This window comes from Paroedura picta, chromosome 10, assembly GCF_049243985.1.
Source record: "Paroedura picta isolate Pp20150507F chromosome 10, Ppicta_v3.0, whole genome shotgun sequence".
NCBI lineage: Eukaryota > Metazoa > Chordata > Lepidosauria > Squamata > Gekkonidae > Paroedura > Paroedura picta.
Window position 1 is genome coordinate 46,191,811 of NC_135378.1, and position 72,089 is coordinate 46,263,899.

A 72,089-nucleotide genomic window follows, 5' to 3' on the forward strand; every position below is an offset into this window, starting at 1 on the left:
CTGGTCACCTTACACTAGTGGGTACACAGGCACAGCTCAGCTGCTTAAACAGCTTAACAACAGCTTCAAGGCTGACTTCACCAAATTACTTGCTGATTGCAATTCCAACACCAACCTACTTCAGAGTTAAATAAAACAAGTCATTGCTTTTTCTGAAATATTATTTTTAAAAATGTGCTATATATTCTGCAAAAAATTGCTATATATTCTGCTATATAGTCTGACTGCAGCAATAATTTAAACAACAAGGAAGGAATAATGTATTACCCATTTATTTTTTTAATACTAGTTTCCACAATTGTTTTTCAGTCACCATTATTTCTAGGGCTCATGAAAATTTTGAGAGATTTATTTAATAAAATATCTATCCCATCCTGTTTGTTATGCTAAGGAACCTTCAATTCCAAAAAACTAAAAATGAAGCATAAATATCAATGCATTTAAGCCATCCTTGCTAAAACCATGGTGAAACTGCAAGCTCTGCTTTTGCAATAAATTATGCAGTTTAAGTATAATAATAACATTCAACTATAACTTTCCAGAACATGTCAACTAGAAAAATACACTAATGCTGTTCAAGTGCTTGTCCAATCTAGGGTTTGATCCGAAATTCCTTAGCAATCTCCACAGCCCCAAGTAAAAACATTCCTAGAGACACCCTCCACTTTTTTTTTTCTTTTTGCAGGCAAGACTCTTTGCTGTTAAGGCAGGATGAGGAAAGTCAGTGTGATGCAGCTATTGTTGGGAATGCTGAGAGTACACGGTGGCTACATTATTAGCTGCCTTATAGCACCATGAAGAGTGTTCTTCATTTGTAATACAAGTTGCTTACCAGTCTTTACACAAACCTACCCCCATCACAGATAGTCATTTTGTTAGCTGAACATAAAAGATCTCTAGAGCGTATCTTCATGATTCATGATTTATTCAATCCAATGTGAGATAATTCTTATAATTCTTTTTCACCATATATGGTATGCCATTAGACAACAAAAGAACTCATTACTGTAGGGCTTATGTTTGCTCAAGTGGAATACTGAAGTGGGAATCGTTGCCAACAGTCAGTCTGTGTTTAAAGTGCACAGCATCCCATAAGGAAATGCCCATTCTCTGAAACAAAATAAGTGCTTTAGAATCTTGGTCTTCCCAGGCCTTTGTTAATTTGACCCCTTTACTACCTCTGTATCTTTTTTCACATTGCACAAGGAATTCATACTGCACAACCGAGATTAAAACCTCCCCCAGTAGACCTTTTACAGTACGTTAGGCATTTCCCCCCGTATGTATTTGCGAAAAAGTAGTCTGAATACAATTATATGAGAACAATATATTGCATTTTGATATATTCAAAATATTAGCCAATAAACATACTCAATTTTGATATGACTGTGCAGGGTGCTATTCTGTCTAAATCCAAAAGGCAAATGTTTATAAGGGGCTGATTCATGCACACAGCAATAAAATAATATGTTGATTCATGCTGGTTTTATGGAATTATTGTATGGCATGATATTAAAATGATCTTCAAGCAGCACTGCATGCAAACTAAGCACAAAATACAGCAAGCATCAAGATGGAGGAGCAGTAAAATACAATGGGGGGACCCTCCTCAGGTTACGCAATGACATCCAGGGTATCCCACCCTGGGGGATGGACAGCTGCAGAGATGGGGGGAGGGATTATACCACCAATCTTGTCTTATTCCCTTTTATGTTTGTTTTGTTGTTTGTTATGGGATATGGTTTTATCATGTTTTATGGGGGGGGGTTGCCATGAGTCCCCAGAGAGCGGTGAGCTAAAAAACAAAGGATAAATAAATAAATAAATATAATAAAATAAATACTGTTGTCTTGGCTAAAAGGTATGTGACAAAGGTGCGTCTTTAAAAGTGTGAGACTTCTCACGGTTGGCCCTATTGCTCTTTTACTCATCAGGGCCAGATTTTTTTTTAAAGCACATCTATTACTTTAGACAAATGTATTAATAAATTCAAACACAATGGGTTGGATTCAATCATTTTTTCTGCTGCTAAAAAAGACAGGGGGGGAGCACTGGGGATCACGAGAACCTGCATGAACAAAGGCTATGTTTGACGGGGGAAGGAATCAGGAAAGGGATGGACCAAGATTTATTTATTTATTTATTGCATTTGTATACCTCCCTCCCCTAAGGCTCTTAGAGGCTGAATGAAAAAGCTGGCTGGATCCAGCTATGTGCCTGGATCATTTGGGGGGAATAGAAATGTTTTATTTCTTTCTAGCTTGCTTTAAGATATCCAGGGACTAGGAACCCATACAGGATCCAGATACCTTACATTTATCTTGGTAGCTTATCAGTGGACGAAGATGCTAGTCTGCTTTCCTCTGCTCTACATGGCCAGAGAAATGTATGAGAGCCAACAACTCCAAAGGATTTGGCTGACATTTAGAGGCCAGTACAGTTTAACCTCTACTGATCTTCCTCCCCTCCGTCTGTCCTCCTAAGCTGCAAGTCGTTGGGTGATCAGTGTCCATGACTGAGTGCCCAACCCTGCTTTCAAAGAATCCTACTCCTCTCCTTCCTTTCTATCATTCCATTGGCATAGCACCCTCCTCCCACCAAAAAGCTTCCTATCAGTGGACTGGCTCACTGAAAGTGCAATGTTATGTGGGCACACACACATGGAGTAGTTATCTCCCTCCTCGCAGCCCCAATTAAATTTTTCTAGCCAGACTAGGGGTTTGGTAACAAAGCATGTGCACATAGTCAGCTTCATGAATTAGTAACTCATGCATAGACTGAGATCTTCAAAAGGAAAAAAACAGAACAGTATTTTAACTTAAAAGCACTCCTATCATCTAAGAACACAAAGGCATGGGAATATATATTTGAACAAGGCTACAGATGTTCCAGAAACTAAGAAAAGAACCAAAAACAAAGCACAAACTAGATTTCTCCAGGCCCTTATTTGACCTTGACATTTCACCATGAGAAATGAGCACATGACTGCTGTGACTTAGAAAATTGAGATTGGTTAGGCCTGCACCTTTGGTTTGCACTACTTATAAAAAAAATCAGCTGAAATTTTTAACTCTTTCATCCTCAACTGTTTGATATACCCTGAAATGGGGGCTAGTTCCCAACAGGAGGCAACTAACCAATCATCTCATGTTGTGCACGGCTGCTTTTTAACAATACACCCCCATATTAAAAAGCAACCTATCTTGCTTCTTCTTGGCCGTATGGCAAGTTGTCCCTCCATCCATCATGATATACGTATGTAACAGTGACGGTCATGGACTTACCTGGGGCTGCTTTTGTGGCTGTGGGCCCCCCACCCCACCCAAGCACCACAATGGCAGCAAACAGCTGTGATGATTGGCCACAACTACAATACAGGCCAGCCAATCAGGCACCTTGGCAGGCTGGGATTGGGAAGGGCTTTCAGGAGGACCTGGAAGCCAGAGTTTTCATTGTGATCTAACCTGTCAGGGCCTCTGTGTAAATTTGCTGGAAGTGTTTTTTTTTCTTCATAGATTATACACTGGAATCTCCTCCTCAATCTCTTCTCAGTAGTGGCACTTAGACCTTGCTTTCTCCAGAACTACAGCAGAACCTTCACTTCAACTCTCAGTAGGGAACTCACTGAGAATTTAGCAGCCACCTCCTCGCAGGGCCCACTGATCTTTGGTGGGAAAGACTTCTGAACCCTGGTCAAAATAAAAGAGGCCCACAAGGCTTTATTTGTGCAGCTCCTTGCCACGTTCCTACAAAAGAGTTCTGCTGGGGCTAGATGACTAGCCGCTCCCCAACAGAGCTCCACTATGATCCAGCAGCTAGCTATGGCTTAGCCAAACACATGCAGCCAGGGTGGTTGGCTGGATCATGGATCAGGATACCTGGATCATGCTCCTCACCAGCAAGCAGCACTGTAGAACCGGAAAACATTACAGCAAAGCAAAAGAAATAACAAATCGTGAGGCCGAATTAGAAGCACAATGAAGAAAAGTTGTTTAAAGGAAACACAATAAAGAGACTTTTTATCTACCCTTTCTTCATTGCACTCCTAAGACATGGATTTGGCTACATGATCTGTTGTTTCATTTGCTTTGCCTCTCCAGCAAGCCACAGGTACCCACTGTAAAGTTGTTAATGACCCTGGGGGCAGTTACTGTTGGCCAACCCCTCTGGGTTCCTACAGGATTTGGAGAGCAGAAAGGAATTCAGATTGAGACCAATTTAGGTATAAAAGTTATTTTATAAAATGTTACACCATCCTGATAAAGAAACAGAGCTGCCCAACAAATCACTGACTCTTAAATAAGAACATAACTCTATCTAGGGTAGACCCGCTTCTAGAGCTGGTAGGAGCCACTATTCAGGAGAGTGATATACAAATCTAATATATAATAGTAATAATATTCACACATGCTACTACCACAACCACATTTGAGCTGATGTCCTACTATTGCAGTGTATAAATGAACATTAGTTTTCAATGTAGTTTCTAAATGGATTGATGATGGCCATGAAAAAAAGGATTTTAACTTATTTTCCTAATTATTTCAACCTTCCTGACAATGTAGAACCATGTACTAGCTTCCTGATGATCTATGAACTTCAACCTGAAGTCCTCTGCCCATCCCCCCCCCACACACACACACACCGCATAGAGCTATATTTAGAAATTTCTTTTTTCTTTTTTGAATCCTGAAGCAGGAAAACTAAAGGTTCATTTGCTTAGAAATCCAGAAATGCCTGTTTAAAAAGCAATTTCTTCATGTATCTGCTTTCCAGCTTCAAAGAATATATGTTTACTGGGGGCCAAGCCCATTGCATTCAGGAGTACACCGGGCGCTAGATTAGGGGGGTGGAGTGGAAGAACTCTGCAGAAGGCCTCCCCCTCCCCCCAGGACCAGGAAAGGCTGCAGGCAGCTGTTTTGGAACTCACCAGCAGAGGCAGCTCTCACATGGCAGGGATCTGCAGCCTCCAAGCCTCAGGGGGAAATGAAAGGAGGAGGGGGTGGTCAGGGGTACGGGACAGAAGGCAATTGGTTGGCCACTGGACAGACAGGCAAGCTGGTTGGAGGAAGAGGCACTAAGGGGTGGGACAGCTGCCCTGAGTGGGTGTTAAGCACTGAGTGGCACTTAAGTCATGAGACATGCTCCTCCTCCAAGGCCTTACCAGAAATATTAAGTAGAACAGATTCTCTATCATGTTGCTCAAATTTACTCACTTCTCCTTGCTCCCTTCTCACAAATTCAGAAAAGGATGTTTCCACTTTTGTGACTAGGCTCTTCAACTCCATCACTGAATTGGTAAGAATGCTGCGGAAGTCATAAGACTTCTTTCCAAGGTTGTACAATGGCAGGAAAACATGTTTTATCTGCTGCAGATGCTGCCTCCAAATATCAGCTCCATCTCTCTGCGGTTTCTCTCCATCATCCTTCTTGACACAGCTGTGATTATTTATTTGTTCTTCTCTCTACTAAGAGCAGTGGGGAGTAATTTAGCAACTTAACCTTTACACAGATTTAGAACAAATGAAAATAAAATTACATTGGTTTGGAGAACAGACACAGTTTAGGTTACTGAAGGACTATTTGGAAGAATATGCGAGCTGTCCCTGCACCCCTGCTCTTGTAGACAGCTTTAATAGCTCAAAGTATATATTTTTAACATTTTAGTAAAACAATTTGATTGAGTGAATGGCCTCTTAAATGTCATGAACTATTTTGCTTTGCTTTCTTGTCAACAGGGCTGCTATCCAATTAAGGTTATTGTATTTAATTATTTATAAAGGTTTTTAATTAAGTTGTCATTAATTCACAACTTTCCCCAATGCTGTAGGAGCTGGCTGCCAGATCACATCAGGGAAGGGAGGTATGGAATTCTGCATCAACCTTTCCTAATCCTTGCTCTCTAACCTTTCAATCCAGCCTTCTTGCCTTTGTCTTCCACTTGCTGAAGGCTCCAGATCTCAGCTACTATGACAGATTTCTCTCCAGCTAAGCCTCTTACAACAGCAATGGCTTTGAAACAAAGTTTGAATCCAGTGGCACCATTAAGACTGAAGCTGTTCAGAAGCTGGCTGCCAGTTCACAAAGGAGAAGGATGTGTCCTCTCCACCCCCTACCTTCCCAGTAAAAACAGTCTTTCATGTTACAATGCAGCAGCACAGAAATGTGATAACCTTATTTTTTAAAACAAACAAACACCTGGGGTGGAAAGGAGGGGGGAGGTGATAAAGGGCATGGAATCTTGAAAAGAAGGGGCACAATTAAAAGAAAGATGCAAGCACGCACCACTTGTTTCAGGCTGGCTATGCTCCCAAGATGCACAGCAGATAGAAGAGGGGAGTGCTAAGACACCTTCCCAAGGAGAGGGGGAGGGGGAGGGGGAAGAAGGATGGCGACAAGGAAAGGGGCATACCCAAATGACTCAAAATAGCAGATGTGGCTAAAAATCCAAAATGCACACATTTTCACATTGAATAACCCAAAATTAGACCCCATTAGACACCACTTGAAAAGATGAAATCGGATCTTATTGGGATTCCTTTGCGGTGGAGCAAATCAAGGAACAATTTGGGTCTGCACCTGAAGACCCGGCTTTTAGTGTGGAAATGGACAAAAAAGTCAGCACTTTAAAGATGCAAACTGAACAATATCATTTGTGCAGAAATAGTCATAGAGTGGGGAAGGCAAGAAAGTCATATTCTGTGGATGGACATCCTTGTGCCTCTATAAAAAGCCTGGCTGATCTAAATCATTGTAATCTAGCATATATTCCTATCTCAAATAAAACATCAATTTAACTTGCTGTAAAAAATGCCCCCCCCCCTTTTGTTCCTGGTTCCCTTCAGAAACAAGATCTTGGAGGTGTTTCATGCTGTAAAGGTGGGGTGGAATGGGGTGGAATGTTCCATAAACAGAAATCCTTGTGCCTCAGAAACAGTAGGCTGGATCCAATCAAACATCTCTGTAAATCAGATATTATCTTGGTTATCAGGAGGAATCATGAGATGGGGCAAACTCTTACAATACTTTCCTGGGTACCCCCCCACCCCCCAAAAAAACAACAACAATGCCAAAATCAAAGGTTCTTTTGTACCTCAAGTACTATTTACATACATTTGTGTGGCATCTGACAATATTCTGGGGACATTTATTATAGTAACAATGGCAATGTCCTAAGAGGACTAAGTTATAGAGCCAACATCTCTATGCATTGTGTTTAAAAAGTGCAGTCAAGGAAGGCATCAGCATGCAGCCTGATTCCATGTGTTATGCTTTTGCCATGTACAGTTCTGATGTCATAACAATATTTTATACTTTTAACTTGTATTGACTTAATCACTTAACCTGCCTTTCCATTGGCTGTTTCCTGTTCAGCTGCATATCATTGTGGTCTTTGATGCTGTATGAGCATTTGGTCCATTGTTAACTGATTAGCATAGGTGTGAATGTAGCTAGCTAGACTGGGGTTTATGAGGGGGCCGGGTTTGAAACTGTGGGAATGTCCACCTTTCTCATCGTCTTTGGGACTTTGCTGGTGCCTGCATTTGTCCTGGCCATTTGGCCTTCACACCAAAACTGTTGGGTGGAGGGTAAATAAGAGGAATCTAGAGGTAGAATCTTTAATCCTAGAAAGAACCTTGTGATGATTAGTTCACTATTATTTCAATAAAGAGATTTTTCTTCAATTAATTCTGCCTATTGGGAGTAATTGATAGAATCTCACAGAATTAAGTCCACTCAAGCTCAGCTGGGCTCAGTTTGTAGTAAAGATATAATATTTCTGGAAATACTGGACGCATTGAATACCATTTTTTATTGAGAGGCATAAATACTGAAGCAAATTGAAACATATGCAGTATTGACTTTCTTCACAAACCCAAACTTATTTTATTGCTTTAATAATAGAAAATGCATTATTTATAACCTAGCATGAAAAATTTCACTATTTGGCATCTTTATGATACTTTTAACAATACAAATGCTTTAGCTTTTTACAAGTAAAATTGCATATATACCCAATGCTTTAAATTAAAGTACAACAAATTACCACCCTAATAGTGTGATCGTAAAGAAAGTTAGACCATTCTAAGTCTATTAGTTTCAGTGGAGTTAGAAAGCTATAAGATTGCTTTGTTAAACAATTATGTTATGTTATGTTAAACAAAGCATAAGATTGCTTTGTTAAACAATTTTTTCACACGCATTTTACTTTTTGCTATCTGAATGATAGTGAAATATAAAAGTTGGAAACAGAAAACATAAATTTTGTAACAAACCAAAGAACAGGGAAATACTTGCCTATTAATTTGGGATAACGCTATAGATTGTCATATTCAGATCTTCATACCATACACTTTGAGTGAGTAAAACCATGATTTAAAAAGGTTTTCATTCATTCCAATAGAGAAAACGATTGCAAGGAATTTCCCCCTCTGGTATGCTCAAAATTTCCAATTTGTTTGCTGGGGGGGGGGGGATTAAGTGAGGGAAATACTCCCTCTTCTCCCGATCTTCAATTATTTTCTATGTTTTCGGTACTGTGGCTGCAATTTTATACTATCAATCATTTTAGTGAACATTCAAAATTCTTTATGCCAGGTTTCACAGCTTTTCAATTTACAAAACAATTGTGATTCAGATGTTTTGTAAATTTAAAATGTTGCTTTTAGTACAAAACAACAACAACCCAACCAAATCTACTCAGTACCCTTTAAGAGCCTAATGCATAGCCACACCTCTACAGTTCTGGGTAATCTCTGTCATTCCTAGTACTTTCCTGTTGTGCTCCTTCTAGCAGTTTTGTTGTTGTTAAGTTCTGTCAAGTCGTTTCTGAATCATAGTGTAATTCTGAACAAAGGCCTGCCAGCGGGCCTGAGATCTTCCCTTTGATTCTATCCACCCATCTTATTGTTTGTCTACCTCTTCTTCTGCTTTCTTCAAACTTACAAACAAAACACTTTTTTCTAATCCATCATTTGCATACACTATATGACCAAAGTATGAGAGTTCTTGTTTCGTTGCCTCAAGAGGGCAGTTGGGTTTAGCTTGGGCCAGAACAGATCAGATTGATTTCTTTTTCTAACAATTAGAAACAACACTTTCAGCAGTCCTGAGCCACAAGCTGGAGGCCCCAAAACACAGCATTGGAGATGGACAGTCTTTGGGCCCCCATGCACGATTGGCTGAAAGGGTCTGGGCATCTCTGCAGTCTTTATAGAGATATGAGACATAAAGGTTTCATAAAAGGTAAAGGTAGCCCCTGTGCAAGCACCGAGTCATGTCTGACCCTTGGGGTGACGCCCTCTAGCATTTGCATGGCAGACTCAATACGGGGTGGTTTGCCAGTGCCTTCCCCAGTCATTACCGTTTACCCCCCAGCAAGCTAGGTACTCATTTTACCGACCTCAGAAGGATGGAAGGCTGAGTCAACCTTGAGCTGGCTGCTGGGATCGAACTCCCAGCCTCATGAGCAGAGCTTCAGACTACATATCTGCTGCCTTACCTCTCTGCGCCACAAGAGGCTCTTAAAGGTTTCATAGAGCAAGCCATAAGCAGACATTTCCCCTTTTTTGGCTGGGAAAAATCTCCAATTGGATTTGTGTTAAGCACATATACCTTGCAATCAAATGCATTCTTCTTTTAATTAATTCGGTGTACTTCAAACTGCAGTATCATGTATGTTTACGCGAACTCACCCAAATTAACGTCCAAGATAAGCAGCATTGGGCTTTCATGGAAATAAACTCCATTGAACTCAGCTGAACTTAGGTGTGAGTCAAAGCACCCCTGATTCCTCCCAAGGAATTGTATAGTGGTCATTCCATCTTGCATGTGTTGCTAATTGAGCCTTTCTGCCTACATGGCTCTTATGATCGTCAGAGGCAGAGTTAGGAATGGGATAACTGGCTCTTTATGAAAACCTGTAGCCTGCCAGACGGAAAGGAGAAAATCAAGAGTGAAGGAATTTTCTAGAGGATTCCAGCAAGAAGAGGTCCTGATTGAATTGTCATAATTACCTGATGCCAGTTGGCAAAAAAGCTAGGTTTTTTTAGGGGAATCTGAGGGGCTAAAGGCCTCGGCTAGGGTATGTTCCCATTGCAATGGACAGTGACACCGAGAAGGTTTGAGCTATGACCTTTGATTTTGGGATTGTAAGATTATGCTACCTAATTCAGATTTTAAATGTGTTACATAGTTAAACTAATTTTTTTTGTTTCCTTTACTGTATGATTGTAGAATGGTGCAATGCCTAGAGATAAAACTAAGAGCCACCGTGGTGTATTGGTGGCATCTAAACCAGATTTTATTCCCTGCTTCTCCACATGCAGCCAGATGAGTGACCTTAGGCTTGTCACAATGCTGATAAAGCTGTTCTGACCAAACAGTATTGTTACTACTGTATTGTTATCGTATAAATACTGAGTTATCTGTATTTTTCCTGTTTTATGTAAACCTCCCTGAGCCTTCTGGGAGGGCGGTATATATATATAATAAATAAATACATAAATAAGCCACTTTGAGAATCCTTCTGGTAGAGAAAAGTGGCATGTAAAAACCAACTCATCTTCTTCTATTTAAAGGTTATTCAAATATACTATATATATACTATATATTTTAACAAAATCAGAGTCCAGTGGCACCTTTAAGACCAACAAAGATTTATTCAAGGCGTGAGCTTTCAAGTGCAAGCACTCTTCCTCAGACTATATAGTGCTTGCACTCAAAAGCTCACGCCTTGAATAAATCTTTGTTGGTCTTAAAGATGCCACTGGACTCTGATTTTGTTTTGTTGTGCTTCTTCAGACCAACACAGCTACCCACTTGAATATATATTTTAAGATTGTTTTCTTGTGTGCACTAGCTCTTGGGAACCCACACAGTTCAACCAAGGAAGCCTTGACATTAGGCCTGGTCTAAACATGCAGCAGATGTGTTGGTCAAATTCTGAAGTTGCAAAATGGACTATATCACATCAGATTACAAATACAGGAATCCTACTTTTGAGTGTACTCTTGTATAAGTATTCCTTTTAGGCACAAAAATAATAAGCAAGAAACAAGCAAGCCTGGATCCATTCTGTCTGATGTGTTCAGTTTTTATTTATAAGTGGTGGTTTGTTTATTTTTTTACATAGGAAAATTTTAAAGAATATAAGCTTCCTCCGGCTGCAACCTTTAGGAGGACAACTAATTCTACCACCTCAGGATTCTACTTAGTTTTTCTGATGTATGTGTGAAATATGCACAGCACTGGGCAGCCAGGTTGCACAACTATATGAAAATATTCACTGCTATAACTCAACAAGGACCGGTGTATTTGTTCTGATATGAATAATTCAATCAATGTGTCTGTTTCTGAGTTGCAGCATAAAGGATGTGATTGACAGAGCTGCAAAATAGAGCTAGGGGCAGGATGGGGTAGGGGTGGGGATTTCTTTCCAAACATGAAGTCCTGGGGTTGCATTAAAAAATGAAATAAAAATGGATAGAGTTAAAAACCAACAGTGTCTATCACTTTAAGGAAGGAAAGCCCACTGAACTCTCATTGGCTGTTGAAAAATGCCAGGCAACAACAATCTTGCCAGGTCATCAAAGCTTTGCCTTGAGGATGGGACAGGAATGGACTGGGAGGCTGAAATAGCACTGGAAAAAGGCCACCTTCATGTCCCCGATATAGAAAGACTTGCCGTGGACAAGCTCAGTGGCTACTACCGGGATCTTACTACACATACAACTAGGCCTGGCCCAATAATGGCAGCTGCTCAGATGGGCCTGACCACAGTGCAACATTTGCCAGACTTTGTTCAGGCAGAGGTTGTCAAGGGTAGGAAAGGACGGAAAGCTGAAGACATAGGGGCAGATAAAGTTACATTAGCTGCTAGGTGTGAATGCAAAAAGGAAGCAGGACAAGGGGAGAGACTTTGGAAGCTGCCAGGAAATGGGAAGGAAATAATGTGTGTGTGTGGAAGACATGCCCCTTGCAAGATCTTACAGATCTGCCACAGGTAAATATCTAATAGAAAACAGGTTGTCCCCTGTGTGGAGGATACGAACAGAAAAACGGGGATATTCATTGATGTGGAAGGCGTTTTTATCTATCAGATTTATGCCCTGGCTGTACAGAAAAATACATGAATGGAAAATGCTCCTAAGGGAATGAAATGTTAATAGCAGCTGTGCATTGGCTAAATGAAAAAGGAGGGGAGAAGTCAGCCTGCCCTGAAAAACAGAGAATCTAAGAGATATAGAGGTTCAAATTGTCCCCTTTCCCCACAATTACCTTCACAAGATAGCTTGCAGCTGTTATAGAAGTAAAACTGTTAAAATTTACAATGCTAATGTGTACTTTTGACAGGGAAAGAGTACCATTTTTAAATGAAGGAGTTTTGAAATTAATATTTTGAATATTCTTACACAAATTTAAATACAATTTAATTAGTAAAATACAGGAAATCTGACAAAACAGAAGCAGTCATACAAACAAGTCTGAAGATCTTCACCACTTCTGTTAAAGTAAATTACACATTTCACATTTAGCTTATCATTTTGAATGCGATTGTCAAATGCTATAGTCACATTTGTACAAAGTACAAACAAAAAGAACATGTCTGATTAAAATGTTATCAGTCTTTCAAATTAATAATGAAACAGCAAATATTTACATAAATCAATTAAGCGAAAAGAAACTTAGAAATTCTACAATTATTCATATTGGTGGAGGAAATTAGAGACTAAAATAGCTAAAGGATAAACAAGCAACAGCTGTATATTTGCCCAATAGATGAATAATTGTTGCCAGCATTATTTCTTAATTTAACAGCAAGAGCTGATCAATCATAAATTAGTCAATAAGAACATTATTACTGTCTTCCTTGATATTGACCAAGCCCCTACTGACATGCAGAAATTATTTATTTTAAAATATTTTACTTTGCTTTTCTCCTGTACTCAGTACTTGATATCATAAAATAACATGAGTTAAAAGAAAAAATATTGAAAATAGCTTCTCAATTAAAAATGATTGGCTTTACACAGTTTTCCAATCATTTGGGAAGCAAATGTCTTTCCCTCCATTCAGCCAGGCAGTTTGACTGAAGGAAATGTCTGAAGGACTCCCAAGTTGATACCAGCACCTTGTACTGAGTGGAAAGTGGCAGCCAATGCATGTGTTTCCAGGTTAGGGCAACATATATGAAATGCTTAATTCCAATTAACCATGCTAGCACATTCTGAATCAACTTCAATTTTGCTGTCAAACAACAAATCCAGTATTAACAAACAGCATTTCTCTTCCAAGATCAAATATTTTGGTAAATTTCAGGGATCTTTTATACCTTGCACTGAAAGAGGAAATTCATTTGGAAAAGGATCAGATATACAACTGTTGCATTTGTATTTATCTTGCAGACAAAGCTCACAGATTCTATGTCATGTTGTGACACTGAAGCTTACCCACTAATTTCTTTATTACTAATCCCTCAACTGAACTGAACAAAAACTCTTGACAAAAAAATTGAACAAAAACAATCCCACACTAAAATGTTGGTCCTGCAAAATATAAGATTACGCTTACGCATTTTATCAGCTTTCAAAAATGAAATGGACAATTCCTGCTTTGCTTGAACCATTTGGGCTGAGATGATAATTAGACTTCAAAGCCAACATGTTCCTCCTCAGTCTCCTCAGCACAGCTTCAAAACACTCTTAGAAGACAACTACCTCTGGACACTTATTTAAATTGACATATAGCTGGGTGCCACCAGCATATTGATAGCAAAACTTTGGATGATCTCAGCAAATGGTCCTACATAGATAATAAGTATCACAAAAAACCCACTAGGTTTTTGGAGGAGAGAATTCTACATGAGAACTTCCAGGCCACAGACTGATTGGTATTAACCACTTCCTACACAGAAAGATGATCAAATATCAGTGGTACATTCCAGAGCTGGTTCTTATATGCTGCTTTTCTCTACCAGAAGGAGTCTCAAAGCGGCTTACAATCGCCTTCTCTTTCCTCTTCCCACAGCAGATACCCTGTGAGGTGGGTGAGGCTGAGAGAGCCCTGATATTCCTGCTCGGTCAGAACAGCTTTATCAGTGCTATGGAGAGCCCAAGGTCACCCAGCTGGCTGCATGTGAGGTGGTGGTGGAGAATCAAACCCAGCTCACCAGATTAGAAGCTACTGTGTATATCCTGTGCATGGCAAAACAAATTACGCACATATTAAATTACACAATATAACTATGAATATGCAATCTGTAGGTATGTTTTTTTATTAATTATCTGTCCAGACATTGCTTGAAAACTGGCAGTGAGGGGGAGCTCACCACTCCTTAGGCAGTTGATTCTACTGCCTGTGATTTTTCCCCAATATCTAACCAACATTGTGGCCTATCCCCTAGCACTACTGAACAGTTAGCCCTTGCATACCTGGAATGAGGGAAAGGGATTTCCTCTGTCTCTTCTCATTTGTGTTCCAGCATGAAGCAAGTAAAATAGTGAAATTGCTAAGGTGGACAGCAAGCTGACCACAGAGAGACAGAACTGCAACAACCATCACCTCACTGGGACTAGCTTGCTCTTTTCCCAGGGGGCTACCATTGTGGTAGCAAGGGTGATTTTACTCTCTCTACTTTGAACCCAACATGGTCTACTCCTGGTGGCCTGCAGGTGCTGAGATGATAGTGCAAAGGCTATAAAAAAGAGGAGTGATGGAGAGGATGGGCCTTTTATTTCCACCCCTGGAGCAAGGCTCACAGCTCAGGAAGGCTTACAGCATAGCCACCCTTAGGTCCCTCTGCTAGAAGATCTTTCAAGGTTTGTGAACCATTTCCCAACCACAAGCTCAGTTTTACGGAACATGGGGTGAGAGCCACAGTGGGGAAATGGTGCTCACAAGAGTTTCAGGTGGCATCTCAGAGTAACACAAGAATCCCAAGCTGCTGTGTGTATATCATTGAAATCATACATTTCTGCAGTACCAGCAGCCTCTTTATACAAAGAGCACAAAAGTCATATTTTATACACCAGTAGAATACCAGGCAAGTGAAAGGTTGTGGTTCAGAGGTAGAACATGCAGAAAGCTACAGGTTTAATCTCTGGGCATCTTCAGTTGCAAAGATCAAGTAAATTTAAGTTCAGAAGCACCTTAGTGACTGTTCCCCAAGATATATGTTTTCAAGAATCAAAGCTCCTTAGAATAGCAGTGGAGCTTTGAGGGTTTTTTAATCCCAGCCAAAATGTGGGAGGGCATAGCAAAGAGAGTTTGTAAGGATACAGATGCACAATACAAACTGTAATCCACTTGGAGGGATGAATATTAGCAAGCAGCTGATGATCTGAAATATCTCTGCCTGAGACACTGTAGACCAGTCAAAGTACAGACAACATTGAGCTTACTCAAAGGCAGCTCCATGTGATCTATGTATCACTTCACAGAGGTATCTGGCTGGCTATTGTTAGAAACCAACAGCCAAAGAAGCATCACTTACTGAATTACATTGAAATATCTTCATTTCCCTCAGGCCCAATTCAAAGTGCTGATTTGACCTTTAAGCCTCTGAACATGCAGAATGTAGGACATTTTCAAGGTTGCTTTCTACCATCCACAGGGTTGCCAACCCCTGGATGGGACCTGGAGTTCTGGAATTAGAGTTGATCTCCAGACTAGAGATCAGTTCACCTGGAAAATGGCAGCACATCCCTGCTGAGCTTCCTCTCCATCCCTCCCAGGAAATTTACAAACCTTGGGAATTCTACATACAGGTTCAATACCAGAGGCTCTCGGTACATGAATGGGGAAAGGTCTTTTTCATACCAATTGAAATCTGGGGCATCTTCCCTAGGAAGATTCATTACACCCCTGTAGGCATCAGATTCTTAAGCAAAGGCTGTTCTTTGACAGTGTTAGTTAGGTCCCTTGGTTTTTATGGTAGTTCTGTTGAAATGTCTCTTTGTACTTACATTATTTTTTTATTTGACTATTACATCGAACATAACATGGGCTTTTAATTATGTCAATTGCAGAGCAAAAGGCAGTATTTTTTTTAAAAAATTAGCTAATTAAAAGCACTTGGGGGAAATTAGGGCACCCTTCCAGCGCCGCTTTTGTTTACATCTATTTCCAAACCCTACAAGCTCCCTTTGAATTCCAACCACATCTAAACGTTTTAGAAGCATTCAAAGAAACCCAAACATATTTGCAGTCTAGCATCGATGGTGATGTTGCTACCAGCAACACGATTGCTCCTAATTCCCGCCACTCGCATACAAAGCCGCCCCGCAGAGGAGAAAGAACTGGCGCCCACACACCGTGGGAGAGCCACGCGCCGATGGGAACGCGCAGGCGCCTTACCACGCATGCGCGCACCGATCGGAAGCGGAAGTGGCGCCGCGCGTGGTAGCTGTGGCAGTTTCCCGCACGCGGAGGTATGGCCGGTTAACGGCGACTAGGACTTGGTGGGGATGGAAGTGACGGAGAAGCTGGGGACGTTGAGCGTGGCGGGCGAGGCGGCGGAGGAAAATGTTTCGCTTCCCTCGGGAAAAACCCACCCGGAGGGGCACGGCGGGGCCGCAGCCGAGAGGCTCCAACAGGCGGGGCCCTCCAAGGCCGATCCTGATGGAGGCCTCGTGGATGGGCAAATCCCGGGCCCTCAGGAGCTCCCCGCCGCAGACTCGCATGCTGTGGACGGGCCCGCCGTCTCCTCCAGACAGGGCACGCGGCCGACTGCTCAGCTGGCCTCGGCTTCTGTGGCGGCAGAGGAGCGGAGCCAGGGCTCCCAGGCACCCGCGGAAGGAGACGACCGGCCTGGCCTGCAGCCCTGCCCGGAGGAAGGGGAAGGGGCGCTCCCGCCGCCCTCAGAGCTCAGCCGCCCCTCTTCGGCCCTGGCCTTGGCGGAAGGCCCTGGCGAGGGCGCGGAGGAGCGAGAACAGGGGGTGGACCAGGGCCTCGGCGACGCCTGCGCCGTGAAGGAGCGGCCCTTGGCGGATGGAGGCGACGGCGGTGCCACGGAGTCAGACAGGTGGGTGCCGGCCTCCCTGAGCAGCGCCTCTGGGGACTTCTTCGCAGGGCAGGGGCCCTTCGTCTTCCCCTTGGAGTGTCTTGAGAACCGCTGCCCCAGTGGGAGCATGGGAGCAGCCGTGGGGGAAGGCAGTTGCAGCCTAAGTCTAGCTGAGAGTTTAATCACAAAGTTTGCCATGAATACTGTTTGGATAGAAACAAATGAAGAGCCTGGTAGAGTAGCACTAGAAATCTTATTCAGCTATTATTTTGAATCACAAATATCACTGTAATTTTAATGTGCCTCACAAATACTTGTTCATGGGGTGGAGCCTACCCCTGAATTCCCTTTACAGTTCATGGATGCTGGAAAAATTGCTAAGGGCTGTTGTAATAATATGGAGTGGTATGTGAGCCAACTTTTTTATTTTGTATGTTTTTATATGTAAGGCCCCCTCCTTGCAAAAGTACGCTGGTTCAGCATTTACCTAGGTTATGTTTACTTTTTACAGATATTATCCAGCATATTGGATAATATTATATTCAGTGCACAAATTTAAATTTTGTGCGTTTTTTAATTTGGTCCCCAAACTATGCCTTGGATGCTGTTTCTTATTTTTGAGGTAAAAAGGGATTATCTGGGGTCCACAAAACACACCTGCCTTTTATGAGTATGTTTTATGTTAGTGAAGGTCTGTGTCCATTTTTGGATTTGTTGGGGAGGGGGCAGACAAATCTTATATCTCTTTTCTCCCTCATTCCTACTGGGGATTCCTACTCTTTCCTTGACTTGTCCTAGTGGGGAGGAGTCAGGGAAAGAGTTCAGCATTTATTTCAACCAAAACGTTGCTACTGTCTTTTGGAGGGCATGGTTAGTGATAAGTACCAACTTGGTTGTTACCCAGCAGACCATTCTGTGTAAGAGAATCCATAGTTTATATCTGAGGCATTAAATGACAGTGTAAGCTGAAAAATGGGTAATTTTTTTCACATTTTAATGCAGTGATACTGATACAGACAGTTCCACTTCTGTCTCCTCAACTTCTTCTTGTTCTCCACTGGTATCTGAGGAAGATGGCCAACAATATAAGAATGATGATTCAAACTCTCATAGCGTTGGAAAGAAAGGTGAACCACCTGAAGTAAGTATGTTGAAGACCACTTTTTCATCATTAGCATAGAACCAAACTAAACATTAGTTTCTCAAGCTTGTATTTACTGAGGTATTTGGAATATATGGGTAGAGGAGTATTTAAGGAAAGTAAAAGGTAATTTTCTCTCTAGGTATTTGCCTCCTAATCTGTTTTTTCTCTCTGCTGTAGTTTTACTTCCATTTTGAGCTTAGCTCAAAAAAAAAGAGCAATTTAAAACTATGTTGAAGAGGGGAGTCGTCAGGTACTTGAAGATTTTTACTGCCAAAATAATTATCTCCTAGAGTTTTATCCTCTGTAACTAACTTGGTATTTCAGCAGAAATTGGAAAGCGTGATGTGAAATTCTCCCTTTAATGTGTGATTTGAGAAATTCACTGGTACTAAATACTCTTGTGTTGATTTTTATTTATAAGTTAAAATATCTGTTAATCTGTCATTTTATTCATTTCTGAATGTCCTACGATCACTTTATGTAATTTTCCAAATCTTCAAAAATGCCTTGGGAAATTCTTGAAATCTATTGCTGGAGCTGCATCTTGGGGTCCCACTGCATGTTTTATACAAATACTAGCTTGGAAGCCCGTTGCAGTATTAAATGCAGCGGGTGCTAATGGCAGAAGGGGGTGGGTGGGAGGCAGGCCACCGGAGGTGCGGAGTGGCCTCCAGTCTCATCACCCACCTCCCAGCCCCGAAGACGGCAGGGTGGGAGTTGCGGGCAGCTGCCGCCATGCTTGTTAGACAGCAGCGAGCCCGCCGCATCCCTGGTGGCGGCAGCCCCTCTGAGGGCCATCTGTGGTCACAGCCTCCATAGAGTGTAGGGTGGCGGTGACTCAGTAGGCATCATCACAGCCTTGTGGCTGCACTGGGTGGGTTACTCGCTGCCAGTGTGGCCTTGTCTTTTGTGTCTTTGGCGGTTTGCGCGCAGGCGGGCCTTCCTTGCTGGCGTGACTGCACTCCGCCAGTGCTGCCCAGGTAAAGCAACAGACTGTTGCAGGTGCTCTGGCTCCAGCAGCCAGGTGTGTGCGAGTAGAGTAGCATGGGGCCAGCTGCGGATGGCGGCAGCTGTAGGGCCAGATTTGAGCTCAGACAGTCGCCGGGGGCTGGACATGCTCCACCCCCCCCCCAGCCAGTTTCCTAAATATTAAGACGACCAATGGATAAGGATGTGTAATTGTTGCTTAATGATTAGAAACTTGTGTCAGCTCAAATGACATCTTAACCATTTTCTGCTCAAACACCCCCCCCCCCCGAAAAAAAATACTAGGCTTTAACACACAGACTCTTCTCAAATGGCCTCTTCTGAAATGTTGGAGATATGAAAAATTAGTAGAACTGGCAATTAAACTTGCATAACATATTTCCTTTGAATCAAATTACTTCCTTCACTCAGTTAGTACATCCTAAATGACATTTGGTGGTAACTCTTCCATGATACTTTCCCCCTTGTTATCCTTTAAACTGAAAATAGGTAGTCTTGTTTACAACTGTCCCACTTGCTGGTCAAATGATAGGGGAGGCGGCAAAGGAAAAATTAACATTTCATATGTGATGCATGTATACTGAGGATGTATTTTCTTTTCCTCCCTCATAAGGTTGCAGGTGATGGGGAGCAAACAGGCCATGACTTGCCCTGTGCTAGTTTGCTATTATAGTTCTCTTGCTTTATCTGTTAGGCATGGTGTATGTCCATCTGCAGGCCTTACACTTCGTTCACATCATTTCCAATATTTGCTATCAACAGCACATTGTATTATATGTACACTGCACAACTATAAATATTCGTGATGAGCAGTAGTACTGGTGCTTTGGAATGCAAATAAGATCTTCATTTTATCTAGCAGAAGACACTTCCTGTTGAAGATCCGACAATCTTTCTACCAGAATCTGTTGAACTAATGCCACTTGGAAAAGTTTCCAGCATTATTGAACACTTAGGTAAGCCGAACATATATTAGTAGTTTTCTCATGATTGTCTCATTTTCAGTTGTTTGTGTAGAAATTAGTTACTAAGTATGGAGCTGGGTATAATACAGTATTTATAAGACTGTGGATTAAGTATAGCACAGTTCAGTATAATGGAGTCAGTAGAACCTCTTCTAATGGATAAATACTTGGCTTCTCTCAGAAGCCCTAAAGCACTCCATGGCAGTCCTAAATGTTTGATTGTCTTCCGTAATTTACTGTAAAACTGGACACCTGTTTAGACATCTAGACACACTGTCTAATTCCCCTGCCCCTCAAGTATTTAGGTTTCTTCTGCTTTGTTTTCCAGCTCATGTACAACAAAGTTTAACCTGATTGAACTCTCTCGTGATTTTTCTGCCCATTTTGTTCCTGTATACATACTTAATATGCTGTTACCTTGAGTGTTAATGATAGCTTCCAAGTGATTTATGGTTCCTAATTTAAACAATACAAGGATTATCCCCCTACCCAAATTACAACACTTTAAAAAGGGCTTAGAACAGCATGACACAGTATCAATTTTAATTTTTAAAATTGTTCAGGCGCTTTCTAGCAAAGCCTCTTTACTAAATACCCATACTACTCTTTCGTAAGTTTCTTAGGTTTTTCAGTTGCAATACTAAAAGCATACATGTTAGATGAAAAGGTCATCTAGAAATCACATGGATTAGTCACCTGAGATAAACTGAAGAGTTAAGAAATTCTAGAGAATTGAATAAATAAAGTTTTGTGGGATATGTGCTGAAAAAACGAATGGGAATAGATTAGTACACATCACATACTGGATCTGACAAAGTGAATGGTTCATGTAGCTTTCCTGTAGCTTTGTGTGGTTCTAGTGTAAAAGAGTGTTTTGAATTTCATAATTAGAAACTAATGCTAGCAAGAATGTGTGGTTTTCCATTGGCAGAGGCCAATCAGAAATATTTCAGATACTGAGTGTTAAGCAAATTGGAAGTTGATTAAAGATTATGTATGTTAGCTGTGGATGTTTCATAGTAGCAGTGTTTTTTTCCTTGTTTCTGTGAAGTAGATTGATGGGAGTCTAGGCAGTCAATACTGTCTATTGTGCCTAACTCTAAAAAATTCTTTATTGCACAAAATAATTTGCTTTTTTGGGTGTTACCACAAGCTATTTCCCTTGTGGTAAATAGCTCTACTTTCTCTAACTTTCCTTGGTCACAACCATCTGTCTGTTCTGTACCACTTTATATTGCAGTTGATGATGTCTCAGATGATATAATTTCCCTCCATAAACATAATCCCTGCATATAGGAAACTAAACTGAATTGCAGCATAGCCTTCTCCTTCCTAGATCAGGTGTGTTCAGGGTGGTATAGTTTTTTCCTATTTCAGGTCAATTAACATCAAGCATTCAGAGTATAGTAGACAAGTAAATATTACTAGACTATTCCTGCTTGTATTTTAAGCTTTTTATTAAAGCATAACTGTAAATCAGCAAAACATCCCATCCTTCATTATTACATAGATAATTAAACATAAAAATTAGATTATGAGTCGAAGGTTTCTTGCCTCCAGGAATTCTGCAAATTTAGAAATAAGGCAGAAGGGGAAATGGTGCATATCATCAATGTAGCCTTGTGCTGGTGGAGACCTATAGCAAAAGGATTTCCCATTTTATTTGCTTCAGGTTATGTCACTGTGATAGAGGTGGACCTGGGCTGATCCTGCTGCCCTCTGAGGTTTGTAAAGGAACATATAACTTTCACTATTTGGATATTATACAGCCTCGAGTTGAATAACTTCCTTTCAGGAGACACTTGTATTTATGTTAGAAATTTATGTTCCTCCTTAGCAATGACAGTTCTTCGTTGAAAAATTAGTCTGAGGAAGAGTGTTTGCACTCAAAAGCTTACGCCTTGAATAAATCTTTGTCGGTCTTAAAGGTGCCACTGGACTCTGATTTTGTTTTAGAATATACATTATTATTGATACTTAAAAATCATGTAACTTCTGTTTATTCTTTACGTTGACTTTTTCCCCATCTTGTTTGATGTTTGTCAGGTGCTTGGTTAAAGTGTTTGTCAGAATATTTTGATAGGTCAGTAAGACAGCCATGTTTAGTATATTAGGCACCATTAATCATTTTGCTCCTTTAACAATGATGTTTCATAATACACAGTAGATTCCTTGAGGGTATTGATCAGAGATTGTCCAGTTATACTAGCCTAGTCAGGTGTAAATGAAGAGTGATGGTGATGTGACAAGCATCTAGTAAAGGTTAGTCCCATTTATAGAAACATCAGAGCTCTGTGTTGTAGCGGTAACCAATTGTAAAGCAAATTTGGTAAGTGACTAGTTTACGCTAGAGTCATGTGCAGAGTTGCTCCAATCAGAGCTGAATTCCTACATAAAATTGCAGTGTAAATCTTTCAAATTGTGACCATAGGTTCGCCTTCTACAAGCTGCTACAGCATCAGAGGATGCACTGGAACAAGTCACAATGATATTCCTATAAAGCTTTGTAGCATTTTTTTCCTGATCATATTTTTAAAAAAAAAACATTGCGGGGCAGTCATGGACTACAGCTCCACATTATAATAAGCCCAGCTGGAAGTGGAGAAACAATTTAATATGGAATTATAGGGCTTTAACTGCTTGACTGGCTCTTGCCCATGAAAATAAGCTCTAATACATGCTACATCTGTTAATGTAGTTGTATTGTAGTTTAAAGCAGTCATTTAAATAATGGCTTCTAGAAGTGTAAGTGACTGGGGAAGGCACTGGCAAACCACCCCGTATTGAGTCTGCCATGAAAACGCTGGAGGGCGTCACCCCAAGGGTCAGACATGACTCGGTGCTTGTACAGGGGATACCTTTACCTTTAGAAGTGTAAGTGTTAAACTAGCTTTCCCTTTGAAGGTATTTGTGATCATTTTTCAACTTTTTCCCCCCTTTAGTTATAGTTGAGTCACTTAATGGGCTCCCACCAGTGAATGAGGACAGTGTGCTTTTCAAGCAAGATCATTATTCAATAGGAAAGGTGAGATTTATTTATCTTTCTTTAAATAAATATTAATAGTCCGTCTTGTGTATATATCTTATAGAAAGAGGAGAGCCAGCATGATGTAGTGGTTAAGAGTGGGGGACTTTCATCTGGAGAACCAGGTCTGTTTCCATGCTCCTCCATGTGCGGCAAGCTGGGTGACTTTGGGCTTGTCACAGTCCTTTTAGAGTTTTTCTCAGAGCTCTCAGCCTCACCTACCTCACATGGTATCTGTTGTGGGGAGAGGAAGGCAGTTGTAAACTGCTTTGAGACTCCTTTGGATAGTGAAAAGTAGAGTGTAAAAAACAACTCTTTTGCCCTTGCTATATGGATTTGAGTTTAAAAAGAAAAAGCTAATGAACGAGATGCACATATTAATGGTATAAAGACATTATCCTGATGAATTATATAGTAACCAACAGTTTTTGGAAGATAATTAATAGGTTCAGTTTGTGAAAGGGACATGGCATGGGTGTATTGGACGGAAAATAGTGCTGTTTCTCAGATGTAGGGAAAAAAGCGTCCCCCAAGTCTAAGATTGCTGCAATGCAAATCAATATCTTCGGCATACTGAGCAGAGAAAAGAAATTGAGAGTCCTCATGCTGATGTGCAGAGTGTAGCAGTTGCACCGGACTTTATGGCAGTCTACCAATCACGGCATGTTTTGTTGTTGACACTCCTGAGATGTTGTGTGGAAATTATTCCACTTCTATATTTTTATGCACAAAAATATTCAGTTTCTAAATGTTGTCCAGTTAAATGTAATAATAAGTGCATGCTGTTGCCAGTTTGATGTTAGGCAAGGTTGGTATTTACTATTTCAGTATTTTTCAGGTGATCTCTGTAGGAGGTGTGTGAGAGAGTACAGATATGCCTTATTCGTAAATCTTTGGTGAGAGAAGAGCGCCATTATCTGTTTTTTAATTCACAGGAAAAAATCAAATTATGAAATTACCTGATGGATGATGGGAGGAGACATTCAAATAAACATTTTAGCTTTAGTTTGATTAGGATAGATGATTATGAAGTGATGCAAGTGATGAGGAGTCCTAGTGACTTCCACAGACAACTAAATTTATTTGAAAGAGATGAAAGGACAACTAATCGATAGCATATTGTAAACACTTATTTGGGTGTGTCAGTAGTTTTGATTTCTATCAGCATTTTCCTTACCGGTAAACAATTCTTAATTTAATTGTTTTGCTTCATCTGGTTTCTACTTTTTATATTCTATATAAATAAATTAGTAACTTAGTGTAGATCTGTGTGACTTGAGAAACTGAGAATTGTGATTTGTTTTCTGACTGGTTGCAGTCTTACATTTTACTGCTACGAGTTAGAATAAGGCAGCTGTTAACCCAACCAGAGGTCACCTAGAAGAACACTTGTCCATGGCTGTTGCATGTGTTTCAGGCTCAAGATATGGCTGGCATCGCACTGTGAACTGGGACCATCCCATTTATTGTATGTTACCTACATTTGAGCCTCTTGTGGCGCAGAGTGGTAAGGCAGCTGCCTGAAAGCTTTGCCCATGAGGTTGGGAGTTCGATCCCAGCAGCCGGCTCAAGGTTGACTCAGCCTTCCATCCTTCCGAGGTCGGTAAAATGAGTACCCAGCTTTCTGCTGGGGGGTAAACGGTCATGACTGGGGAAGGCACTGGCAAACCACCCCGTATTGAGTCTGCCATGAAAACGCTAGAGGGCGTCACCCCAAGGGTCAGACATGACTCGGTGCTTGCACAGGGGATACCTTTACCTTTACCTTTACCTACATTTGAACAGGAGTTTCCTTCTCCAAACACTTCATTTCAATGCTAGATTTTGAATTTGATTGAAATTGGTTGCTAAACACAGAATACTGCTAAACACAGAGTACTGCTTATACCGCAAGTATAACAAATTAGAGATTTCAAAGGATTACCAACAGGTAGAAAGAATGGTGGTGGACTGACATGGGTCCATCCCATATCTGTCAGTATCATTTTAGAAGCAATTGTAATTCTTAAAAAGTTTCTGCAAGACCCAAATCCAGATCAGGTGCATAGTGCAACAGCTCCAGAAACTCCTGTCCTTTCCACCCTCTCAAGTGCCAAAACAGGGCTGCTGCTGCTGCACCTAAAGTGGGCCATGGGGAAGAATAGACAAGAATTTCTGGGGCCACAGTTCACTTGGGCTGGATCAGGGTCCCGCAGAATTTTTAAAAGAATTACAATGTCTTATGAAATGGTACTGCCACTTGTAGTTTAGCTCTTAGAACTTTTTGTGGTAGTGAATACAGGAACACAAAGCCTGAACTGAGGCACGATTTAGCTGTCAGTGTGCATAATCGTAAGGGTCCTAGCATCCAGGGGCTAGATATGTGGTGCTGGCACTCAGTTTATGCTGCTGCTTCCACTGGCACATCATGGTATATTAGACCTATAGCTTCGTAGTGTTTCATTTTATGTATTAAAATATTTATATTTATACTCCACCTTTCCTCATCTTTTGTGAACTATGTGAGAACAGGAATGCAGATGAGCACCTGCACTCCTATCTTGCAGGTAGAATGCACTTGGTCCAATTTTCAGTAATGAGGAAGATTCAGAGGAGGAACAACCAGAATGATTACAAATATGCTTCAGTATTGTATGAAGGCAATCTATGTAGTCTCCTGAATCACTACGCAACAAATATTGACCGTTAAAATATTTTTTTAAATAGCTTCTGTAATGAAATTGTAATTCTTCTTTTCCAGAAACATTGTCTTTTCATCTGTCAACTTGGGTGGGAAACAGATTTAATTGGATTGTAGGAAATACAGAAAGCAGTTTGTCTTTTCAAGGGAGATTGCATAATAGTAATTAAAACCCTTGTTTTGCAGGTGTCTGAGGTGTTTGGCCCTGTGTCACACCCTTTTTATACACTGCAGTTTAAAAGTCCTGAGCACATTGAAGCAAAAGGTATTAAAGTACATGATGAAGTGTATTTTGCTCCATCCGTTGAAAGCTTCACTCAGTATGTATTTCCAGAACAACTAAAACAGTAAGTCTTGATTCTTCAAATGTTTGTTATGCTTGAAATATTCACGTCTTTAGAACTGTTGTTACTTAGTTGTTGCTATTCTTTCCTGTTAGTTTGAACCTGGTGCTGTAGTCCCACATAGAAAATGCACACAGAACTCTTTGAATCCTTTCTTAGTCCTCTTTTCCTACTGCATGTGCTTACTAGTTTTTCCTCAGACTGTTGAGCGGTAGCAGTTTGTAGAGATCACTAATGTCTGGGGCAGCTGTGCTATAATGTCTATTTTTGCATAATCTGCTAGGGAAAAAGGATCTGATGCATCATGGAAGAATGATGAAGAACCCCCACCTGAGGCAAGTACATACTTTACTGATTTCCCACTTGAAGGTCTGATTCCAATTTAAGAAGCACACTTAGCATAAAATTTATGGGCTGGAATAAGCCTGCTCTTCTTGTGGGGAAAAAGATGGGGTCCCATCTGACTACTGAAAATGGCTGTATTTTGAGAAATAGGGGCTGTGGCAAGCAGGTCATTGGATGAAATGGGGAAATTTGCTGGATCAAGTCAGTTAAATTGCTCTCCATATATATGCACTATTGGAGACCTGATTGAAGCTCATAGGAGAGATAAGAGTGAATAGTTCTCCACAGTCCCCAAGCAATTTGCTGCGTACTTCTAAAATCCTGAAGACTTGGGAAACCTTTGCAAACAAAATGTATTACATCAGAAAGAGCTGCAATGATAAGGGTGAATGGGTAAAATCACTTCCTTTTCACAGCTTGCACCTGTGGTGACCATTTTACCTGATTCCCAAGTACCAGGTGCTTGATTAATATTTCTTGTTGATTGCCAATGAAATAATTCTTTTGGAGTCATTAGGATTTTCTTGTTCATTGTGATTTGCAGTGCACTTTTTAACTTGAGTATTTTGATCTAGGCTTTAGATTTTAGTGATGATGAAAAAGAGAAAGCAGCAAAACAGAAAAAATCTCAGAATGTAAGAAGAAAGAAGTTTAGATCACAAGATGAATCTAGTAAGTGAATGCTATTATGGAAGCTTACTATTGAACCTTTTAAAAGTGGAGTATATAGTCATTAAAGCAGCCTTTGTATGGTAATGTCTCCGACAATATTGTTTGAAAATGAAATGGAAAGACTTGAATTGGTAAAGGAAGAAAATCCCTCATCTCTCCAGCTATGCAAAATTGACATAAGCAGTTGTTGAATAGTACTGTGCTAAAGACACCCAGATTCTAAATAGAACAACTAAGTAGAGAGGGGAGGACAAGATACAAAGAATAAAAATGAGAAAGTGGCATGTTACTGGGAAAAGTCAGCAATTAAAATGAATTTTATGAGATCTTCAAAAATTGAGAACCTTGCTAGGATAACAAAATAAGAGCTGCACCAGTCACTGGTGACAAAATAAAAAAGGTCAAGGCCTAATGTAAAAAAACGGGCAAAAATAAATTGTTCAATTAAATTCCCAAAAATTCGCTGTGTTTTACCAACAGGCTTCATCAGGGGATCTTTTGCTCTTTTTCAAAAAATTACTGCAAGGCGAACAAATTGCCCTGACAAAGCTCATTGGCAAAAAGACATAGGGAAGTTTTGGAAATAGATGTAACTGAATAATAAAATATATTATTACCTGATTTTGTACCATTGGCCATATTTACATGGTAAAACCCCACATAAAAACAACAATCCCCATTAAAATCTCCATTAATAATTAGAAAACTGACAGTAAAACTATCACCGCTCCCCACACCTAGTGCAACTGTCTCTCGGTGCACCAAGGGTGACTGTACATGCTGACGAACAATGATCTTACATTATGATGGCAGTATCTTCTAAGGGACTCTATGTCTGGACCAGACATAATCCAAAATGATTTGTCAAGATTGCTATGCAGTTCTTTCTTCTTTACAGGCTTCATTGATGTCCATTGGGTTTACCCCATTAGATTGTTTGTTCCCTCTGTCCTTAGTGCTTCAAGCTGTAAATGTTGTTGGCAGAGTTTGAATATGCAAAGAGGGTGGAGCACCAGACTGCTTAAAGAATAAAATGGAAACAATTATGTATATAAAGAGAGAGAGAGAGAGAAAAGGCCTAATTATTTAGCAAGGTGCAGTCATTCTGCAGTTCTGGAGGCAAACAGGGAAGTCGTATGCTCAAATAGCAGGAAGTCTCCCGTTGAGCCACTCGGACATTGGAGGAGATAATTTGAAATTCATCAGAAAGTCCAATGCCCCCTGCAGGACATCCTTCAAATTCTACTCAGTTATGTGCAGTTTAGATCTTGCATATTCCAACAGATATCGAAGAGAAAACCATGGGGAAGTTTGGGAGTTAATTAAGCTTTACATATTGTGCATTTAAGATAGTGACCACTGTGGCTCAGAAAGTTGAGTGATTAGGGACAAGTGGGAGGATTCTGATACAAAACACCATGTTTGCCACAGGTAGCATTAAATGCGGATTTATTGTAGATTAAAAAATTTGCCATGCAGGTATGAACCATCCAACATCCTAGTAATTGAATTTCTTTCCTTTCGTAGATAAGAATGGAATTCAGTATCAGCCCAAGATGCCTTATCCTTCAGATAATTCAACTGAATCTCCTGGGCGAGAATTAAATCCCTCCTTTTCAACGGGAACATTTACTCGTGCACCAGTTCCTCCGCGTTCCTTCAGGTGGCAAGCAGAACCTCCACAGCATTACTGTTCTGACTATACAGAATTTCAGGACCCTGCAGCTTTCTATCATCATCAGACTATGGGCTATTCTGGATGGCAGCAGGAATCCTTTCCTCCCCCACCATTTGGAACACTTAATAATGAGGCCACTCGCTATGCACTTCCACCTCCGCCCTGGGGATGGCCTCAGACTTGTGTTCAGAATGCATATGACCCACTGTTGACCATGTTAGCACTGCCACCACCGCCACCGCCTCCAATGCCCCCTTTACCAACTGCATTTCCTAACAATAGTAATCCTTTTTAGGCTGGGCTCTGATTTGCAGTGATCTAGAACAACGGTCCCCAACCTTTCTGAGGTCAGGGACCGCCTCCGAGGATGAGGGGAGAGTCGACGGCACGGGCGCTGTGCACACGTGCGGCAGCTGCGTGCAAACACACGCGTAGTTGCTGTGCATGCACGTTTTCGCCGCCAGGGGGCACAAACGCGCATGCACAGCAACTGCACGCAAGCGCGTTTGCATCACCAGTGTGCCGGCGGCCACGCCTGCCTCTTCCCCTCCCTCTCGCAGTGAGAATCTAGCCAGGCCTGGTGAGCTTCTCACTGTGGGGGCGGGGGAGGCAGGTGCAGCTGCTGACATCCCGGTATCGGGCCACGAACCAGGGGTTGTGATGACCCCTGATCTAGAAAATTTAAGACAACTGAACAATCTTGCATTGTCTTTCTAAATATTTTGAGAGGTTCAATTGAGTACAATTGAATACAAACTTAAATAGAAAGAATTCTGTAGGAAGTCAAGAGGCCTCCGAATAAATGGCAGTTCTTTAACTAAGAGTTGGTAGTATATTTAATAATGGCTTAAATTGATAAGATGGCTAATTTAAATATTTTGGCTTTGAAAGTGGCTACTCTTATTTTGTACATGTTTAAACCATGTTATTGGAAACTTTATTTTTGTAATCTACATTTTTATCAACTGTATGATACAATGATTAGTTTTTGTATGTTTTGTGTTAAAGAAACTTTTCTCACAAGAATTAATAAATGTTGAAATTCTGAACGTATTGTCAGGGTTGTCTTTTGTAAATGTTAGCCAGTTTATAAAAATAGTGAGTGTAGTTTAGCCAAGAAAAAAAAAATTGTTCATTTTGAGTTCAATAGGCATCTTTTTGTTGTACTTTTTAAAGTGATAGGTCTTAACAGTCCTTTAATTGGGCACTCCCCAAAAGAGCACTGTGCTCTGCCGCCACCAACCGGCTGGTGATCCCTGGCCCCAAAGAAGCATGTTGGTCCTCAACAAGGACCAGAGCCTTTTCTGTCCTGGCTCCCACCTGTTGGAACAAGCTCCCAGAAGATATCAGGGCCCTGCCCGAATTCCCACAATTTTGCAGGGCCTGTAAAAGGGAGCTCCACCAGGCATTTGCTTGAGACTGCCCCATCAACATCTGCTGGTCCCCCCTGACGCCCCCCTTATACAAGGGTTCTGTTAAAGTTGCTATCTTTATTGAACAATGTTCTGTTGAAATACCCTAGTTTATATGATTGTTATATTTGTTGTGATGTTCCATGTAATTACCTCATGTTTTATGTAAACTGCCCAGAGCTGTATGGAAGGCTGGTATAAAAATATAAATAAATAGGTAATCAAAGATGAAGTGTAAGGGCAAAATTAGCCTTTGACTTTTTTATTCTGGAGAATTGACCCTTTTAAACTTATTTAAAGATTAACATTTTTGAAGATTTTCAAAGATGAAGGTCTTCAAAGAGGAATAAGATCTGCATCTTATTCATAATTTTTCTTTTATTTATATACCACCGTCCCCTGATGCTCAGGGTGGTTTACATGGAATGTAAAAATCGATACATGTTTCTTCACAATATGTAAATAACTACAAAACAGCAATAATAATAAAATTTAACATAACTATAACAGAGGTAATGGATTGTAATAGTGCAAACAGATCCAGGGGCAGAATGCATGAGTGGATTTCTGGGAGGGAGGGTTTTGTTTGGTCTCAACAAATGCCTGGTGGAAGAGCTCCTTTTTGCAGGCCCCGTGGAACTGTTTTAGCTCCGTCAAGGCCCTGATTTCTTTCAGGAGCTAATTCCATCAGGTGGGGGCCTGGTGGACTTCTTTAGGGCCAGGGAACATTAGCCAGTTGGTGGTGGCACAGCATAAAGCTCTGAGGGGCATAGGCAGGGAGACGGTCCCTTGGGTACATTGGACCCTGACTGCGTATGGCCTTAAATTAGCTTCATTAATAACATGGATGCTTCAGGAGAAGTATTAGAACTTGAATGTTCTTTTGAATATAGTAAGAAAATGTGGTTTTGATATTAAGAGAGGTTATAGAAGGGAGTCTCTTCATAAACTGTGGTGAGAAGCTATATAATAGGAAAAGATATGTGTGAAAGCTGAAGTTTGAGCACATCTTGCTTTCAAGTTGTGTCAGAGAGTTAATTAAAATGTACAATTACATTATGCCACCAGTTTACTGACACACTCAGCCATATTTATGTATTAATTTCAGCAGGAGCCAAAGTTTGTATGCAGGTATCCTGTAAAAATGTCAGTAACCATCTGTTCTAGTCATCTTTGAATCTGATCTTCCAAACTGCGGCCTTTTCTCACTTTTTTTCTCTAGAATGTGATACTCCGACTTTTAGCTTCATAGTAAGGGAAGTCTTGATTTTCAGTGCTTTGATACTTTAATAATTAGGAAACTCTGCCATCTTTTCCCCTGATACAAAATGAAGAACAATTGCACCATTGCTAGGAAAGACATTCTTGACTTCGGGTCTAGATTATTTGGAATTGTGCATAAAGACCAGCGGGTGAGCAGAAGTTTTCCATTTGAGGCTTAAATTTGCACCGCGTGGATGTTACTGTATTATTGTTACCAGAACACCTTGCCTTGTGCCCTTGCAAGGCTCTCCCAATCCAGAAAGGCCAAACTGCAGGGTGTTTGGAAGGTGAGAAGAGCTTCATTTCACTGGAGCCATTCAAGTATTTGTGCAAAGCTGTTTTAGTTCCTCCAGAAGTTGATTATCAGTGCAATATAATATAATTCTTCAGTCTGGAACATTTACATGAAACCCATTTGGGTAGGAAAGCTTCCAATATTTGCAAATGATGGGAGAAGTTATTGAAGCAAATTACAAAACCATATCTCATTTTCTACATTTCCGTAAGGCCTGCTATGAATTGCTATTTGCTTTTCTGGCCATATAGCTCATGCACCCATGCAATTTATGGCAACAATGGACTTCTAGTTAAGACAAAAACATTTGACTTGGAGAAGGCTTAAATAAACTTGCTGGAATTGGTCGCTTTTAGAAGACTTGGAATGTGCACAACTTATCATTTGTTGCTATTGTGCTAGTTAGAAAGGCCTAGTGCCGTAAATATCCCAATCTGCATTTTCTTATGAACAAGACTTGCTATGGAAGCTAATGAGTCTTTTCTATTATGCTGCATGTTAAGCAGTTCAGTTTATTGTCTGAGCATTAAACTAAGGTAAACAAATTTCATTTTCTCAAGGGAAAATAAAGCTTTTTTTCATAGCTTATTTTGAAATTAACAGTGAGAGTACCAAAGAGGAGCTGTAAGCTAAAATGGGCCCTTGAAAAATTCTGCTGAACAGCTTCCATTTGCTGTTCACAGTTATTATCTCCAGGCAAGCTTTAGAACCAAGGTGGCTGGTTATTCTTTGTGATTGAATGTTTAGGGTAAAACAAATGATGAATAGGATCAGGGAGCCTTTAGCACATGTAATGTTTTGGGTATTAGGGTATTTTGCCAAATGGTTCCATCAGCAGTAGATCTGTGATTACAATTACTTTTATCCTACTGCTAGTTAAATCAAATGTAAAAGATGATTTTTGTATATTTAGAACTCTTGCATTCACCATGTCTTCCTGGATATCATCTCAGGAACATCTGAACTGTATAGGTTGAAAAGGACAGGAGCAATCCAGAGCCTCAGGGTAGACCATTATTCAGTTTCTTCTGCTTGCTAATTAATTGGCCCATTAATAACTTGGAAACGTCTCTCAGGATGTTATTTAGGAATCAAAATAATGTTCTGTATGGGAAAGCTTGCAAAAAAACTTGCAAAAACTGTACAGCAGACCACCCCTACAGACTGAGTCATAAGAATCAAGGGGCTACAAGCTGAGGACCATAAAAGCAAAAGGTGATCAACTAACTATACTTTTATTGGCACTCGGCAATGGCTTTACTTGGGTGTCCCCACTTGTTCTTTCTAATAGTCCTTGGGAATCTCTTTCCAAAGTGTTGGAGTTCCTGGCTGAAATGAAAAAGTACAGAACAGTGTTGTTTTTATCTCCTTACAATGTATGGGACAGTTCGGGGTGATGCACATTTAACGTACTCCAGAATCATATGGAGCTGAGTCCTGAGATTATTTAAGGTAACTGTTGTTGTTGTTAGGTGCGAAGTCGTGTCCAACCCATCGCGACCCCATGGACAATGATCCGCCAGGCCTTCCTGTCCTTTACCATTCCTCAAAGTCCATTTAAGTTTGCAACAACTGCTTCAGTGACCTCATTCTCTGTCATCTCCTTTTGCTTTCAATCACTCCCAGCATTAGGCTCTTCTCCAGGAAGTCCTTCATTCTCATGAGGTGGCCAAAGTATTTCAGTTTCATCTTCCGGATCTGGCCTTCTAAGGAGCAGTCAGGGCTGATCTCCTAAAAGATACAGATTTCCCCTAAACTCTATAGACAGAAAACAAATATATCATCTGAACACGGTGTGCGTAATGGAAGATTTATTAAACTAAGTTTGTTGTCTACCAGCCTAGACAAATGTCTGGATGTTAAAAGGAACCCATTTCTGATTAGCACAGATTATTAGCATGTCAAACTGTCAACAACAATCAGGAGATGATAAAGTGATGGATCTCGGTATTTATTGCTGCTGTTTAACAAATTGATTGCATATTTATAGTACATCCTACTAGAATATATTACTAGATTTTAAATACATTAGTGTTGTGGTGACTAAAGCTGTAGTTTGGCATCTTTTAGGTGTGTGTGTTTTACATTAAGAACACACTTGGCAAGTAGTTTCTTATTTGTATCCCAAACTATAAGGATGCTACAGATATTTATATGAAAATACATCCAACATGCAGGGAATATTCCAAACATTTATATTCACTGGCTATTCTTATTCATGAGGAAAACGTGATTATATTAAGAACCCATAATTACTATATGGTAGTTGGTTGCTGCTGCCTTCTAGGCTGAATGTGTCAGCAATTTAAAAGCATTTATTCTAATAATAATAATTCCCATGCATTTTTCAGAAACCACTCAGTGGACTAACGTTTCTGAAAATGGCCTCTTAATAAGTCAGTTATGCTGTTAATGTAGATCGTCATTGCAATATTCATCCTGAAGAATCAGGAATGCAAAATAATTGGGTTTGGAAGATGAGCAAAGGATCAAATAGAGCATGAACCCTGAATGAGCAGAGAATTCGGTGGTGGTGCATAATCTTTAAAAGCAGCAGAAATGGTGGCAGACAAACTAGCACTTCAGGTCAGGAAGTCTGTTGGCTGTCAGGTCAGCTAACTATACAGCACAATAGTGAGGAGCAACATCCTTTCCCCCTTGCTCTCAAGGCTTTATCCGTTACCTGACTGAAGCTGAAAGCTGCCAATCTAGAATGCCAGTACGAGTTTCTGCAGAGCCTTCATAAGCAGACCTGCAAATTCCATATGATTGGATAGAGAAGTAATAAATAATACCTGGTCCACTGATTTATATGCATTTAATTTTTCAGGAGATTTACAGAGCATCTCCTTTGCAGACGTGAGGGACGCATGCACAGAACTGTCCCAAAAGGTGCAGTTATCAGGCTAGCTCTGTCAAAGGTATGTATGAAAGTGATTATATTCAAATAGTCCTTTTCTTACTACACTGTTGACTGTAAGATTTTCCCAGAGGATTCCTATGAGCAAGTCCAGCTCTGTGATGTTACAGGTTCTGCTTCAATGATGAAGTATCTCAGCTCCAGTAATAAAGTGTCTGGAATGAGGGAATAAACAGATGAATTTAGCAGGCATGCGAAATTCAGCAGCAGGCACTAGCCTCTCCACATCCCTGAAAAGATAAGCACACTTTCCTCAAACAAATCTACAGAAATAGGAAGTTTTATTAAAAGGGGGGATTAAAAACCCAATAAAACAATTAAAAAGGCAATTATGAGCATAGAATACCAGCAAGGGGGTGAGGGCTATCCAGTGTATTATGACCAACTGGACTGAAGTCATGGGTGTGTGCTAAGTGCAAGGAGCTCTTGGTTTCCAGGGAATTAATTCACGCCCTCAAGGACAAGGACAAGCAGAGACAGTCTGGCACACAGATAAGACTCTTGGGGGTTTGTTAGATATGTCCTATTCTGAGAATGGCAGCTTCGCTGCTGTCAGAGAGCAAGAAGATCAAGGAGAAAGGGTACCATGCTGATGAAAGGGGGAGTGTTCCCTCAGAAGAAACCTTTTCTTCAGTTGGTGAACAGGTATCCTTTTGCACCAAAGAACCATGCCTGGGAAGGAGGGGGACTCTTGGTAGGTAGCAATTTGATCCTTAGGCATGTTGTGAACCTGCATAGGTTGCAAACCCACATACCCTCACAGGAGCATCTTGGAGGGCCCATATCTGGCTGTGCTGAGGCAGCTTCGCTGGTTGCCAGTTGCTGCCCAGATCTGGTTCAAGGTTTTGTTTTTGACCTTTAAGGCTCGTTGCAATCTGGGACCCATGTATCTAAGGGACCATCTGTTGCCCTATGGCCTCTGCAGGGCCATGTGCTCTGTGAGTACCAACTTATTGGTCATTTCCAGCCCTAGGCAAGTTTGCTTGGCTTCAACCAGAGCCAGGGCCGTTTTGGTCCTGGCCCCTACCTGGTGGAATGAGCTCCTGGGAGAGCTACAGGCCCTGTGGGAGCTGTTGGCTTTCTGCAGGACCTGCAAGATGGAGCTGTTCTGCCAAATCTATGGTTGAGGCCGGTCTAGGAAGAGGATCTGGTGCCCCCCCCCCTAAGAAGTATGCAACCCTTTGACCACCTGGGTGTGACTTGCTGACATAGCCCTCTGCTGCGCAATGGCTGGTGTCCCATTCTGGGGAAGGACTGTTTTCCGCCATGCTGGGGTTTTGTACTATTTTATTTTGTTTTAATGGGGTTTTATTGTTGTGGAAATGTTATTATTATTATTTAATTTTTAGACCGCCCTCCTCCAAATAGGCCTCAGGGCGGTTTACAACATAAGCAGTTAAAACACAATAAAATCCCCATAAAAACCCCAATTAACATCAACAACAAGTCACATATAACATAAGCGGCGGTGGTCACAATTCTGATCGTAGTTACCCAACTTCCCCCCCCCCCAAGTTCAGCCTGGTGGGGAGAATAATATTCAGAAGAGGGTGGCACCAATGCAATAGATCTAACAATGATGTCGATGTTAATCTCAATATTGGAGGGGATGCTCTGATGGATTAGTGGGAGAGCTGCCCTGGCCTCAACCGTATGCCTGGCGGAAGAGCTCCGTCTTGCAGGCCCTGCGGAAAGCTGGTAGATCCCGCAGGGCCCTTAGTTCTTCTGGGAGCTCATTCCACCAGGTTGGGGCCAGGACCGAAAAGGCCCTGGCCCGGGTTGAGGCCAGGCGAACATCCCGTGGGCCCGGGACAACCAGTAAATTCATACCTGCAGAGCAGAGTGCCCTGCGGGGGGCATAAGCAACCAAGCGGTCCCGCAGGTAGATGGGACCCAGGCCACGTATAGCCTTAAAGGTCAATACCAATACCTTGAATCTGATTCGGAAACAGACTGCTAACCAGTGCAGATGACGAAGCACTGGCTGAATGTGGGCCCTCAAAGGTGTTCTAGTGAGGACCCTGGCAGCCGCATTTTGGACCAGCTGTAATTTCCGAGTCAAAGACAAGGGAAGGCCCGCGTAGAGCGAGTTACAGAAGTCTAATCTGGAAGTGACCGGTGCATGGATCGTAGCCGAGCTTGGCGAAGATGTAAAAATGCCCTTCGAGCTACATTGGTGACCTGAGCCTCCATAGAGAGGGAGGCATCAAATGTCACCCCCAAATTCCTGGTAACTAGTGCAGGTGTTAATTGTACCCCGTTCATGCATGGGAGACGCGCTTCCTGGTTGTAATCCACCATGATCCACAATGTAATCCACCATGAGCCGGCATGCCAAGAATGGCGGGTAAGAAATATAAATATGAATATAAATATAAATATTGACCTCATGGTGACTTGCCTGTCTGTTATGAAGGTAGCAAACTTTACATGTGGTCCAGATAGGCTGGTAGATAGTGCTACGGGGAACAGCACTAGCTAGGATTCCAAGTCACTACTACACCAAACTCCTTTCACACTTGATTTAATGAACCTCTAAGGCTGATGGCCTTTTGTCATCATTATTATACTGTGCAGCATTATTATTATCATTGATGGATTACTGTGTTTACTATGACTGGCACAGGGCCTTCAAATGCAGCTCTCCTAAACTAATCCACAGGAGGAAGATTTGCTATATTTTCCCTCAAACACTGATAGAACAGTGTTGCATAATTTGCATATAACCAGGCAAGCTAACTTACTACATGATGGTCAGGGGTAGTCTTAGTGATTCTTGGGGCTAGGGCAGAACTCAAGGATGAAGGAACTGAGACTGTTTCTGCACTGAGGAGTCAAACAGCCATCATGGTGGGGTGCTTCCTGTTTTTAAATGTTGGGACCATTTTCAATGTCCACATTGGGAGCCTTTGTCCTCATTTGCCCCTGATTTGAGCCCCCTGATTTGTTTCTGCCCTGAAGCTGAGGGACAAGAAAGGGAAACCTCCAGCAGCCTTTCCCCCCTTGTCAATCTTTGTCATGTGATGAAAATAGCCAGTCATCTGCCAGTGCCATTTTGCTGCCTCTAACAGCTGTCCTTCTAAGTCTAAAGTTGTGTTGTTTTTTTTAAGTTACCCCAATCATGTTATAATGCTATTCTAGTATAGGAAAATAGTTTCCCCACCCACTGCCACATGCCTCCTCTTGTTGACCCAATGCTCCAGGCAGTGAAAAGAAGACATGTAGCAGTGGGTGGGGGGAAATTATTTTCCTATACTGGAATAGCATTGTAACGCAATTCTAGTACAACAAACTTGTTCCCGCCCACCCCCACCATGCGCCTCCTCTTTGCTGAGCCAAGGTTTGGGTCTGCAAAGAGGAGGTGTGCTATGTAGGCCTCCCCATTGTTCTGGCCTACTGGCCAGAAAACTTGCCTTTAGAATGCACCCCATGTAGACACCGCCTGAAGCCTCGAAGTGGTGAACTGGGGATGTGTTCTAAAGGCACACCTCCTGGCCAGCTGGAGCATCAATTTTTCTTCTTTTTTAATAAAAAGAAAAACACATATGAACACTATTTTATTATGCTGGAATTGTGTAATAATGCAGCCAGCCACTTAAAAAAAAGAGGGCAGGGAGATTAGGGGAACTGATGATGGAAGTGAGGCTATAGTGCAATGGGAGCAATGTTGGACACATACTGAAAAAGACTGAATTTCCATGTTTCCATATTGGCCAGCCCCAATTCATACCCTGTTAGCTTGGAGTTCAAAAACCGAAAACTGGTTTTTGGAAGATTCTCTTGATGTGGGGAAATTAAGGGGGCAAATTGGGTCTGTGCCCTAAAAGGGGAATTTCATTGTGGAAATGGAGGATTAACTAGACCCTATGTAAATGGAAATCTGAGTCAAAACCGTAGTGCGGAAACTGTCTCACAGTAACACTTTGGCTTCCTGTGTTCAATAGGTTTCCCTTTGGCAGATTTACAGTGCTAGTTCCAACCAAGCTGAGGACAGCTGTATTTCTTGTCATTCTATATCAACCTATATTTTACATACTAATCATCTTTGAAGATATTTGTTCTGAACCATGATGATGATATTAGGGTTGTCAAAAGATCTGTTTTTATATGATTATTTTTTGTTGTTATGGATGCTGTTGGTTATTTTTGTGAGTTTCCTAGAGCCTTTCTGGGTGAATATATATATGGTTGTATATATGATATCAAGCTGGTTGGAATGAAGACACCCCAATATAATCAGTACTTTTCCTGTTAAGTAATACGGTTAATTGCAGAGACTTGAGACATTCCCAGTGCTTTGGGGAAGGAAAAAGAAAACCTTATAGATTGCCAGTATGGTGCAGTTGTTAGTGCTGGATTAGGATCAGGGAGATCCAAGTAACTTTGGTCCAGTCATTCTCTCTGAACCCTAACTTGCCTAACAGAGATATTAGGATAAAATGGAGGAAACGAGAACCAGGTATGCTACTCTGAATTCTTTGGAGAAAGGCAGGGTAAAAAATGCATTAAATAAATGAATATATACCGTCTTAGTTTAGTATTTCTTTCCACATGGTTTCTACACACTGTTCCACAGTTTGTCACTGGACCTTTGGATCTTCAACATTTCCTTTCAGTCACAAAGAATACTGTGATGTTCCTTGATTCTATTTAGTTTTTTAAAAACTAGTAAGGCAGAAAATTACTTGTTGACTTTGACCTCACAAGCTATTCTGAGACTTTATTCTCTACAACAAAAAATTTGTCCTAGAAAAATATTGTGTTGAAAGTGCTGTAATTTCATCCCTCTTTGCAAAACCCTCATGCAACTTACATCACATCCCATGGCTTTCTATACCAGCCACATGCTGATAACATCCACCTTTCTCCTTCTTCAGCCAGTCCCATGTCACTTTTTGTTTGATATTTCTGCTTAGATATCTGCTTAGATGACTGCTCAGTGTCATCTCATACTCAGCAGGGACAATGCTAGGCTTATTTTCCCTTCAAAACCTTCCTCACTTAGTTTGTACCTTTTAAAATCCATGGACAATAACCAAATACCCTATGGAACAAGCATGAATTCTTGGCTAAGTCTCCTCTTCCTTTCTCTTGTTGCTTCCCAGGTTTAGGCCATTGTGAAGTCATCTTGCTTATCCCTTTACAACATAACAAAAAATAGTGCTTTCTTTTAGTAAAAGCTCTATTTCATCTCTTGCACCATCTCTTGGTGTTCCTCTGGCACATCTCTGCCCCCTCAATTAGTCTCAGACTGCTACCAAATCATTCCCCTGGATGTTGTTTGAATCACTATATTATTTCCTGTCCATTCTGGATCCATCACTAAACTTCCTCCCCAGTGCCCTTCATGACATTCCAGCCTTCAGCTCCATCCCTGTCTATGACTTTTGCTCTCTGATCTCAGCCATCAAAATTTTTCTTACTCTCTCAAATGATCCTATATACTTTCTGTCTGGTTGTCCCTTATGCCTGAAACTGCCTTCCAAAAAGTATCTATGAAATGCCATTTCTCACTACCTTCTAATCCAGGCTTTTTCAATCAGGATTTCGTGGAACCCTGGGGTTTCTTCAGGGCCCGGAAAGGGTTTCCTAAATGAGTGGGAGTTAATTAATTTTAAAATATATTTTTTAAAAATTGTTAAACATCGATTGTGTTATATGACCCTATATTTGAATCTGCCCCCCCTCCAGGGATGGCCAATGATGAGCCTGAAGGGGGTGAGAAGGGGAAGGCCCCTGAGTGGGCATGTATACAGCTATGCTTCCCAATCATATTCTGCATGATCACACCACTTCTGGGGTTTCTCGAAGCCTGAATAAAGTTTCAGGGGGTTTTCAATGGTAAAAAAGTAGGGGAGGGTTGTTCTAATCCATACTCAAAATCTTTCTTTTCTATGAATACTTATGGAACAACCCTTTAAACGCCCTCCCTTACTAAAAGTGAAGTGTCTCTTGTGCAGCTCAAATAAATACATACAATTGCATATCTATATCTTTACTCTTGTGGCACAGAGTGGTAAGGCAGCAGTCATGCAGTCTGAAAGCTCTGCCCATGAGGCTGGGAGTTCTATCCCAGCAGCCGGCTCAAGGTTGACTCAGCCTTCCATCCTTCCGAGGTTGGTAAAATGATTACCCAGCTTGCTGGGGGGTAAACGGTAATGACTGGGGAAGGCACTGGCAAACCACCCCGTATTGAGTCTGCCATGAAAACACTAGAGGGCGTCACCCCAAGGGTCAGACCTGACCCAGTGCTTGCACAGGGGATACCTTTACCTTTTATCTTTACTCTCTCCTTTATATCAAAATTTAGATTTTAAATTTCTTGAGGCCTGGAACCTTTCATTTGAGAATATGTGCAACACACATTGAGGTTTCCCTCCCCTATGTATATAGTATCAAATTTTAGTTATCAACACCAGAAAAGCATAGAGAATTCCATATAACTGAAATCACACTCTATAACAACATACATAAGAAATTACAGAATATTTTAGACACAACTCCTTCTTTTGGACAATGGAAACTGTATATGTAGACTGTATATATGTCAGCCCTGTTCACAGTTCACTGTAGCCCATCTTTAGAAAGAACCAGTGAGACATAAGGTTTTACTCTTCACACTAATTGTTGACACTCAAAATCAGTTGAATTTCTGATTAGCCTCATGAACAAATCAGAAATGGAAATCGCTGTCTGAGGATAACTGTTTTGTGTAAAGTTAGCCCTAGATTAAGGTGATCAGATTGTCCCACTTTTGAAGGGGCATCTGGGGATACCTGGCCAATTGTACTTATGTTGAAATTATATATATATATATATATATATATATATATATATATATATATATATATATATATATATTTTACAATACTATTTCTGCGTTCTATGTGTTCTATGAAACTTTTTGTTGCTCCATATAGACCAAATATTTAATCAAGAACCCCTCCAGTCAATGGTGTCCCACTTTACCAATGTTAAAATCTGGTCACCTTACCCTAGATGTGCTGCTTTTCATACTCAGTATTCACAGGAAATCAGTAAAAGAAGCTATGTTTGCAGTGCATATGAGGTCTCCAATGCTCTGTTTGTGTTCAGTGGCATATTCTTAATTCTTTGTTCCATTTTTGGGGTAAGATGTATAACTGCTTTCCCCCCCCCCCCTCTCCTTTCATTCATCTATCTAGCATCCTGGGAAAAAAAGAAACCGAATGAAAGCAATTGGGTACAGGCACTGTTTTCCTATTTTATTGTTGTTGTGCATGAATAGACTAAAAGAGAATGTGCCTGATTGTCTGTCTTCCTCTCAGCAGTACACAATTACATAGAATTCAACCCCCCTGCTCCATACCTCAATGTCACAGCTCTAAGCTTAGCACCCTCACGTCTCTCTTCTTTGAGGAGAAAAAGTGCCTTTGGCCTTTAAAATAAAGTTCATTTTTTATCACATTAGGCTGTACTGAAAATAGTCATTCTAGGTCTGACTTTAATAAATTTGCATGAAGACATTTCAAGTGCTTCCTATGATTCGGAACCAAAACTTCAAACTACACAGCAATAATCAACTTTCAGATCTTTTGAACTTGGTTATTTGAACAAAAACTGTTTTCAACATTTTTGAAAAGCACAGTGAATGGATATACAACACAGGGATTAGGCATCAAGCTTGGGCAAACACATTCCTAAATTGAAAGCTGGAGGAAAAGGGGAACTCCACCTTATCTCACAGCAGAATAGCTGCTCAGCTCTGTTGCTTTTTCTTCACCAATCCTGAACTGCAGAAGTGCTGGCTGCTGACACTTAGGGCTAATTGAATCTTGGTAGTTCAGTGCTTTCAAAGATATCTTTATCTCTTCTTCTATCTTTAACCACTCTTGCGTAGTAGTAATAATTGAGTAAGGACAATGTGGGAGGAGAAAGGGCTGGCCCTGTCCGGGAAAACTTGGAGGGCCCAATCAGAGTGTCCATCCAAGTTGCTGCCGGGTGGGTGGGCGACGGCCTTCTCCCGGCCCTGGGAACAGCCTAGCCGCGTCGCAGACTTGGCAAGGCTGCTCCTGGGGCCGGGAGAAGGCCCTGGGTCGCTGGTGGGTGGGCCGCGGCCTTCTCCCGGCTCCGGGAACAGCCTCGCCGCGTGGCCCCCGCTAGCGCCCGCTGTATTCAGCTTACAGCGAGTTTAAATTCTAGTTTGCTATATAAGACAGGGGTGAGTGGAAATTGGCCCACACCCTCCAGTCCTAATTTCATTACTAATTTCCAGAATATCATCGATTGAGTGAATCTTGCTGTATTTCCTGTCATAATATCAGTCCATATTGTACAGAATCATTTTTGGATATTTGGATTTTGGGTTTGAACTGTGGTGTTAGATGGATCAATTTATCATAGAAGATATGATATGATATCATAGATATGAGAAACTTGTTTGTGGTAATTACATAGAAGAGAGGAAGCACTTTTATTCCTGTCCTACCACATATCTGCCTGGATCAGTTTAACCTGGAAGTGGTCAAAGTGCTGAGAAGTGCAAAAGTTCAGGCTGGGAACTTGCTCTGAAAAATGCAAATATTAGAACCTCTCAATGATATCAAAAGTTCAAGCAGGGCCAAAATCCTTTCTTTTCTCTCCACTTTGAATGAGGCACAAGAGCCCTCAATGCTGTATGGCCCATGGCTCATATTCAGGGCTCGTAAATATTTGGGGGTTTTCTTTTCAAGTTTTTAAAATGTTCAAACTAATTTTCTGTGTCGCCAAGGAGTTGCCCAGTAGCATCATTACCATCTTTGTCCCTTTTACTTAGGAAGCTTTGCTGAGACTATTTCAAAAATACTTTGATACAACAAGTTGATTGTCAACCATATATTCTCAATCTTCATGTTCTCAAAGGTGGGAGTTCCCTTATCAAAAACTGCATTGATCTGTCTCAGTAAGTCTTGTTCTTCTGTGTTTTGAACAGTTCTTACTTTAATCATACTGACAAGTATGTCCGCTTGAGCCTTTAAAATGTATATATCATCACACTGGCTACCTTTCAATATTTTACTAGGAAGGGTAATTAATTACATATTTTAAGGAAAACTAACTATATATTAAAGAACTTGGGAGAAATACTTGTCTTTGTTCATTTATAATTTGTCAAGATATTTAAAATATCACGCTTTCTCAATTCCATATGGTGTAACTCCTGCTATGTGATTGAATCCACCCATTTTGTTTTCATTCAGTCCTGTCTAGTTCTGCTCCTTATTGCAGTCCGCATTCCACATTATAGGTTTTTGTGAATGCAGATCCTATAATCCTTTCCATAACATGTCTGGTAGTCAAATGGAATCCTGACTCCCTTGCTCAATTATGTAAAAGCTGGTTGGATACAACACATAGTATACCAAAAAATAAATGTTCAGATATAGGCATTTCTATCTAATGTTATCCTTTTCCCAAGGAGATTAGGGATGTGTTTATCATTAATCCTTGCACTCATTTTATCCTTGCAACAACTCTATGAGGTAGTTAAATGAAGTGTTTGGACCAAGGGCACCCACTAAGCATCATGGGTTAGTGGAAATCACCTGTAATTCCCCAGTCTTAGAAAAGCATTCCACATTGGCACAAAACGTTGATGTTTATTGTTTAAAAATTAACGTTCTAATAATTTTTTTTCACACTTTGTTGATACATTGATATAGTTTAGTTTTATATATATATGACATTACGACAGTCTGATTTTAATCCTCTGAAAAGCTGTCCTACCTTTGAGACAGGTGACAGGAGTTTTAATGACACAAAGAGACAGGAGCATGATGATAAAGAAGTAGATTTGCTTCTGTTGCTGCAGTGTGTTCACTATCTTCAGATGATTACTAGGACTTAGTCTGAAAGTCATTCTGACATCTCTTACTGTGCCTTCAGAGTGTTCTTGTCCTATTGTAGCTCCAAGTTTCAAGTGGAAAGTTTAAAGAAGTGTTTGATCTCTGAGGATCCTAGAATCATTGACTGAAATAATTATGAAGAACTCAGTCTCAGATCTTCCATTCTGGGCTGACTATTACTTTCACATTACTGTTCTAAACCAGATGTTATCCCTCCTTGGCTCAGTTCTGTGTAAATTGATACAGGGATGGAGGCTTCACGCAATGTTAATAGGTCAACTCTGAAACTATTTAGCCATTTCAAACAGTGCTGTTATGTTCAAGGCCAAGTCTGGCACTGTTAATCTATCCAGGGCTTTTAGGATCTAAAAATACGACAACAAATAAAACAAGGGCCAAGAGCCACCTCTGCATTCCAGTCTAAATGAGTCAAGAAGCCAAAGGTTCAGTCCAAAGTCCGGGGCCTGGAACCCATGCAAGATCTGGGTCTCTATCTCCGACCATAGACAAAGGTTAACAAGGACAGAGGATACAAAGGATGCAAGTCAGGATAGAGCATGTCATCTTTCAGAAGTGTGTAGTATGCAATCCTATCTCCATGCCAAGCCTTGCTCACCACCTTCCTTTTCACTGCCTCATTAACCGACTCAACTCCTGAGGTCCAGGTGATGCTTCTTACCACTCTGTTCATCATCCTGCAATTCTTTACTGCTTCCCTATCAGCTTGTCATTCCTTCTCCTATAAAGTCTCTGCTCCAGGAATTAACATTGATCTCTGCTGGGCAATCAGGTGGGTCTTCTCTCTAGAGTTGTCAAAGGCTTTCCCCTTCTTCTACTGTCTGCTGATTTAGGTGAACCCAGCAGCAACTGACTCTGACCTCTGTGTCATTCAATTCTTCTGCCAGAATGAACAGCTTTGGTGTGACTGGAAAGCATTCTTACTTTCTGATGCTTCTCTTGTTGGGTCTGCTTTTCGATACAGCTTCTCAGTTGGGTATTCTACTGGTGCAAGGCCCAACTCGTCCATTTCCTTATCTTTCAAGAAGGTGGCTACTGGCTGGCTCACAACAAGCACAATGCTTCCCCTGCCCTTTTTCGCTGCACAATCTTCCTCACATTTTTTTGGGGGGGGGGATGTTTTAAGTGCTAAACTGCTCAACTTAGAACATTAAAAAAATGTCTGAGGAAGATTGTGCAGTGAAAAAGAGTGGGGAAAAGTACAGCACTGTTGGAAGTGCTGCAGACATTTTAAACAGTACACTATAGTAATTCAAGAGCACAAAGAAGAGGTGAAAACCGGAGAAAGTATTTTACCTCAAAAACAGCCCAACTATGCTTTGTTTACCAGATGAAAGCTGCTTTGTATGAAATGATAAATTAACAGTTGGTTGCTAAAACAGTTACGCTTGAAATAACACACACACAAATCTTTGAGTGACTAGTGACCAAAATGGCTGACTGAAAAGGGCCTTATATTAAAAATATAGGTAAAACAAGAAATCTTCATTGAAACCATACTTTCATAGACTCCATCTAAGGTTCATATAGACAATATATATATATATATATATACCCCCACCAAAAACCTGACTTAATAAAAACATGCAGGAAGTCCCTGAGTCTAATAATAATAATAAAAAAGAGAAGTCCCAAGCTGTGGGAAATATATTTGTGCCCTTGAACATACAGGGATTTTGATCAATAGGAACTGAGTGGTAAAAACATGAAAAATGGATTTTGCAGCTAATGGCACAAAAGGATGCTGAGATCAAAAGGCACTAAGAGTTAGCAAGCCAAGTCTGGACAAATCTTTCCTACAGCTTCTGTGGTACACCAGAAGGATGACTCTTCCAAGCATAGGATAAAGTTGGTAGGCCCTCAGCCTGACGTTAATTCTAGCCATGATCTCCAGTATTTGGCAGAGGGCCTTGAATATTCAGGTTGCCAACATCCAGGTAGGGGTTAGCATTCTCTGGAATTACAGCTGATCTCCAGATTGAAGAGATCAGTTCCTCTGGACGGAATGACAGCTTTGTAGGGTGAATTCTATGGCATCACATCCCTACTGAAATCCCACCCTGCCGCTCCACCCCCAAATCTCCAGTCATTTCCATCTTAGAGTCGGCAACCCTAGGGTGAAGAGAAACTACTTTAACATTTGTTTCTACTGTAAATAAGAAATAAGTTTCTTTGTGACAGTTCCAGATGGCTAAAAGCCAACTGAAGATTTGGAATATTGGATCTTTTAAATGTTAAAAGTTAAAAACTTTTGCTATTACCTGGGGGGGGGGAGATTCAAACAAAAAAGGGTGGTGTAGTGGTTGGAGGATTTGGGTGACCCAGGTTCAGATCTCCTCAGATATTTGTTGGGTAAACTTGGCTCAGTCACTCGTTCTCAGCTCAACCTAACCTACTTTCCTGGGTTGTTGTAAGAATAAAATGGATAATTGATATAAGCTACTTTTGGTCTCCATTAGTAAGAAAGATGCAGTATAAATGAAATAAGTAAGTAAATAAATAAACCATTTACCAAAGATGCATGATAACCTGTTCAGCCTTTACTATCAGTTTCTCTGATTTTTAGGTATATATTTTAAGGAAAGCCTTAAGCAACTAGAAGCTGATTTAGTATATTTTAAAAATTAGTGGGTTCAGGCCAGTATATCACATGCAGACATGAAGCTGAATAAAACATAACACAATCACACAGGTGGATGGTAATAGTACATACATCTTGGGATAGCTCAAAAGCTTTATTAACTTTGTCCTCTGCGTAGATGCAGAATGCCCATACATTCAGTATTTCTGTGCCGGTTTTGGAAGAACCTGCTAACCTGCAGGCTGAGGACATAATGTCTCCTGCCTCTCTTTGCTTTCAGACAAAAGGCTAGGCAGGCTTACTCAGTGGTGGACAGGATTCCTTTTTAACCCAGGCTAGCTCAGAGGCCACCACCCCAACATATTCTCTCTTGCCTTCTAGCTTTGTCCTGCCTGGCAAAGACTAGTTATAGGCCATCACACCACCCCTCCTGGGTAGCTGGCCCTACAAATACTCCATGAATGTGCGTGGCTCAGAACAACCAGCACTACACAAACTTTCCTTTGTCTCCTCGAAATTTCCGTTGCCTACCTGATCTGGCTTTGCCACTGTCCACTTCAAACCAGTCTGGCTTTTAAGGCCCCAAACATAGTTTGAATCTTTTGCGGGTTGGGAATATGGCTGTGTGCTATGAGTGGGGGCAAGGAACACTGGATGACTTGCTGAGGTAGAGAGTGGATATATTAGGAAAAGATGCAGAGGTCTTTTATGCAGTGGTGATTTCCTTCATTTTTACCATCATGCCCCCCCCCCCCCCGCCGCATATCACCTGACTCTCACTTCACATGTGTGTCAGGCTTTCTTCTTCATTCTGCATTAATTTTCATCCCTGCATTAATTTTAATTTTCATCCCTGCATTAATTCTGCATTAATTTTCAAGCAAAGATAATTAAAAAGCATATCCCCTCCTCCTTTCTCTGTCCCTGGAAGGCCACTCCTCCACGACTCCCATTGTGCCTTGTGACTGGTCTTTTATTACTGGCCAGTTTCATGCTAGGCATCTATTTTGAGATTGTCAATAGATTCTTTAATTTACCTTCCAGTAGCCATTTTAGCAGAACATTGAGGTTCTCCTTCCCCCCTCATTGTTGCACATGCTTCAGCATTGCTTACTTTCCCTTTTATGCCAATAAAGGTACTCTGAATCTGCTTACTTTCCCCACCTTGTCATTTTCTGTTTGTTTCAAGATACAGAATTAGTCTAGTGACATGAGTTCCTCGTAAAACTTGGGTCACTGGAGAAAAATATTGTGTAGGAAAGCTTTAAACGTTGTGTGTCTCTCTGTGTATGCTGTTTAATGTTTAAAGAGGGAAAGCCCATTTCCTTTCCTTTGACTGCACAGCTCTTCCCACCAGGTCAGTGGTCTTGGGCTCCTTCCTGAAGCTGCTTTAAACTGGCTGCAAGAGTGAGCCCACAGCTGGGATAATAGTGAGAACTCTTTCCACCATTCCAACTGAGGGCTTCTTCCAGGAACCAGGGGCAGCTGAGCCTTCAGGGAGAACCTTCTCCACACTCGCCCAGCTGTCTCAGGCATACTTGCTTGACCCATTTAAAGTGGCTACAACAGCGAGCTGGTGGTAGTTACCTTTATCCCTCCCTTTGTTTCTTATTTGAATAGTAGATTGTAATGTAATGAATAATAGAATGTACCAATAGGAATGGTACATTGGTATGTACTTCTATGGTCTGGGGAAAGGAAAGATAACTCTTCACAGCCAATCATCCCACTTTAAAGAAGATGATGATGTAAAATGTCTCTACGTTTGAGAGGAGATGGAGTGCATGGCAGGGTCTTAGTTAATTATGCTCAGCATTCCACAATTACGGATAGGTGTGCCCAGATTTGACAGATTTATTCCCCACTGGAATTAAATCCAAACAAATGGTAACCTTATATGATAAATTTGTTATTCCTATTTGGTCTCTGAATCCATTAAACATCTTCAGTGTGCTCTACGCTAATTCACTGTTCACCCTCGACCTATGTGTATGGACTCGGTAATTCCCATTTCAAACTTTTTTCTGCTGCTTGAGACAAGCATAATTTAGAGAGAAAGCAAGAGAGAGGTTGTTTTGCTGACAACCATTCTTTCTCAGATAATGAACAATTTAAAATCTCAAAAAGTGAATTCCGAGGAATAAAAACAGGTGAAATCATAGCTAGCAGATGAGTATTGGTTGAAGGTCATGATTAACGCCATTCACATCCATCCTGAAAGGTGAGCAACTGGATTTATAAAGATTTATAGCTGTATAGACTCGAGCTCCATAAGTGCTGACCTGCTGAAGAAAGAAGTGTTGCTCTCAGCACATTTCAGCTTTCAGAGATTTTATTGTTAGCTCAGATACAGCAAAAGCATGCAGATGATAATCCTAATGTAAACACCAGAATTAAGGACAGTGGACTCGGTTATCTTACAGCAGTGGTCCCCAAACTGCGGGCCGCGGCCCGGTGCCGGGCCGCAAAGGCCATGGCACCGGGCCGCGGCTCCCTCTCCCCGCCCCGCCCCCGCAGTAAAAAACTTCCCAGGCCGCAAGCTTGCGGCCCGGGAAGCTTCTTACTGCGGGAGGCGGGGAGAGGGAATCAGGGCCGGGTCGCGCCTGTGCGGGCCACGCCCGCTCGGCCCGATCCGCGGGCGCGGCCCGTGGGCGCGGCCCGATCCGTGGGCGCGGCCCGGGCGCGGCTCGCGGGCGCGGCATGGGCGCGGCCCGCGGGCGCGGCGTGGGCGCGGCCCGATCCGTGGGCGCGGCCCGCGGGCGCGGCCCGATCCGCGGGCGTGGCCCGCATGGGCGCGGTCCGCGGGGGCGCGGCCCGATGCCCTGCCGGTCCCCAGCCTCGGAAAGGTTGGGGACCACTGTCTTACAGCATTTAAGAATGTAATTAGGCTTTGTAAGGTAGAATGAGTGTCACTTTGTATCCAGGTCTTTGCACACAGATTATTTTTATGATTTGAAAAAATTGCATGCAATGCCCACCAGGTAATCTGCAATCTTCAAGCTATTTGTGAAATGCAAAACAAAGCTGGAGAAGGAGGAAAAAAACAGCATGCAATTGACCCCGTTATTGTAGTTGTCTGTCAACACCATGGTTCATTTGGGCAGTCTGTCACAGTTTGATATTGAATTTAAATGGACTTGTAAATAGTTTCAATCCAATTGTTATGAAGTGTAAATTTTGCTCAGACAACATAAGCCTTCCCCACCATGCTACATTTGCTAAAATTCCTTGTTATGTGAAAAAAGAGAAAAGAAAGAATATGATAATTAAAGGGCGTCAGAGAGATTCTTCCTGGTCAACATATTTTACAACCACTCAATTATATATTTTGTACCCTTTAAAGTTACACACAAAATAGTTGACAAGGCGTGACCGTGTTGGCAAGTTGGATTTTGAGGGCTTTCCTGCATACGATAAATATAGTGAAATGCTTACCTTGTGAAGACGCTATATTCTGGCCACTCCGCATGATGTCGCCAACCTCCTGTGTCTGGCCAACAAACTGCTCGCTACATCTGCCATTTTAAAGTGCTAGTTGGGGAATCACAAAGTGGATTCATCCTCCTAAAAAGCATTATCCCCCAGAAGATAACCAGCAGGCCAGTAGCAAAAGAAATGTATGGAGGTGAAGAAGCACTACCTCTGCCTCCAATACCCTGCCCTCTCACCCGCCTCCCTCTTTCTTGTTCCCAGGTACGGGATTTTTTTTTTAATGGAGAACAGCCTGGAGCAACGAATAGGCAGACAAATGCCAGACATTCCCCCTCCTCCAAGTTGTGACACAAAGTATGCCTCTCGAAAGTCTCTCCCCGCAAAAATCATAACAAGACTAATTTTTAAAAGTATCAAGTGATTCCATAAGGGTTGGTGTTCAAACATGTAGATGCATATGTGCTTAAATGGAGAAGTATTAATTAAAACAATTAGTGGGCATTGCGGGACCTTTAAAATGGAGAAAAGGGATTGGCTGCTTGTATTGATTGACAGGTGGAAGAGAGTCACATATAAAGCTCATTGCTCTCTTCCACCATTTCCAGCAGCACTTGTGGAGAAGCACGAAAGGGTGGCAGACAAGAGCGAGACAGCAAAAAGGTGCAGAGTGGCCAGGAGGTGCAATAATATTTAGTGTTATGCCATTCAGCTGGTGTAATGCTATTTTTCCCGATATACGGAAATGCCCTAATTGTTTGGTTCCTAATTTATACAGACCAGTGACTGCATATAAAGTACAATTCTTTTTCAGAGCAGTTTTGACTCAGTAAGATATCTCTGCCTCCTACGTGGATAAACCAATATAGTTTGTGAAAGCTGGGTTGTTTCAATTGTTGCCTGGCTACCAGAATGAAGCTCAGAACAGAGCATTTCCTATTTTATTGCATCCCCCCACTCCCGAAAAAAGATGACTTGAAATGTTTTTCAATCAGAAGTCCTGAAAAAAAATCCTGAAATTCCCCCCTCTCCATTACTGACCTACCTGTAGCATTGTCAGCTTTTAATCTGGCCAGTGGTGGTCAATATCACACATTCACTGTGAATAAGAGTAACAGGGTCTCTTAATCACCATGATAAAACAGTGGGGGGTCTGCACTTTCAGGCTTTTAGAGTGGCCATGACAAAATAATCTTTCTTGATCCTTATTGAATACTTACATTTTAACAGAAAAGAATGAAATAGGAACTAAGTGAAGAAAATGGTTGTCACAAACCCACAAATTTCTACAAAGATTTTTAAAAAATCTTGTTAAATGAAAAAGAAAAAGAAGACACATTCTTACAGCCTTAGCGCATAACTCAAATCAGTGCTTTTGGAGAATGGAAACTGCATGTTAGGATGCTAGCTTTTCAAATGCCCAACCTTTTACCAGGATTTCCTCTTCTGGTATGAGCATACTAAAAATTAAAAGTTCCAACCACAAGTATTTGTGGGCATGCTAAATACTGATATATGACACTCCCAGTCTGCCAGGGTATGTGAGTGTACCTACAAATGCCAGTGATGGTAACTATCCACTGAAATTATCTTTGAGAAAATAAATGTCTTGACACTTTTTACACACCTTACCCCCTCCCCCCCAAAAAAAAAGGAAAGGAAAGGAAAGAAAGGAAAGAATTTCAATTGGCTTTTATCTGAATTGTTTTTAGGTCACCTTCATGCAAAGTTAGTAATTCAGGTGTATTTTAGTATTTTCTGTTGTGATTGTTGGAGATGTTATTGCTCGTTACTGTTCTTACTCTTGACAATCTGCAACACTCCTGAAACCGATCCGCAAAAAGCACTTCGTTGTAGCGCTTTCAGGGAAATCCCAAAAAGTGGATTCACCCTCCGGAAAGTGCTACACTCCTGCAACCAATCTGCAACACTAGCGGGAAAGTTCTGTGCGTTACCATTGTTGCGGTTTCTGCAAAGTCCCTCCCCCTGGCTCTCTCCTCTGATCTTCCGGCGAAGCGATCGCCATTTTTTTTTCTCCGAGCGAGTGGAGATCAACGCATTGGCAAGCCTTCGTTTACCCAGTGAGGCTTCCCCGGCTGCAGTCCCGCTGTTTAAAGTCACCAAGCACAAGCATCGCAGAGGCCCATTTGCTGGTTTATTTTCACTTTTGGTCGAAAATCGCGCCCGTGAGGGGGGGGATTTTTTTTTCACTCGGGGGGGAGTGTGGCAATGATGAAACAGCAGCTCAAACATCACCTGCTAGCTGGATGGGTCTCTCCGTTGCAACGAATCAACGTATATTCGTTGCAACGTGTGTGTGTGTGTGTGTGTTTTTTAAACCTTCCTTAAAGGGAAAGGGGCTGTTTGGGAGCATGATAACGGCTGCCCATTGGCTGCTTGACGGCCAGGGGCGGGACACAGCTCAGCAATAGCGCTTCCTTTCTAGCGATTTTTGCCAAGTCCAGAACCCTGTGGGAAATGATAGAAACGCAACTGGATTCCACTACAAAGGCAGGTATGCATAATGACAAATTCCACTATTTAAAATGGTGACTTTTCGTTCCGCAAACAATTTGCAACATGGATCCCGGTGCGGAATGGCCCCCAGAGTTGCCAGCCCTTTGAAACAAATAAGTAAACTAGGAATAAATATTTCCAAGTCAATGACATTTAAATAAATGAACATCAAAGTGATCAAGAATGAAGCTTTGACATTTACAATTGCCCTTTGACTAGCACGAAGACAGAATTAAGCCAAACATTGGCTGGTGGGCAAAATCCTTTATTTGGGCCATCCTATAGCTAAACAGTCTTATCATTATTAAAGTTCATCTTACCAACTGCTTTTCTACCAGGTTAAAAGACATCAGGTCCTTTGTCCTCCACATAACATGCAGTTTAAGATTGCCTTTCTTCTACTAAATATTTGTTGTGCGTTGTTCTTATGATTATTTTTTCTGCCCCAAGCTGGATAAAGACTACTTTTGGTTTTGTACAGTAATGTAACAAATCAGCTCTGTGTCCTAATAATGGTGAACTAAGTCTACATAACTTAGGAGCACCACCTTTTGCATGCAAAATATGCTGTAAGCAAATCACTCTCTTCCTTAATCTGTAGGAAAATATCCAAAAAAATTGACTGTAGTCTCTGAAGTCTTATATAAGTATGTGTTATTTGTTTAGATACACAGAACACCTCATTCTTGGAAAATTACTGATTCCTTTGCATTTTTATAACACATTCTTTTGGCAGCAATTTCAAGTGAGAGTTAAAAGTGCATATAGCACAGGCAATTGACAATACTGTAGTTTGCAGTTATATAACCTATGTATATGTAGCACATTATTAATAAATTAAGCACTAAGAATTTAAAAACCAGTTCAGATTTTCTGAACCAGTTCAAAATTTTCTTTTGGCTCTTATTGATTGGCCACCCTTCCTTTGCAAGCAAGTTTGAGGTGGTAAACAGCATAAAAACCTGTATAAACATAGTTAAAACCATTAAAACAGTAATTAAAATTAACAATATAGGAGATAGTATGTGGGGACTTTTGGACTTGGCTTGGTCCTGAATCCCTCCAGAGAAACAGAGTTGCAGAGTAACAGAGCATTTGAAAGTATGCAGTTATTAGTTAGGACAGCACTTTGAGATTTAAAAGAGAGACATCTTTACTGGGAAAGATTATTTATGAAAATATATTAATCTGCTTTAATCTATTTACTGAAGCAGAGTACAAAAGCTTAAAGAGTAATTACAAAAGCAGCACATTGCAAGTTTCTATGCGTAGGCTGCAAACAGACCATATTCCTAAACATCAGCAGATGGAGGGAGCTGAGCCTAATGGTGGCTGCTTGCCTGCTTCAGCAAAGCACACAGTGATCTGCTCTTCCTGAAGAAGCTTAAACAAAGAGAATCCCAGCTATGTGCTTGGGATTTTTCCACGGCATCTCCAGAGTAACCATTAGGTGTCACTAGGGAGCACACAGGTACAACTCAGCTGCTTCACCAAATTAGCTGTTGACTGCAATTCCAGCATAGCATTTCAGCAAGCTTGCAGATAGGGCTTATTCAAATTCAGTTTTCCTGTTGTAAGGGAGAAAATAATGGAGGAAGGAGGCCCATCTTGACCTTGTAATCATGGGCGACTTCAATTTCCCAGATGCGTGCTGGGAAACGAATGGCACGTCCATGAATACCATCGCTCCTATTAGACTAACAAGATATAGGGAGGAAGCTCAAGCAAATGGGGGCACAAGTGATATTCTCTTCAATCTTGCCTGTCAAGGGAAGAGGAATGCGTCGGGAGACAGTAATGGGTTTAAATTACAACTACAACGATATAGGCTAGATATCAGGAAAAAGTTTTTCACAGTCAGAGTAGTTCAGCAGTGGAATAGGCTGCCTAAGGAGGTGGTAAGCTCCCCCTCACTGGCAGTCTTCAAGCAAAGTTTGGATACACACTTTTCTTGGATGCTTTGGGCTGATCCTGCGTTGAGCAGGGGGTTGGACTAGATGGCCTGTATGGCCCCTTCCAACTCTATGATTCTATGAAATGCTGACTCCTCAAGATCTATATATTTTCGGTCATCAGCAAAGAGCTGAAGAACAATTTTCCACCAGCCCTTTGAGCATTTTTGTTTTTCAGTTTTTGCAATTATATGGACATTTTGAAATTAGATTAAATAATATTTTATTAATTTAATGTGATTTTATGGGAAAGTTTATAATTGTTATCTGCCCTGAAAATCAAGAATGGGGTAAAAAGGCAGAATAATGTATTAAATACGCTAAAATAACCAATGGAAAAAAATATTACTTGGTACGCTGGTGACAGTTTGCTGATTAACTCTTTCTGCCTGGTATCAGGCTTTGTTAATTTCTATATTTGACTAAACAAAAAGAAGAATAAAAACCTGTCCAACCGGCTTTTACAATAAATGAATGTTTCCAAAACATACAGTGTCTTCTTGATATCTGTATTTATTCCAATGGACTCAGCCCAAAATGGTATCTAGATAAATTTTCATCAATGGTAAATCCTAAATTACAAATAATTGTAGTTAAAAATCACCATAAATCATTACTCATGAAAAACCATATTTTTGAAAAATCAACCATACCACTATATGTTAAATCTATTTCTCTCATACAGTTGTCAAATATTCTAATCCTATAAATACAAATACAAATATACACACATTGGTAATGAATCACACCTTATTCAATAGTCAAAATCATACAATACCTTATGATTCAATTTCCCTGTGTAGTAATATATAAAGGCCATAAAGCTCAAGCAAGAATGGGGATCCTTTCAAAAATAATCTAAGGTTAATACATAAAAAGGAATACAATCATAACAGAACAGTAAAGGTATCCCCTGTGCAAGCACCGAGTCATTTCTGACCCTTGGGGTGACATCCTCTAGCATTTTCTAACAGGGTGGTTTGCCATTCCCTTCCCCAGTCATTACCACTTTACCCCCCAACAAGCTGGGTACTCATTTTACCGACCTCGGAAGGATGGAAGGCTGAATCAACCTTGAGCCGGCTGCTGGGATCAAACTCCCAGCCTCATAGTCAGAGCTTCAGACAGCATGTCTGCGCCACAAGAGGCTCTTAACAGAACAATAGATTACAACAAAATCTATAAAACTGCCAACAAAGATCAAGATTGGGTTTTATTTTAATGATAGCACTGAAAGCTCTGTTGGCTATAATAAAAATATTTTTATAATCAATATTGAATCCAGTGATTCCCCTTACTAAGCGAGATAGCTTTCACCAACAAAGAAGTGAGTCATTTTTGATCCAACCCCAAATAAGCAGTAAGGAGCAATAACAGTGATTATTTATTCATTGAAAAGCTTGTGCAAATAAAGTCATTTTTTAAATTCATTGTGGAAAGGACCAAGCAAGCTGTCCTGGGGAGAGTGTCCTATAACTAGAGGCATCACTACAAAAGGCCTAATTCATGTGGTTAGAGAAACCCAGAGAACATCTTTAGATGACATTAAAGATTGAGCAGGTTCCTTGATGAGGGTAAAGTGTGGCACCCTGTTTTCAGAGAGTGAACAAACTCGGAAAGAACACCCTTCATCTTGCACTTTTTGTGTGGCCCCATGGTGCCAATTAGATGGTCACCAACACACTTTATGTACTCCACAGCATCTTTTTTACCGTTTCCAGCGGTGTATGAGTTGCAACTATTTGATCCTCAAAAGTTTTAACCCCCTTTGTTGTGAAGCCTACTTATTTGTTCACTTGCAATACACACAAAACTCCCACAGGGCTCTTTCCAGCTGTTTGAGGTCTGGCACGGTGAGAATTCTTCCATGAGCTGTTAGAAATAGGTCATGAATCATGAATGTGAATGCCTTAAGAATGTTTCATGTGCCTCATTGGAACCTTCCCAAAGAAAGTAATCCTGGTTGTATTTATTTCCAACAAAAGACACTGTGAAATTTAAATAATAAACAGTTTGTGAAATAGATTGAGTAGCAGTGACAATAACGGGCTATTTTCTGCGCTGTGAATGGTTAGGCTACATCTCACACAAACACATAAAACACCCATGAACACACAAAACCAGCATCCAGAGATGATTTCTAGGGCACTGAGAAAGTGCTCGCTTGCCAGCTAGCAAATAAAATAAGGTCAGAAAACTAAGTGTTTAATTTACAATAATAGCCTTTTCTTTGCAGAGTTTGAATGTGGTTCATTTATTGTACATCATTTTGGTGTTAGTGCCATTTTCCTAAACCTGTTTTGGAACAATAAGGTAGGCTTTGGAGTGTTTACCTGCCTTCCCATTTTGGGAAGGCTGCCAACTCTGTAAGTGGATCAATCTCTGAGCAGGAGGATAGATTAACCAATCCAAAGTAAGGGCCAAAACAGACAAACTCCAGGACTTGATTACGTTCATTGACCTTTAGATGTGCCACAGTGTATTTCTGTTAGAAAAAGTGAGTGGGCCAAGCTGAGAAATATCCCTAACTATATTGGGTAAACTGAAGTTGCAGGAAGTGGAAGAAATAAATCAAATATGTGGATGGTTGGTCCAGTCATGAATCAAGACTAGCTGCCAGTGCAGAAAGTTTAGACCGCAAGTAGTCTGAAAGGCAGTTTGCCAGATGAAGGAGATGGTGTGGGAAGAACTGGGTTTTGTAGTGAACAAGAACATAATTATTATGATAGTGCTCCGGAGTTTAAAACATTTTATTATCTTACAAATCTTCATAAAAACCCTATAAGGTTTTCACTATTATTATTATACATGTTTGGTGACACATTAACTAATCAAAACCCAAACTGTTAATATAAGTATTACAACAAATTAAGATTAAAAATTATTGTCATTAATATAGGAAAGTGTTCAGATCTTCCTGTTGCTTTGGCACCTGGCTGACTGGCTTAGATAAAGGAGAAGGAGAAAAGAGCTTGACAGCAAATATTTAATGTTTAGAGATTCCCCCCCCCCATCAGCAAAATAATATACAGATCTTACTGTTATGATAGAGAAATACAGGATGTCTTACTAGGAAGGCCTTGATCTCAGAAGAAACATTCTTTTCTGGGAATTCAGTAATAAACTGAGGAGACGAGTTTCATTTATGGAGACAAATAGGTTAGGCAGACATGACTGTTTGCCCACCTGCCAGAAAGAAGCAAGATAGATGGCTATATGAATATCCAGAGCTGTGCCATAAAAGTTTTCAGATGCACATCTTGATTTGATTGGAGAAAAAAACCAAACCCTCCCAGCAGGCAATTCCTTATAAAGGTCAGGTGGCAGCGGCTGATTACCTGTGAGAGAAAGAAAAGCCCCTCCAGGTTGCATCTGCACATAGGCACATGCTGATATACAGGTGGCACTGCAAACCAGTAGGGTGAACTGCAGATGCCGCATTTGCCCCCTTTAGTAATCATGCATATATTGACATGCTGGCAGGCAATACTGTTGCCTGAGTCAATGATAGATAGGATGAAAGGCTAAATCAGATGTAAGTGGGCAATGAGGAGGATCTGAGATCTCTTGACATCCTTTGTAGATTTTAAAAGCAGCCATGGACATGACGATCATAGAATCATAGAGTTGGAAGGGGCCATACAGGCCATCAAGCCCCTGCTCAACGCAGGATCAGCCCTAAGCATCCTAAAGCATCCAAGAAAAGTGTGTATCCAACCTTTGCTTGAAGACTGCCAGTGAGGGGGAGTTCACCACCTCCTTAGGCAGCCTATTCCACTGCTGAACTATGACTGTGAAAATTTTGTTCCTGATATCTAGCCTATATCGTTATACCTGTAGTTTAAACCCATTACTGTGTGTCCTCTCCTCTGCAGCCAACGGAAACAGCATCCTGTCCTCCTCTAAGTGACAACCTTTCAAATACTTAAAGAGGGCTATCATGTCCCCTCTCAACCTCCTTTTCTCCAGGCTGAACATTCCCAAGTCCCTCAACCTATCTTCATAGGGCTAGGTCCCTTGGCCCCAGATCATCCTCGTCGCTCTCCTCTGTACCCTTTCAATTTTATCTACGTCCTTCTTGATTGGGGGGCTTAGCCATCCCCCCAGTACATCCCATATTAAAGTTATCCTTCACTTGTGCTATTACCCCATCAACAGTTTTATTTAATCAAAGTAATTACCAAAGTAGATGGAAAGGAAAGGAGCATTGTATATTTACCTACAGCTATTCACAAATAAGGAAAGTGAAGAAGAGGTTTGGAAGGTCTATTTTTAAACAAAAGAAGAACATATGGGCTAAAGGATCTAAACAAATTCATCCTCTCTTGTCTTACTTACAGTTGCCACTTCCTTGTGAAAGCTGTTTTTCCTAGTTGAACTCTTCCTGTATTGGTACCCAGATGGCTGTCTTTGATTTAGCTAAGATCATAGGGGAATAAAAGCTGCCAGTGCCCGATGACACCATTGAAAGTACTTTTGCAGGCCACAACAATGGACTGCCTTATTTCAAGAAGGCCTGCTTTGCAAATTATAAAGCCTTGGATCAGTATGGCCTTGTGGTAACTAGTAGAGAAGTCTGGCCTAGATAAACACATATGAGAAAGATGTTAATCAGAAGCCAAATTCCTCATAACCTTCAGACAAGGACATCTTGAGAGATGATCGATCAGTTAGAAGCTGACACAAAATTACACAGCCATGAAATGTTTAATGGACTGTTTGAAACTGAGATATTATTGACATGTTATGAAAATGAATTAATGATACTTGGAAAGACAGGTGCACAAAACTAGTTATTCTGTAAGATATTTTAATTTCATGTTATGTTGAAAATCAGCTATGATTGTGATATTTAGTGAGATGGGACAATTAGTTGATGATGGAGGATGCTATAATATGGGGAAATTGTGCAAAACATACACATACAACAACTTTGGAATAAAAAAAATCAGCTTCCTTAATAATGAAGCTCATCTTTCCTGAGCACCTGCTGAGGTTAAACAATATAATGGACTAGCAATGCTCTTGTGTGTTTCATGAATAAGGCGCTCATACTTTTTTATTTTAGTCAAAACTGTAGATATTATATATGCACAAGTTAATAAAAGTGAAATGAATACAAAGATTCTTTTACTGTTCTATCACTGTGCTAAACCTGAAATATTGTTACAGTCCATCTTTTTTAGCAGGTTTATAATCAGACTTTAGGATGCTCATTTGATGTCAGCAGTTTATTCAGACATCATGGAATACACAGCCTCACTTCCAAATCTTGATGTGAGTTGTGGATTGTCTTCAGTTCCCTTGTGTGCATTGCCTGACTAGGGACAAGAGCATAGAGCATGTGGAGAAGGGAAGGGACCCCAGACCAATCTGTGTACTCTGTAATCTGTGAATTGAATCATAATTGCAAGCCTACTATCTTGACAAAGGGCATCAATAACACGGGGGTAGAAGAAGAAGAGTTGGTTCTTATATGCTGCTTTTCTCTACCAGAAGGAGTCTCAACGTGGCTTACAATCACCTTCCCATTCCTCTCCCCACAACAGACACCCTGTGGGGTGGGTGAGGCTGAGATAGCCCTGATATCACTGCCCGGTCAGAACAGTTTTATCAGTGCCGTGGTGAGCCCAAGGTTACCCAGCTGGTTGCATGTGGGGGAGTGCAGAATCAAACCCAGCATGCCAGATTGGAAGTCCGCACTCCTAACCACTACACCAAACTGTCTCTCTCTGGGTAAGAATTAAAAACTGCTGGGGAGGAAACGGGAAGCAATAGGTGGGGAAAACTGTTGAGCAATGAAAGTTTTAAATTCATCCTCTCCCCTGCCAACTCTTCCTTTGCAAGTCTCCTTCCCGGCCCCAGCATTAGCATTACAGGAAAATATGGCAAAGGACCTTTGTATTTCCCTGTACCATGAAGTTCTGCCGTCTTGTTTCTAATACAAATGGTGGACTCAAATGTCACTGAGCACAGGCCCTGCGGGGACTGGACTGTTTATAATCATCCCTGCTTCTGGCTGTGTAGTGCCAGACTGAGCAGGGATATTGCCTTGTAATCTTGCAGTCTGGCAGTTCAAGCCAGATGCTACCTAACAGCCTATTAGATTCTGACACAATTGTCAGCACCCAGAGTGCTTGTACATTTGGAGAAATGTGTGCTTTATTTGTTTGTCCACTAACCAAAAGAATGAGATTCATGCCAGAGCCATCTAATGAAAGATGTAGTTGTGTTCTGAATCCCCCCCTCACCCCTTTTGATTCTGTGCTAAGTCAACAAGCATTCTGATTCAAAAAGCAGCATCAGCCATCAACTTCCTTCTTAAAACCATCCCTTTACGTGAAGACCACTAGTACCACCTACTGCAGTCTTCAGTTTCATTGCTTAATAAATGTACATAGGAGTGCCAAGAAAGATAAGTTTCATTGACAGTTTTATTTCAGCAAGAGCAGTAGCTGGTATACAAGCGGCAATACTTTGGCAAAAATGTGTAATACGTGTCATCATTCCTGTACAAAAGTGCGAAGCGGATGCTGTGCTCTAACTGAAAGTCACATCCCAGTAAACTGTATTCGGGATCCTGTTTACATTAAACACTTTTGTCAGTTTAGCTGTACTTTATTTTTATTATTTTTTCTTTCCTTAAAACATTTATTATCCCAGTTTTCCATTTGAGAAACTGATACATGTGAAAATGTAAAATAGAGCAAATCATGAGACAAAACTACAAGGGAAAAAAAAAAACACAGTTACTGATATTCATGAACAATATGCTTTCCAGAAAAGTATGTTGTTAACCTGCCAGCAAGATAGTGGAGTTTCACATCTTCGGTACCACTGGTACTGTCTTGGACCTTCCAATGTACTCCAGATGGTGAGAGAACAGAACAAAACAACAAAAAAGGAGGTCCATGTGCAGGTTCATATGGGCATCCAGGGTCCTTCTCGCTGCAAGTTTCTCCTCCACGCTTTGTGTACCAGGCATAGTAACTTCTTGTTCATGGCAGTTTAATGAGACTGGCAGCTCTGAGTAAAAACTTGTGTGGTCAGTCTTGAAATGACTTTATGGAAATAAGATTTCCCCTTGATGTTGAGCAAGGTTTTACTGAAAATGGGTTTTGCAACCTGGTATTCTGTGGCAGCCTGAAAATGCATTATTGTTTCAGAAGGCTTTTGTGATGGTGTGAAGAAACCGATTTTTCTTTGGAGGTTTAAATTAAGCAAGACCTTCACTTTAAGTTTTAAAAGTCCCTCCCTCCCCCAATCCCTGTGGGCAGAGAAGAGGCAGGGAGAAGGAAGCCAATCAATGGCTTTCCAGGCTCACCTCAGTTACCTCTGAAGAAATGCTAATAGGTCTACCTAAAGACAACAGGAGGGTCCCATCTCCCACCCTCCTAATAGGGAAGAATCTCCAGGAAAACTTCTCTCACCCAGATTGACTTGGTCGCTGGATGAAGAAAAGAGATGTTGTACAACTCAGGAGAGCATGGGAGAAGGGTCCATCAGAGCAGACAGAATTCTTAACTGAATTCTGGAGGAGGCAGCCATTAGCCATGTGTTGGCCTGGACAACTGAGGGAAGCTGCAAATTAGTAGAAACTCTGTAGAGATCTATAACATCCTAAACTAAGGAGCCTGTCCTAACTTCTGATAGGACATATATATAGAGAGGGGAATTACATTTTACCCTTTTGTTTTGAATCCCTTGCTCAATCTGGTGCTGTACTATAAGTATGCTTGTGAGAACCAGCTTGCTGTAATGATAGGAGTGGTGGCTTCTGATCTGACAAGCTGGGTTTGATTCCCCCTCCTCTATATGCAGGCAGTTAGGTGATCTAGGGCAAGTCACAGCCCTAATAGTGTTGTTCTCACAGAACAGCCCTGTCAGAGTTCTCTCAGCCTCACCTAAGGTAAAGGTAAAGGTATCCCCTGTGCAAGCACCGAGTCATGTCTGACCCTTGGGGTGACGCCCTCTAGCGTTTTCATGGCAGACTCAATACGGGGTGGTTTGCCAGTGCCTTCCCCAGTCATGACCGTTTACCCCCCAGCAAGCTGGGTACTCATTTTACCGACCTCGGAAGGCTGGAAGGCTGAGTCAACTTTGAGCCGGCTGCTGGGATTGAACTCCCAGCCTTATGGGCAAAGCTTTCAGACGGCTGCCTTACCACTCTGCGCCACAAGAGGCTCTTTCAGCCTCACCTACCTTGCAGCTTATTTGTTGGGAGAGGAAGGGAAGGCAGATTTCTTCAGGTAGTTCAAATTGGAGTATAAAAGCCAACTCTTTTGCCATTTTTCTTTAATAATAAATACTAAATAACTTTGGATGCTGATAAGGATATTCTGTACCACATAGACCTCTACCATCTTGGACATTCTATTGAAAAAAGAAGTGACAGGGGAAGGCTGGCACTTGGCAAAAGACTATTGCTCCAGGGGTGCACAAGGCAGTAAAATGGACCCATGTTGACCAGATACTGGGCAGTGGGAGACACAGAGGCAAGGCAACAGTTCTGGGAAGGGAAACTTGGAAGTCTGATCTTCCTAGTGGGCAATTCCTTACAAAGGTCAGGTGGCGGTAGCAGGTTACCTAGAGAGAAAGAAAAGCCTCTCCAAGTGTTGGGGAAATAGGGCAATAGGGCCTTGCAGGCATGCTTTATCAGAGAAGTAGAGCCCAGTTCACCATCCAGGGTATTATTTGACAGTTTTCCTGGAGAAACTATGGTTGCAAACAGCTTTCCTTCCCTATCCATCCTTCCCCTTCTATTACCTTGATAATGACTATAAAATGTATGTGACATCATTGTGTTCAGAGTTTCTCTTGTTACCTAAAATTGTATGTTGCAGCAAGATTGGCTAATAACCAAACACAGACATCATTTGTATTGTGGGATGAGGAAGGTTTACTGACTGAATCTGCAATGAGGAACACAAACTGCAGCTGATTGGCTGGGTGACAACTCTGTTATTCAGGTCTCATCATGCCAGAGCTCTCTTGACTAGCATTTCCTTTAATGTTAATAAACCTTGGTTATATAAAAAATGATTAATGTGCGTTCTCCCAAGGGAATAATTAATTGTTCCCAGCAACACTTTTACCCAAGCATAAATCAAAAGCAAATTTTGTCACCTTCTTGGAGTATTTTCGATGTGATGGTACATGCTGATCCTTCTTACTTTCTGTTCTGTGAGCATAATGTGCTACACATGAGGCTTTATGCTCTGCTTGTCATAATGGCTGTCTCAGAAAAAGATGGTTTCAGGAGAATAATGGCCCAAGTCTAATACCCTGTTCTTGCAAGCAGCAGGGAATTGTGAATACACTGATACTTAGTCAAATGATGACTAGGTATTCAAGAGGAAATACACTGAGGAGAGAAAGGTTACTTATGACTTTTTAAAATGTCAGTAGTTTACATATTGGCATGTAGGTAGCTGGATTTTTCATGGGATAGCGCTAGTCATTCTGTGCTACAAGTTAATTTGGCAATTATATATTGTGGATTATTTCCACAGAGTCAGAGGTACAACCTTTGTTGGTCATGAACTGCAAGCAAGAATTTCACTGGAGAAATAACCTGTGTATCAATTCTACAACAATCCAAATGCATGAGTGCTAGAGACTTCCAATCTAGCACAGTGGATTCCTGAAATGTAAGAGTTGTTCTGATACCATGAACTTAACTGCATGTAATCTATGGTGGCCCTGACTTTGTCAGATATTAGAAACTAAGCAAGGTTGGCCCTCATTAATATTTGGACGAGAGTCCACCAAGGAAGTACAGGGTTGTTACACAGAAGCAGGCAATGGTAAATAATCTCTCTCTTGCCTCGAAAACCCTAGAGGGTCACCTCAAGTCAGCTGTAAGTTGATGGCACTACGTGTGTGTACACACACACACCTAGTCTGTGGTGAGCTATTAGGCATTTTGCAGACTGTTTGCTGAATTAATTTTAAAGCCTCATCTATTATTAGTGTGTAATGTGACAGCTTTTTTAAAAAAGTAATCATAATATCCTCTGAATACTGGAACTGAATGCTTCTTATAGATGGAAAGTTGGGTTGGGAGGATTGCTTACCAGAACTAATGAGCCAAATTTTTGGCTGTTGTTCTGCAAATAGTCAGTCGTTTATGTAAAAGTCTCATTGAAGTTAATGAGATGTAGCTATGCGTAACTGATGGTAGCTTTGGACTCAGTAAGGATGATTTTTCTAGAATCAGGTCTTCAGCTCAGACAAAAACCATCTGAACATCTATTCAGTGACTGAACAGTGGCAATTATATACAGAAATTTTGAACTTTAAAGATACTTGTTTGAATTGTTTTTTCAGTAGCATGAATTTTTTAATTTTTAAAAGCATCTATAATATCTTAGGCTTGGAATGGGAACAAACAGCCCTTCCTTCAGATTCACATTGTATGTTTTCAATTCCTTTCTAGGACATGCAAAATATTCTGCTTTTTGACAACTGCAGTGCAATGCAAAGAAACACAATTTCTTTCCTTTAAATTAGCAAGCATTCCCCCCCACCTGCACTAGTTTTACAGAATTTGCATCACAGCTTCATACACAAGCTTGTTTATTTAAAAGGGTGCTAACTCTCTATGAAAGCTGCTAAAGATTTATGCTTTCCTGGGTCAACATTAAAGAGATTTTGTATGCCATCATTGTTACAACACAAACTATTCAAGGTGAAAGAAGATAGTCATGCTTTTGGTCAAGGACAGAATTAAATATGACAGTCTGAATTAAATTAGCTTCTTTAAAATAGAAATGCTTGCCAAACATATCATGAAGCACTGGATAGTACCACTCAGTCGAAGTTATTCACTTTGAAAATCAAATTCATTGTAATTTTCTTAAATATGACACTATTCTAATTCTCCACAGAGGTGATGACACTTGATACCATTAAATACCACAGTGATAATTTCATGCAAATCATTTGGCGCTGGATTTAGCTTGATATGGTCAAAAGACATGAAGAAGTGGAAAATTACAATAGCAGCATCTGTGCATGCATGCAAATACCTGCAAATTCATTTTCTCTCTCACAGGAAAAACAAGTTTGAGTCCAGTGACATCTTTAAGAGCAACAACATTTTATTCAAGGTACTAGGGGCAAAGCCCGTTGTCCTCAGGAATACAGTGGGCGCTAGGATACACACTTGCACTGTGGCCTTCCTGGGGGCTGGCTACAGGGCAAAAACTCCCATGGACTCTTGAGACCCTGCCTCCAAGTCTCAAGCAACATTCTTGATCCAAGGGTGACCAACCTCCAGCTGCAGCCTAGAAATCTCCCCAAATTGGACTATAGAGATCAGCTCCCCAGGGGAGGGAGAGGCCAACCACAGAGTTCTTCCAACCCCACACAATATAGCGCCTGTTGTATTCCTGAGGTTTAGAGAGCCCTGATATCACTGCCCGCTCAGAATAGTTTTATCAGTGCTGTGGCAAGCCCAAGGTCACCCAGCTGGCGGCATGTGGGGGAGTGCGGAATCGAACCTGGTATGCCAGATTAGCTGTCCACACTCCTAATCACTACACCAAACTGGCTTTCTTATTGGGCCATGTCTTATTGAGGTAATATTTCTGAGGGAGCCAATCAAGAAGGGAGTAAATTGTCTGCATGCAATTTAAGCTGATAGGCTCTCATTGGCAGAGTGCAATTTGAATTGATTGACCCGCATTGGCAGAGTGCCCCCTCCCTATTAGCAGGAAAGTGTCAGAGATGGCCATTCTGGTAGGGAGTGAGTTGTCAATTTGAACTTTATTATGTTTAGTGATAGTGATAAGCTTTTGAGAGCATGCACACTGCTTCAGATACTATGTGTTTCTGGTATAAGCACACAAGTTCTTTGTGCGTCAAGCCTCCTGATTCTGGATTTAAGTCTCCAGAGATAGGGCCATGCTAAAAATTAGATATATTGATGATGTCACAAGAAAATGCTGAAAAACTTAAGGCTTAAGTTAAGCCTTAAGGCTTAGGCATAAGAATGGCCTATTAAACTCAGAAAAACTAAACCTGGATCACAGACCTGAAAGCTCTATAATAGCTTTTTGCAGCTAAATATCCACTAGCACAATTATCTGTCTTGCATGTAATGAGTCTGATTTCCTGCAAACCTATCTGCCAAGTAACTGTAAGGAATTTTTGTGACTCAAAATCCTTTGGCAATGTCTTTGATTTGCTTGTTGAAGCAGCACACAAATATGAAGGCTTTGCCAATCTACAATTCATTTTCCAGTTCAGATGCTGCTATACTCAACAAAACTCTCACCTATTAGTTTAATTATTGTAACTTTACATGAAAGCATAGTCTCTGACATGCTAACATTTTGGGATGATTTTGTCTGAGAAAGTATATTGTTTCTTGAAAAGAAGGAATATAGCAATGACTATAATTTATATCTGTTGTTTCCTAGCTTATTGACAGAATCCCATTAATATATCAAATTCTGAGTCTTGATGTTTAAAGAAAATCATACTTTTGACTAGGTACAGAAAGGGAGATGTTTCTACAACTCTGTGAAAACCTCAAGGCTGGCAGAAAAATCTTAAAATTAGAAAAAGAGCAGATGAAAACAAAACTTAAAAAAATTAAAATACTGATATCTTGAAAGATTACCTCACATGATCTAAGCAGCAGACAACAATCTGTATTTGCCTAGGTAATAAAAATGGATGCCACAGCTTCATTTTGAAACCAGAGGTAGGGGGGGTGGGGAAGGAGTAGAAAGGCAAAGATTAGATGAGGAAGGAGGAAACAATATTAGGGCATTTCTGCACATCGGTAAAAATAGCGTTATGCCAGCTGAATGGCGTAGCGCTCAATATTATCACACCTCCCGGCCACTCCTCACCTTTTTGCTGTCTTGCTACAGTCTGCCTTTTCCCGGTTCTCACCCACCACAAGTGCTGCTGGAAATTGTGGAAAAGAGCAATGTGCTTTATATGTGACTCTCTTCCGCCTGTCAATCAAGCCAGGCAGCCAATCCCCTTTCTCCATGTTTTAAAGGTCCCGCAATGTCCGCTAATATTTTAAATTAATACTTTCTATTTAAATGCCTATGCATAGATGCATAGTGCTTTTTGAATGCCACCCTCTATGGAATCACGAATCTTTAGATACTTTTAAACATTAATTTCATTCCTGATTTTTTGGGGAAGGGGAAATTTAGAGAGGCATGCTTTGTGTCACAATTTTGGGGGAAAAAAATGTTTATTTCTGGTGTCACCTGCACATTTGTGTGCCTATTTGTTGCTCCAGGCAGTTATCCGTTTTTAAAAAGCACTTCCTGTCCCCTGTAAGAAGAGAGAGGGGGTGAGTGCGAAGAGGGGACATTGGGAGCAGTGGTAACGCTTCTTCGCCTCCATACATTTCTTTGGTTGGTGACCTGCTGGTTGTCCATGGGTGGGGATAGCGCTTTTTAGGTTGGTGAATCCACTTTTTGGGATTCACCAACTCGCTCTTTAAAACTGTGGATATAGCAAGCAGTTTGCTGGCCAGATGTGCGAGGTTGTTGACGTCATGTGGAGTGCCTGGAATATAGCATCTTCAGAGGGTAAGTATGTAGCTAAATTTATGGTGTGCAGAAAAGTCTCCAGAGTTGAGACAAATGGATCAAAAGAGGGGAGGTGAAGTCAGATGAGAGGGAAGAAATCAAAGAAAGGGGGAAAGCTATGGAGGGGAAGGAAGGACTGGAGTGAAGGTGGCAAATAAGGGGGGGAACTAAAAAAGGAAGAAGAAAGATGAAAGGGGTGAAAAAGGGGAAACTGCAGAGACTGTGAAGAGGAGGGAAGAAAGGAGACTGAATATAAGCACAGGCAGAAGGTGAGATTCTCCACTTTTGAGTCTTCAAAGGGATCCTACTTTTACTCACAGAAGTATCTCATGAATAATAGTAATAAATAATGCTGAATATTAACCCTCTTTGCTCTTTGATTACACTGCACACTGTTTCCTACTACTAAACATCTTGGATATTGTGTCAAGCGAAAGCAAATCAAGCATGAGGTTGTAAGAGAGCACCATGACCCAAAACAGTCCGAACAAGCTACTATGACTCATAACACCAGTCTATATTTTCTATATTCACATAGCCATTGTGAGGGATGCCAACAATTTCGCTCCAGTGTCTTATTAAGACTCACAAACAGCTGGAACATAGCACATAAGCCCAACCACCCCAACAGTGCCTTTGCACTAGGTGTTGTCTCTGAAAAGGAGACAAAAGTAACTGCTCTAGCATAAAGAATATGTCACGAATCTCTTGAATGCAAAATGAGAAAACAGATTGCCTTTCATGATGAATTCTGTTTTTAACACTGCACAGCAAGATGAAGCTAGCTTGACCAGTAGTTAGAAAACCCCTGTCTCTCATTTATTCCCCAGCCCCCACTCTTTTACATGCACACTCAGTACAGTCTACCTCTCATGCAACACCGGATGTGGTGTGGCTTTGTGTGTGCATGCGGGGCTTTTAGTGTTTTCTTCTTTTAGTGTTCTTTTTAGAAACAGCATTGTCCTTTACTCCCTCCTACATCCCTCTGCAAGGTACAGAACTGCAAGCAGCTCCTACAATTCAGGAGTAGTGATTAAAAATGGTTAATTAAATTAATTAAACAAGGCAAAAGACAAATGATGATGGGAAGTAAGCAGACAGAACAGGGTACATTTGTGTATGCATGAAAATATTTCTGGATATGGCAATTATGAGTAAATTTACCAAATGTACCAGTGCTTTGAGTAAGAATTGAGATCTGCACACCCCCTATCTATGGATCCCTAATTCTGTGTGGGGGGGGGGGCAGGCTCCCACTTTACAGGTGACCGCCTTTCACGTTTTTAGAAAAATCTGTACTCTTTAAAAATAATACATGAGGGGTTTAAATCCCACCAAAGTAAAATGGCATTCTCTGTTCTGTGCCAAGAATGCACTTTCCCCTGGAAGTTGTCATCAGATCCCTGGAGCTGTGCTGGGCTCAGGAACAGCAGTGGTTCCGCCAGGGAGCTGTGCTGGACTTGGCAGCAGTGATCGCCTGGGAGCTCCGTGGGGCATGCTGGCTGTACTGTAGCCTGGGAGTCATGATGGGCCCACTGGAGGCAGCCACACTGCCTGAGAGACGCAGAGTAAGCTGCTGCTGGCGGTCCGACTCAGGAGTCGCACTGGAGTCAGTGAGAAAGTTTGTGCATGTCTGTGTGTGCGTGTGTGAATTCCTCCTCTGTGAATGTCGCAGGCCCACAGGTTGTAATTTCTAACAGCCACCCAGTCACCCGCTTCACCCTGGGATTCTCTGCTGTGTAAATAAGCCCAAGGAGAAATTTCTGTTAGAGATCATTACTTCTCAGTTCCGATTCCCCCACTGTGAACAGACATGATTGCAGGCATGCTCACATTTTGTACAGGTGTCAGTTAAGCTCAATAGGCCTGGCAGGGAGAGAACGTGAGCTGGCTCCATGAGCATCCACAAGTGCACAGGGGTTCTGAATCAGACAACTTCCCGAGCTGTCATTGTGCACCAGTTGTGGCAGATAATGTACTTTCAGTATGCTTTTGCAGCTAGATTTTCCTGTGCAAAACAGGAAAATCTGCTTCTAGAGTGCATTGAATGTGCATTATCCGATACATGCCTAATCACATATATACCTTGCTATGCCCGTTGACCTCAATGGCTTTAACAGACTGAAACTTTTCTTAGGACCGTACCTGTAAATGTGAAAAGCATTTTATGAGGTTAAATCTGACTTTCATTCTACCAAGCAGTGGGCAGTTATGCAGATGATTGCATTTAAATGTGTTAACACAGCCAAATGACCAATGGCATATTTAGCTGAAGGGCATTCCCTACACTAATCCAGGATTTCTGGGTATCTTTCCTCAGCAGTAAGATCCTGTGGCCCTGGGAAGTATATGTGTGAATATTCCAAATGCATGGTCAATATAATCAATGAAGTAAATAGGGTAACAAACTAGAAAAGTATATATCAAGCAACCATGACTGTATAATCAATAAAAAGTAGATGTGCTGATTTAGGATGCTTTGGGCTGATCCTCCGTTGAGCAGGGGGTTGGTATGGCCCCTTCCAACTCTATGATTCTGTGATTCTGTGATAACTTTGGTGTGAACATGCCAACCCAAGCAAATGTACTTTGCTGAGTTTCCATAGGTGATATATGACACAAGTTCCTGATGGAACAATCTTGATTTTCCTTCATCACAAGCCATACACTGCCCATCAGTTCAAGAAAACAGGGTGATCATGAAAACAGACACATTTGGTTGCATCTAAACATCAGCTTGTGACCCATGAATAGAACATGAGTTGAACCAGAGGGTGCCTGGACATGCCTACTGAAAAGCAGAAAGCCATGTGATTGTGATCATGCTAAATCCAAGACTATGCTGAGAAAGGAAGAGGGGCAAGATCTTTAAAAATTAACTATAACTAGAATATATAGCAGAGGAAGCACTTTAAGTTGGCTGCCACTTCATAAGACTAAATCATACTCCAAACAATCATGTCTGGGCATTATGCCAGTTTATAATGGCCTGATGAGGTTAATAAGGGCTAACCAGTAAATTGGATCAAAGACTCTAAATGACTCACCTAGTCTATATTTTAATGAATAATTTCCCCTCCGAAACTTGCAAGCAGATCCAGGTTCATGTAGCTTAAGCCATAGTTAGAGAGCTGGAACTGGATTATTCTTTAAATCTGATTTTTCTACCTCATTACATAGGTTTAAGTATCTTGGCTGGTCATAAAAATCTTTTAATGAGATTAACTGTATGAACTATCAATTTTTGAAAAAATTGTGTACCTCATTTTATGAAGTCATTGGGTTGGGACTGGGTCTGCCATGAAGACTTTCCATGAAATGTGTGTTTCAGATTCTCTACCATGAACTCAAGAGCCTCTTGTGGCACAGGGTGGTAAGGCAGCAGAAATGTTGTCTGAAGATGTCTGCCCATGAGGCTGGGAGTTCAATCCC

At 41.1% G+C, this 72,089-nt stretch overlaps 1 protein-coding gene across 2 annotated transcripts; it reads left to right on the forward strand.

Annotated features, from left to right (window-relative positions):
• Window positions 1-16,333: 16,333 nt before the first annotated feature.
• NAF1 (nuclear assembly factor 1 ribonucleoprotein) lies at window positions 16,334-30,761 on the forward strand. Of its 2 annotated transcripts, none has more exons than XM_077299980.1 (8): window positions 16,334-17,023; window positions 18,005-18,143; window positions 19,993-20,089; window positions 23,041-23,123; window positions 25,990-26,150; window positions 26,431-26,482; window positions 27,068-27,164; window positions 28,692-30,761. In XM_077299980.1, the coding sequence occupies exons 1-8, from the start codon at window positions 16,467-16,469 to the stop codon at window positions 29,135-29,137; spliced, it is 1,632 nt and encodes a 543-aa protein (XP_077156095.1). In that variant the 5' UTR covers window positions 16,334-16,466; the 3' UTR covers window positions 29,138-30,761. The 2 variants fall into 2 exon arrangements, with proteins under 2 accessions (XP_077156095.1, XP_077156096.1); XM_077299981.1 differs by having other exon boundaries at window positions 16,336-17,023; window positions 19,996-20,089.
• The last annotated feature ends 41,328 nt before the right edge of the window (window positions 30,762-72,089 follow it).

What these genes read in the sequence shown, in the direction of transcription:
- NAF1 (XM_077299980.1), top strand. Translation starts at nt 16,467, where the DNA reads ATGGAAGTGACGGAGAAGCTGGGGACGTTGAGCGTGGCGGGCGAGGCG. An exon ending in GGTGCCACGGAGTCAGACAG is followed by an intron (nt 17,024 to 18,004) that starts GTGGGTGCCGGC and finishes ATTTTAATGCAG; the next exon opens with TGATACTGATACAGACAGTT. An exon ending in ATGAAGAACCCCCACCTGAG is followed by an intron (nt 26,483 to 27,067) that starts GCAAGTACATAC and finishes ATTTTGATCTAG; the next exon opens with GCTTTAGATTTTAGTGATGA.